Here is a 71,167-nt window from a genome sequence, read left to right as displayed (position 1 = left end):
CTGCTCCACAGCTCCGTCACCTCGCAATACTCTCATTTAGGTAGGTTGGCTATGAACAAAGCAAATTGGCTTCACATGCAACGGCCCTAAACCTACACTCTCAGGACAAAAGTTTTTCTTCGCAATGTTTTCTACATGGGTCTGGTTAAGGGCCATTCACTTACCTCCAACCTCTTTCTCTTGGGAGACAAAGGCACCTTTGGGCTGCAGTGACACGGGAGAGTTAGAATCAGATTTGTTATCAACATTGCAGCCTTCAATTTCAGTAAGAGGCTAAATCTGTCTATTTCAACTACAGGAAGGCAGTCTTTATAACCCCTGGAGCACTTGGCTAATTATGCACCTGCAAATATACCATACAGGACATTTCAGGTTCCTAAGCACTTTGAAAACCGATACTCAAACAGTCTCAAGGGATCCTATCACCCATCTCGAATAATAGCGGCTTTGGAATCTGTTGTTGGCACCAGAAAGAGTCCTCTGAAGTCATTCTAAAGCCATTTTTATTGTGCATTTTCAAACAAAGGACCTCACCAAAAGAACTTCTGTTACAAAATCAGGGTAGAAAGTCAAACTCATCTCATCTAAGAGTCAATTACCCTGGCAATTTTGTGAAGGGATGGGAAATGAGTGCTAGAGGAGAGGGTTGTGGGGAGGGGGTGGGATTGGCTTTTAAAATCCCCTGGGTGAGAAGGGTGTTTCCACTGACTCTAAACTCTAACAATTACAACAGAAGGGCCTCTGTGACTTTCTGGCTATAAAGTTTTTATGATTATTAACTGGGGAAATCTAGAATATGTGGAATTTTAACAATCGACTTTCAACCTCCATTTGCTTCTTTCTGAGAAATTTGTTTGTGCACGGACTATAATAACCTAAAGCTCAGGATTTATGTCGCTACCTTTATATTCCTTGCTTAAAATCCACTTCCTTACATATCTGACTTTCAATAATGAGGCAGATGCCTTGTATGCTGTTTATTTCAGGAAAGAAATATATGTGGGAAAAGAAGCAATTTTTCCTCATTGCAATTAAATTGTCATGACCACCTGTTGTGGGATTATCCTGCCATCTGCTGTTCAAAAGAGAAACAACAGCAGAGAAATGGGATGGCCGAGGTAAGAGTTTGGTACTGGTAAAATATTCCTTCTTATTAATAAAATATATATATATATAAATCTTCCTTCTTTTGAGGGTATCACTTTCTATTTTTATTATTATGAGGGAGAGAAAATGTGATTAATAGCAAGAGCCCTGATGGAGGGTCCAAAAAATGTGGGTACAATTCTTTTGGAACACAATTGACAATCTTGTATCAAGAGTGGTAGAGTGGCTCAGTGGTTGAGTGTCCACCTATAAACCAGGAGGTCACAGGTTTGATTCCCGGTCAGGGCACCCAGTGAGGGGTGTGCAGGAGGCAGCCCATCAATGATTCTCTCTCAACATTGATGTTGATGTTTCTGTCTCTCCCTTTCTCTCTGAAATCAATAAAAAAATATTAAAAAAAAAAAAAAAAAGAGTGGTAGAGCCCTAGCTGGTTTGGCTCAGTGGATAGAGCGTTGACCTGCTGACTAAAGGGTCCTAGGTTCGATTCCGGTCAAGGGCACATGCCCAGGTTGCAGGCTCAATCCCCACTGGGGAGCGTGCAGGAGGCAGCCAATCAATGATTCTCTTTCATCACTGATGTTTCTATCTCTCTTTCCCTCTTCCTTCCTTTCTGAAATTAATAAAAAATATATATATTTTTAAAAAGAGTGGTAGAATATTCTTTACCTTGAAAAAAACAAAGAAAACAGATTAAATGAGAGGATTAAAACCTAGTCATTCTACTCTGGAAACCTGTTCAAAAGGATGAATCCAAAATTAAGAGAAAGCCATGTGTGTGAAAGATGTTCATCACAATTATTGTATATTGAAAACAAATTTTTTTCTTTCTTTTTTTTTTTTGTTAATCCTCACTTGAGAATATTTTTCCATTGATTTTTAGAGAGAGTGGAAGAGAGAGGGAAAGATGGAGAGAAACATCGATTGCTTGCCTACTGTACCAGCCCAGGTCAGGGAAAAGCCTGCAGCCAAGATAAGTGCCTTCGACCAGAATCAAACCCAGGACCCTTTGGTCCGCAGGCCGACGCTCTATCCACTGAGCCAAACCGGCTAGGGTGAGAAAAAAAAATTGTTTTTAAGAAGCAACCCAAATGTCTACCAATTAGCAAATGTTTAAAACTTGGTGAAATATTCTGAAGCTATTAAACAAATTATCTTAAAAATGTGAGACTACATCACAAAGTGTTTATTTTGTAATGCAACATGAAAATAAGACAGATTCACCCTAGCTGGTTTCGCTCAGTGGATAGAGCATCGGCCTGCTGACTGAAGGGTCCAGGGTTCGATTCTGGTCAAGGGCCACATACCTTAGTTGCAGATTCAATCCCTAGCCCCAGTTGGGGCGCATGTGGGAGGCAGCCAATGGATGTGTCTTTCTCACACTGATGTTTCTCTCTCTCTGCCTCTCCTCTCCCCCTCCCTTCCACTCTCTCTAAAAATCAATGGGGGAAAATACTCTTGGTTGAGGATTAACCAAAAAATAAAAATTGAGACAGACTAATAGATAGAGAGCAGGCAGACAGCTCTGGTGTGTGGGTGTGTGTCTGTGCGGGGTGGGGGAGGTGCTGGGATGGGATTGAGCAAAAAGTGGGGGGAAAGAAAATAGATTAAAAGAACAAATTAAAATCTAAGCATAGAAAATAACATTTTTTTTTTGGAAAAAAAGCCACATCAAAATACTATTTTAGTGGGGAGGGGAAGCCACACCAAAATGCTACCAGTAGTTCTTTGTGAGGCCATGAGGGACTAAACATTTTTTCCTGCTTTTTAGTGTTTTCCAAATTATCTTTAATGAGCACATATTAATTTGGGTAATGAAGGAAAAACTTATTTTCCCTAAAAGATGCCTGGGTTCTAATTCCATATTTTACTAAACTACATCAAATAAGCAAATCCTGCATGACTATGGACAACAAACTTTGCCTCTCTGGGGCTCAAGCCTTTCATCTGTCGATTGTTTCCCTCCTCTCCCCGGGTTGTTCCAGGATCAACCCCCTAACAGCTGTGAAAGTACTATACTTTGAAGAGTCTGATATCCATATGATTTAGGATCAATAATTTATTTTGTCTACAGGTTCTCTCCAATCTTATCCATATCCCTGATTTCCTGCCTGGGATCAATCCCTCACCCTTGGCAAAATAACAATTTCTAATCTTGGTTCAACGGCACTGCTCTCCACTCAGTAATCCAAGTGGTATGGGTGCCTTCCTTGAGCTCTTGATTTGGCCTAATCGTCGCCCATCTGATCTCCCTGTTGGGTTTCTCTTCCTCCACTCCTTTGCTTATACTACTGCCTGCCAGAGTGATCATTCTAAAATGCAATGTTGGTCAAGCCCTTCCCCAGCTCAGAATCCTGCAATGGCTCCCACTGCCTAATGGGATTAAGTTCAAACTCCTAGATAGATAAATTTCATCTTTCTAAAATGTTGCTTTTTAAACAATCAAAATACTCACCTGTTCCTACTCAGGCTTTCTAACTTCTAGTATCCCTGCAAAGTTCCTGGGGATTTGTTAAGGCTTTCCTTTGAGATCCTGAAGGCAGAAAGGTGGCTGTAAAAGGCTATGGTCAAGGGTACAGCCAGCTATTTCTGAATTTTCCCACCTCTTCAATTCTTAGGACACATACTTGGGGCAGGACTGGGATGTGGAAACACACACACACACACACACACACACACACACACACACACACATGTTTTTAAAAAATGTATGAGCTCAGTGGATAGAGTGTCGGCCTGCGGACTGGAGGGTCCCAGGTTCGATTCTGGCCAAGGGCACATGCCTGGGTTGCGGGCTCAGTCCCCAGTGGGGGGTGTGCAGGAGGCAGCCGATCAATGATTCTCTCTCATCATTGATGTTTCTATCTCTCTCTCCCTCTTCCTTCCTCTCTGAAATCAATAAAGAAATATATTTTTAAAATAAATAAATAAAAAATATATGAGTTTGTGGGGTTTTTTTCTAAATTCATAGCTTCACTTTAGAAAGTTTGTCATATATTGAAAAAGCACAAAGAAAAGATGCATTGTCCATATTTTGTTTCTATCATTTTAGGTGTTTTTTTATACATATAACATTTAAAAATAAATTGATCTTATATTCTACTTAAACACTTGTTTTTTAAAAGACATTATATTATGAATACTTCCCCATGTTCTTAATAATTTTCCCAAATGAAATTGTATTCATGTCTGTATATCATCACATATTATAGTATAATATATACCATTGTATATTGTACTATACGCATTTGCTACCTCATTGGTGTAATTTAAGTTGGACCAATTTCCCACCAATAAAAAGGCACTGTGGGATGACCTGGCCAGTGGTGGCTCAGTTCATTGGAGCGTCATCCTGTACACTAAGGGGTGACAGGTTTGACTCCTGGTCAGGGCACATATCCAAGTTGCAGGTTTGATCCCCAGCTGGGGTGCATATGGGAGGCACATTGCTCACATCTCTCTCTCACTCTCCTTCCCCTCTCTCTTCCTCTCTCTAAAATCAATAAAAAACTATATTTTAAAAACTAAAACTTCTGTTCTTCAAATAAAATGACAAGTCACAGTTGGAAGAAAATACAATACATATATCTGACAAAGATCTTGTATCCAGAATATACAAATAATTCTTTACAATCTATAAGATGAATAACCCAATTTTTAAGTGGGGCAAAAGGTTTGAACAGACAGAAGAATATACAGGAATAGCCAATGAGCACATGAAAAGATATTCAGTATTATTAGTTATTAAAGAAATGCAAATTAAAACCACGAAGGGAAACCACTTTACACCCACTAGAATGACTAGTTAAAAAGAATAATACCAGAGATTGGCAAGGATACAAAGCAACTGGAACTCCCATGTACTGTACTGTGGGAAACAGTTTAGTAATTTTTATATAGTTAAACATACACCCATCCTGTGATGCAGAAATGCCACTTCCATGTATTTACCCAAGAGAAATAAAAACATATGTCTACACAAAGACCCTACATGAATATTTATATTAGCCAAAACTGGAAAAAATGTCCATGGACGGATAAATAGATTAAACAAATTGTGGCATATTTACCCAATAAATACTACTCAGCAACAAAAAGGGATGAACATGCAATAGCATGGATGAAGCTTTACAGACATTATGTTGAACAAAAGAAGTCAGACAGGAAAGAGAAAGCACTGTATGATTACATTTATACCAGTTCTAAAACAGGCAACACTCATTTATGGTGACAAAAATCAGGATAGTGAATAGTGGTTGCCTCTGACATCGGGGGAGATTGAGAAAGGGACATGAAGGAATTCCCTAGGTAATGAAAATATATATCTTGAGAGTGGTATGGGTTTCACAGGTGTATGAGTTTGTCAAAACTCATCCAATTGTACTTAAAAGTCTATGCATTTTACTGTATGTAAATGAAACCTCAATATAGTTGATATAAATATACATGTGGAATTCCCTCATGGTCTGTGGCCTGTGTGAGAGTTTAGGAAGGGGAACCCCCTCCCTGAGTAAACTCAGAATAGAACCAGCCATAGACTATGACCTGCCACCTGCAGGCAAGGCATCAGCACACCCAGTTGGTGTGCTGACAGTTCCAATCTGGCTCCTTCGGTGTGACCTCAGGGCCTTGCTTATGGAATGCTCATCCTGTTAGTCTTCATTGACCAGAGGGACCTTGGATCTTAGAGTGCCACTCTGAGATATAAAGTGGCCAGCTTTGCAGTCAGAGATCTGGGGTTCCAATCCCAACAGCCAGCTTCCTTCAGAAGTAGGTGACTTTGGTGAAATCACTTTGTCTCTCTGAAGCTCAGTGCTACGGAGGGGCAAGGAGCATTCGTCTTTGTATCTCCAGTGCCTGGAACATACATGTCTACTGAATGAGCAGCACAGTGCTGAGACAGGAAGGCTAGTCTACATACTTGTAAAGTAAAAGTTTTAGCCCTAGCCGGTTTGGCTCAGTGGATAGAGCATCAGCCTGCAGACTGAAGGGTCCCAGGTTCCATTCTGGTCAAGGGCATATGCCCGGGATTGTGGGGTCGATCCCCAGTAGGAGACATGCAGGAGGCAGATGATCAATGATTCTCTCTCATCATTGATGTTTCTATCTCTCTCTTCCTCTTTGAAATCAATAAAAATGTATTTTTTTTTTAAAAAAAAAAGAATATGATGAAAACTTTATAACCTCTATTTCCAGAAAAATACACATATACCAGTATACACCATTTTACATGCCTAAGGCTGGAGGGATCCCATGTAAAGATCCCCTGGTTCTGGAGGCCTTACTCAGCTCTGAAGGTTCTGTCAAGCATTCTTGCAACTCAGCTACTATTTGTTCTGCACCTAATCTCTGCTAGAGCCTTTGCTCTCATAACCCTCTGAGGATGGTTTGCAGATGAGGAAAATGAAGCTCAGAGAGGCCAAGTGACTTGCCCAAGATCACACAGCTAGTCATGGCTAGTATTGAGATTTGACTTCAATCTCATGCCTCTGATTCCAACCCTCTAACTTATTCCTTCAAGTGAGAATTTAATACCCTTCAGGTAGTTTTGGAATCCTATGCAAAGGGGCTGGTAACTATAAAGCTCTATAGTGACAGCAGGAATGACTGCCCAAATCCAGCCTGGTAAGAACATTCTGCAATGGGTGAGTGACTACAGGCTCATCCAGGAACAGGCCTCATGCCCAGCTCAAACATGTGTCATCTACCCCTCGATTTCTCAATTCAGCCCACAGCTTGAGGGGTGGGGGTGGAACAGAAGAGGGAAGAGAAACAGAGGAAATTACTTATAAAAAGAAGTTTCAGACTGAGTCATTAACATGACTTATAACTCAGACAAAGACTCTGGAGTAGGAGGGGGAAAAAGAAGGTCCTTATGAGAGGGCTCCCTCCTTTCTCCACGGAGTGAAGATGCTCAGGTGAATTAAGCCTCTCTTCAGGCTCTGGAGGGGGCTCCCCCTATTAAACAGGAGAGAGAGAGAGAGAGAGACAGAGAGAGAGACAGAGAGACAGAGAGAGACACAGAAAGAGAGACAGAGAGACAGAGAGAGACACAGAGAGAGAGACTGTGCTCTGATGCATTACCTTGTTTCACCTTCACCAAAGAGTAGATAATACTATTAAGCCCATTTTAAAGATGGGGAAATTGAGGCAGAGAGTTAAATGGTTTGCCCAAGGTCACACGGGCAAATGGTCAAAATTGGATTCTAACCCAGGACTGCTTATACTTCAAGAAAAAAGTTAAACAAAAAAACCAGGACAGCCTAACCCCAGAGTCTTCAGTTAACCACAACTCTAAATAGCTTCCTACATCCTGGTTGCTGTTTGCTTATAACTGAGCAGCTCTATAGAAGCTTCACCCACCCTCTCCTTTAATGCTCACAGTAGTCCTGTTTTACAGTTGAGAAAACCTCAAAGCAGTGAAATGACTTGCCCAAAGTCACCCAGAAGGTCAGCGTTGGGGTTGGGATGCCTGACTCCACATCCAGCGCTGTTGCCACTACCCACTCACTGCTGCCTTCCCAGGCAAGCTGGGCAGGAGTTGAGGCCGGAAGAAATAGTGGGGGCCACCAGAAGGTTTCTGGGGAAAAGGGATGGCCCAAGCGGCCCTCCTACTCCCTTGTCAGCATAGCCTTAGCACCTTTGCCTGCCTGCCAGTACCTTCATGGGGGTGGTGGGGGGGATTGGAGTGCTGGTGGGAGTGCTCATTTAGGTTTCCCTCCTGTTACTGTTGAGTCATTTCTCTGTTGAGTTCTTTGGAGTTAGTGGGAACCCCCCAAGAAATGGAAGCTACTCAGAAGACCTCAGTTCAAAGCAGAGGAACTTTCCAACCGTGCGGGGGATTGGTTTGTGATGTGGTGGAGTCTCCGTTGCAGGCAGTACTTGAGCAGAAACCGGATAACCATCTATGGGAGATTCCTGTACTGGGCGGAGGTCAGCCTTTAGGGCTGATCTTCTGACTGTGAGGTTTTATGAGTCACTGTGGGATAACGGTGATATAGTATGAGCTTTGGGGCCAGATAGATTCGGCCTCAAAACTTAGCTCAGCCACGTCCTTGCTGGGAGACTGTAGGCAAGACTCTTCTCTTAGCCTCAATTTCCTTGTATAAGATGGAAATTATAGGATCTACCTATAGATTGCTTTGAGCATTGGGAATGATATATATATTGTGCCCAATGTAAAGCAGGCACTCAATAAAGCATGCCTACTATTATAGGCATTAAATGATTGGTGGCCTTATATTACAGGTCTGGGTGAGAGAATTAAATCCATGTGCTAACCAAAAAACAAATGTTTACATACTTAACATATGTAGGAAACCCGCTTTTCTCTGAGAGTGCCTGTCTCAGAAATCATCTTGGAAAACACAATACAGAAATGGGTAAAATACAAGGAACGCTGAGGGGCTTTAATGCCTGTGCTGACAACTGAGAGTATGAGTCTTTGACAAGGTCATCTAAACGATCCCAGACGGGGAATAGGAATCTCCAAGACTTGACAAATCTCATTAGTTCTCTGCGTGTGCAGCCCAGGTGATGGGGAACTCACTACCTTCTGAGACTGTCCATAGGAAACTCCCCAGTTTCCCCAGCTTATTCTCCACTGTTTGCCATCTGGGAAATGCAACTTTCTAACAATGTAACCCCTAAATGAGACCAGACCCCAGTGTTATAGGAACATTTATGACCACAGGGCTGACTGAGGGGAAGAGTGATAACCAGCCAGGTGTGTGGAACACTGAAGTAGACCTTGGGCGTTCTCAGAAGCAGAGAGGTGGGGCAGCACCCTGGTTAAGAGTGAGTTTCAGAATCACATAGGTATCGTTCTGAGTTCTGCTCTGCCTTTTAGCAGTGTCCTTGGGCAAAACACTTAATCTCCAAGCCTCACATAAGGACCAAATGAAATAAGCACAGAAAACACTCGGTGTCTAGCATCTCCACATAGTATTTGTGTAATAGACGCGCCAATATTCCTTGGGAAGGGGCATCCTTGGGGGCCGGGGGGAGCTCAGGGATGATTATTTGAGCATTAAAGGGAACAGTGACCCTGGAACTTGGGGCTATCTGGATTGGCAATTTGTTTCCCTAAGCTGGCTTACTTTTATTGGTGGGTTTTGCCCAGGGAGTTGGTCCACAGAGAGGAAAGTTCCTGCCTGACATGCTGGCAGCTGGGGACTGTGTTTCTGGAGTCTATTGAGTTCTTGAGGGACTGCCCTGACCTTGTGAAAATTAGAACAAGCTTAACTGTACAAGTAGCACTTAGTTTCCGAAACTTGTTCATTTGATTTTCACTGGGAGGTGACACTAGGAGATGGGTGTGGATTATGATCCCAGTTAGCAAATGGGGAAACTGAGGCTCAGAGAAGGTAGGTATTTGGGTTTTGAGGTTGAGTTGCTACGAAAGCACGTGTGGACTCCCACTCCACCCATCACTGTTTCCTGGTTCTTGAGTCCTCCCTCTGGTGCCTGGGCCAAGACACTAACTGCTCTGGGCCTCAGAGCGCCAGCTTCCCTTCCTACTCTGAGGTGTAGTGTCTATGCTTCCCACAGCACCATCAAGTCCACGGGTCCTGCATTCTCTCTTCCTCATTCAACAAGCACTAGCTGAGGATCAAAATATTGTGTGCCAGGCCTGGTGCTAGGTGCTGGGGTTCCAGAAATGAACGAAACACAGCCTCCAGTTCACAGACTGGTGGAGAGAAAACACATCATCAGCTGTTTCTAAAACAGTGTGATGTACAAAGAGATGGAGAATGAGAGAGCCTGGGGACTCCAAAGGAGGGATGCCAAACCCTGTGGGGGGTGTCCTGGTTGGCTTCCTAAGATGTCATTTGAAATTTTCTAAAGGATGAGTAGAAGTTAGCCAGGACATGCAGCAGCAGAATCCAGTGCAGGGAGGAGCATGGCAAGTTCAGGTCTGTGAGCAGTTTGGAGACAAGCTATGAGAACTGATACTGGGGCTCAGCAGGGGCCAGATCACACGGGACACTGATTGTCAGGCTAGGATGGCTGGGCTCTGTCTTATAGACAATGAGGAGCCACTGCAGGCAGATGTTAGGTCAGACTTGATTCTGAATGGAGGGTGTTGGGGACCCAAAAGATGAGGAAGTCAGAAGAAGGCTGTGGCAAAAAACACAACTATGACAAGGAGGAAGGAGAGGAGGGGACGAGTGCCAAAAATATTTAGAAGACAAAAATTGATGGGGCCAGGATGCAGAATGAATGTGGGAAGTACCAGAAAGAATTCGGATGACGCTAAGGATTCCAGCTGAGGTCCGGAGTAGACAACCTTGGGTGGTGGGTGGGACAGGAAATGTTGGTTTCACTGCACAGAGGGTAAACTGAGCCTCAAAGAAGTATAATACACCCAAGTCAGGGGCTCAGTACTGTGTATATCAGTGGGTGTTCAGCCCCTGGGGATACAATACAGCTTTCCCTGACCCCATGGGGGTCATGGCTCAGAATCTTCACACTTACGTAGCTCTGAAGTTGAGCTGCTAGGATCTCCTTCCCTTATAACAGGACAGATTCACCTCTCAGGCCCTGGCTTTCTAAGCTGCACAGTAGATTCTGAGAAATAACAGGAGCAAAGAACCTGGGCCTTTAGATTTTGAATCTTCCCAGATTGGTTCCCCATTCTCACAGCACAGTCTCCTGCTAGCTCTCCCTCCTGGAGTGCTGTCTTTATTTTTGTATTTTTAATATTGATTTTGGAAGAATGGAGAGACAGAGACAGAGAGGGAGAGATAAGCCTGGATTTGTTGTTTCATTTATTTATGCATTCATTAGTTGAGTCTTATATGTGCCCTGACTGGGGATCGAACCTGCAACATTGGAGTATAGGGATGATGCGCCAATCAACCGAACTACCTGGCCAGGGCCCCTGGGGTGCTGTCTTTTTTGTTGTTAATCCTCACTGGAGGATATTTTTTCCCATTGGTTCTTAGAGAATGGGAGGGAGGGGGAGAGGGAGAGGAGCATTGATATTAGAGAGACACATTGATTGGTTGCCTCCCATATGTGCCATGACCAGGGCCAGGGATCAAATCTGCAACCGAGGTACATGCCCTTGACCAAGAATCGAACCCAAGACCCTTTAGTGCATGGGGCAATGCTCTAACCACTGAGCAACCAGCCAGGGCTGGGGTACTGCCTTTAAAAGCTAGTATGCTCCAGGACTCAACCACTGTTCCCCTTTCTTCTCTGTTCTCAGTCCCTACAATAGCACTTCTCAAACTTTCATGTACACACAAATGCAGATTTTGTTACAATATAGATTCTACCTATAGTCAGATCTGAGAATGGGCCTGAGATTCTGCATTCTAATAAGCTCCCAGATAATAGCAATGCTGCTGGCCCACTGACCACACTTTGAAAAGCCCAGCCTCTTGTTTCTCCAAACTAATGATTCCTAAATTTACCCTTCCAATCCAACTTTCTCTCCAGAACTCCAACTTCTCATTACTCTTAGTTGGAAGCTCTATTTAGATTTTTAAAAGCATCTCCCGTCCTGGCCAGTGTTGTTCAATGGTTAGAGCGCCAGCCCTTGCACTGAAGGGTCACAGATTCGATTCCCGGTGAAGGGCATGTACTTGGGTTGCAGGTTCTGTCCCCACCCTGGTCAGGGTGCGTGCAGGATGCAACCAATTGATGTGTCTCCCTCACATTGATGTTTCTCTCCTCTGTCTCTCCCCCGCTCCCTCCCTCCTTTCTACTATCTCTGAAAAGGAATGGAAAAAGTATCCTTGGGTGAGGATTAACAAAAAATAAAAAGACATCTCCTACAGAGTTCTCAAACCTGCTTTCCCCAACTTTTCCCTCAGTACTTACCTGCTCAAGCCAAAAATCTAGAAGTTAAAAAAAAAAAAATCTAGAAGATATCCATTAACTTCCTTTTTCTCTTAGCCTCTAAACCAGTGGTTCTCAACCTTCTGGCCCTTTAAATACAGTTCCTCATGTTGTGACCCAACCATAAAATTATTTTTGTTGCTACTTCATAACTGTAATGTTGCTACTGTTATGAATCGTAATGTAAATATCTGATATGCAGGATGGTCTTAAGCGACCCCTGTGAAAGGGTCATTCAACCGCCAAAGGGGTCGCGACCACAGGTTGAGAACCGCTGCTCTAAACCCAAACTGCCAGCAAGTGCTCTCTGCTGGACTTCCAAACACCGTCTGAGCTACTGCAGTAGCCACGGACCTGGTCTTCCTGCCCACCGCCTTCATCCCCATCAATTCTCTACACATTAGTTAGAGCGATCTTTTAAAAATGTAAATCAAATCATGTCACTCTCCTGCTTACTTACGTTCTTTTAGGCCTTGCATCTCAATTAGAATTAAACCCTAACTCCTTACCCTGGTCTGAAAAGCCAAGAATGACTGCCCTCCTTCCTAACTTCGTCTTGTGCAATCTCCTGAACCTGACATCACAGCCACATCAGCTCCTCTGTTTCCTGAGCAAGCCCAGCCTGTTTCCCCTGGGAGCCTTTGTCCTGACTCGGCCCTCTGCCTTGTGGTCTTGGCTGGCCTCTTCTCATCATTCAGATCTTAGCTTCTGGGTCATGTCCTCCGAGAGGCCTTCCCTGATCACCCCAATTTAACTCTACGTATGTCTTAACAGTAGTTGACCTTGGTTTATTAATTGTCCATTTTTCACTAGGAGGTTTCCTCACCAGAGGCAAGACCCATAAAAACAATGACCTTGCCAGACCGGTTTGGCTCAGTGGATAGAGCATCGGCCTGTGGACTGAAGGGTCCCAGGTTCGATTCCGGTCAAGGGCATGTACCTTGGTTGCGGGCACGTCCCCAGTGGGGGGCGTGCAGGAGGCAGCTGATCAATCTCTCTCATCGATGTTTCTGGCTCTCTATCACTCTCCCTTCTTCTCTGTAAAAAATCAATAAAATATTTTAAAAAAAACAATGACCTTGTTTTCTACTTGGTTCACCAGCACCTGAAGCAGGGCAGAGAGATCCTCAGAAAAAGTTTATCATGTAAGGCAATGTCATTCCCTCTCTGAGCCTCAGATTTTCCATCTATAAACAGGGATAAAAATAGCATCTACCTCACAGGGTTAAGATTAAATGAGATATAGCACTAGCTGGTTTGGCTCAGCAGACAGCGTGTCAGCCTGTGGACTGAAGTGTCCCAAGTTCAATTCCAGTCAAGGGCACATGCCCGGGTTGTGGGCTCAGTCCTCGGTGTGGGGCGTGCAGAAGGCAGCTGATCAATGATTCTCATCATTGATGTTTCTATCGCTTTCTCCCTCTCTCTTCCTCTCTGAAATGAATAAAAACATATTTAATTTTAAAAAAAGATTAAATGAGATATACATGTAAGACCCAGGCACAGTGCCTGGCACTTGGCCACCAACCCATGGCTAATAATTCCATTACTGTTATCAATAGCATAATGGAATCCCCTGGCAGGAATGTGAGGGCAGGTCCGGCAGGACTCCCACATGTTCTCCAAATGACCTGAGCTCCAAGTAGCTGGGCTAATCAGCCCTAGTACATTACTCATCCGTCACTGCCAAAGTCCTCACCTCCTGATAGCAGAGAGGGGGCAAATTCGGGGATGAAAAGTGGAGGCAAGTGTGCTTCAACTCAACTGTAAGTTTATTAGAAAGGCCATGGACAGATGAACCCTGAGTTACCAGCTGAGGAAGAAATGAAAAAAAGCCCCTGCCCGCCTGGCCCACCCCACAGGCCTCCTGTGTGCTCTGTCCTGTGGCAGACTCCAACAGAAGTCAGTCAAAAGTGCATTCCGGATCCTCCTCGGAGAGCGGCCACCCTAACTGCAGGGGACCCACTGGTGGGGCTGATGTGGATGCTGGTGCCTGGAACTGGGCGCCACGGGGCCTTGGTCCTCTCCTCTAGCAGGAAGTGGTTCCAGACTCCCCGGCAGAACATATGGAAAAGGAGCTGACTGGGGATAGAGCAAGTTCTGCTAAACAGCCAAGGGCTCTGGAAGTTGCTGCCTGGGAGGTGGGTGCAGATGGCTGCAGAAGGCCAATCGTGGGGTCCCCAGGGTAGGACTGCAAAACTGCTCTAAGGCGTCTCAGCCACAGAGAGCCCTAGTGTGACTCAGTGCCCCTCCTGGGGTTGCACGGGGCTATTTCTGCTCCCAGAAAGGCAAATGAATCTTGTAAAAATCCATGGTGGCTGATGTCATTTTTCCTTAAAAAAAAGATAAGAGTTTGTACAGTGAATCGATTTCAACCAGCAGAGCCTGAGCCGAGAAGAGTCCGTCCTCAGGAAGGAGAAGGCACTTCTCACACCCTCACTGGGGTGATCTGGGCTGGCTGCTTCCGGGGCCCCTCGGGGCTCTGCTGCCTCTGGCCCTGTGGCTCAGGCCCGCTCTCTCCGGGAAAGAGGTGCCTCCATCGAGCTAGCACTGCCCTGCAGCCTGGATGCCCTGGCCCCTCACAGGGTGGTGGACGGCAGCTTCCTCACCCGCCGCTGCGCCAGGATAGATGACTCGATGGGCTTCAACTGAGGGGTGGGCTTGGAGCTGTTGAGTGCAGAGTAAGTAGCTGCCATGGCTCCCTGGGAGAGAAGGTAGTAGGTTAGTTCATGATGATGGGGAGGTATAGGGGGGAGGAGGGACATGTGCTCCAGGGTCAGGCCAGCTCCTCCCAGTGTTCCGCAGCCTGCCCAGCCCCGTTAATCCAGTCTTGGTCAGTAGTCCTGCTTCCTGCCTCAGATGTAAGGGGCTGTGACCCCCGGAGGCCTGGAGGCCTGGGATGTACTGTTGACACCTCTGCATGCTAGATCTGGGCTCCAGGACAGACAGACATGGCATCTCCTGACCTAGCCACCCCAAGTCCTTGCCCAGGAAAACTTGCCTTGGGTCCCTGGATGCCCAGTAGCTGGGATGGCCATACCTTTACAAGTTGTAAGTCCTGATGGGATAGCTGGCTCTGAGGAAGCTTGTCCTTCTGGGTGATCCATGGGTGCTGCAGGACCTGCTTAGCTGTGAGGCGCTGGTGGGGGTCCACGTGTAGCATTTTAGACACCAAGTCCTGGGGACACAGTGGGCAAGGGGGTTGGTGGGAGGGGCCGGCAGGGGCACATACAGCTGTGTCCCACTGATGGGGAATGGGCAAGGCAACCATTTCCCACCCTCTCCTGCCTAAACCCTGCAGTAGCCCCTCCCTGCAATCCATTCCTCACACTACTCCAGGGCCCCACTGAGCACAGGCCCTTCTTTGGGACTTCTTCCCTTTCCTTTCTCTTTCATCTTCTAGAAGCCACGCAGGAAGGTGGGAAGAACCTAAGGTTGGGGTTGAGCAGACTCAGGTTCAAAATGTGACTCTTCTGCTCAACTGAGTATCCTGGGCGATTTACTTCAACTCTCTGAGCCTCAGTGTCCCCTCTGAGAAACAGGAATTACAACAATACCTGCCTCATAGGCTGATGTGAGGTGTACAGCTCATTAAGGGCTCAACCCAGTGTCCAGCACACAGGTGCCATAACTGCATACTTGCTCACATTGAAAGCCCAAACGTTCCCTCCTCTGAGAAGGCCTCTCTGCTTGGCATGGTCAGTAGCTCTGCTCTGTGCCTCCACGGCCTGTACCCCTGGCCAGGAAGACCCACTTCTCTCCACTGCCTGGCATCTCTGTTCCTTATATGCAAGCCTGTATCTCCCCCCACAGCAAGTTCCCATAAGGCATCATCACAGCTCTCTGTCCCCTGTGGGTCCAGAACACGGGAAGAGCCACTGAATGATTACCCAGTTGACCAAACAAGGTGTGTGTGTGTGTGTGTGTGTGTGTGCGCGCGCGCGCGTAGGCAGGCTATGTGGGAATCTTCCACTTGGAAAACCGAGGCTTCAGGTCACCTGCTCATGACCTACTGAAAAACCCTGGGACGGTCCCTGCCTCCCCACCCCAAATAGGCTGGGTCCAGCCTCAGACTCACCTTGGCTGTCTCTGATACTGTGTCCCAGTTTCCCCCACTGAGGGTGAACTTCCCACTGCCGATCCGGGTCAGGATTTCCTCGGGAGTGTCACTGGGTCCATTGGCGAATGGAGTGTATCTGGAGAAAAGCCCACCCAGTCTGGGTATTGCCTCTGGACTCCATCCTGGGGTTCAGAGTGGAGGGCTGGGTCTCCCCCTTCTGACTGGGTATTCCCAAGAGCAGCATCTTTCTCCTCAAGGTGAAGCGTCCAAAGCTAGGGCCACGTCCCTATCTTCAGACCTTCCTGAGGCAGGGCTGAGTTTCGCCCATCAGACAAGCACCACCCCAGCCTGTACTCTAGGGCTGGGTAGTGGGAGGGGGCCAGGCCAACAGGGCACTCACCCCGCCAGCATGGTGTACAGCAGAATGCCCAGGCTCCAGATGTCACAGCCTTCATCGTAGCCCTGGCGCTTCAGCACCTGGCAGGAAGGAGGGCAGGGGAGTGTGGTCAGTCTGAGGGGCAGTGACAAGTGCTCGCCTGCTACTCCCCAAAGGGGAGGTTCCCATGGCTGGATCCTCCCTTGGTCCTAGGCCAGTGATGGCGAACCTTTTGAGCTCGGCGTGTCAGCATTTTGAAAAACCCTAACTTAACTCTGGTGCCGTGTCACATATAGAAATTTTTTGATATTTGCAACCATAGTAAAACAAAGACTTATATATTTGATATTTATTTTATATATTTAAATGCCATTTAACAAAGAAAAATCAACCAAAAAAATGAGTTCACGTGTCACCTCTGACATACGTGTCATAGGTTCGCCATCACTGTCCTAGGCCAAGGCCACAGAGACTGCGCGTCCTCACTCACAGCTGAGGTCAGGCCACTCACCTCAGGGGCCACGAAGTTGGCAGTGTAGCAAGGTGTCATGAGGAGCCCATTCTCAGCCCGCAGCTGCTTGGCGAAGCCAAAGTCACAGATGCGCAGGCACTCGGGGTTCCCAGACTCATCTACGTAGAGGATGTTGCTGGGCTTGAGGTCCCTATGCACAACCTGGGGGCAGAGGGCGGTCAGTTCTCAGTGTGGGCAGGTGGCTATGGCTCAGATCCACTGCCGGGGAGGGAGAGTTCGGAAGATGGGCCCCGAGAGAGGGACTGACTGAGGGAAGCAGAATCTGAAAGGAGGGGAAGGGGCTGAAATGAGGCCTTTCATGCTGCTGGTACTGCCCACCTGGAATCTCTATGTCCATGATTACAGGGCAGCTCTGACATCACCTATCCACACTCACCTCCCTTTTTCTCCCCTCAATTCTGCCCTTCACATAATCTTACCTAATGGCAACTCCATCTTTCCAATTGCTTGGGTCAAAATCTTAAGAGGCATTCTCGTTTTCTCATATGCCTCAATCAATCCATCGCAAGCTCCATTGGCTCTACCATTAAAACATACTCAGAGCCCAACCACTTCTCAGCCCCTCTACCAGGAGCACTGATTCCAGCCGCCGTCATGCCACCGCCGGATTACAGCAACCACCGTGTAACTGGCCTTCCTGCGTCACCCTCACCTCCTACAGTCTGTTCTAAACACAGCAGCCAGGGGAATGCTGTTAAATGTACGTCAGATCATGTCATCCCAGCCAGAAACCTTTGAAGGCTTCCCCTCTCAAGAGGAAAGTCCTGACAATGGCCTAAGTGGCCCCACCTGATCTCTCCCCTACCCATCACCCACATCCCTTGCACTCTCTGGTCTTCTAGCCACACCAGCTTCTTTGCTCTTCCTTCCACATGCCAAGCACACTCCTGCCTCCGGGCATCTGCCTGGCTCATTCTCTGTTTCTTTTAGGTCTCAGCTCAGATGTCACTGTATCAGTGAGGCCTGGACGACTCCATATAAAACAGCCGTCACCGAGAAGTGCTCCTGGTTTCCTTCTTCTGCGTTACTGTCATCCAGAGCATTTACTACCATTTGACATATTTACTTAGTTGTTTTCGGAATCCACCTACAGGAATGTAAGCTCCAATAGTATTTTGCTCACTGCTATAGCCCAGACTTTAAAGAAGTTCTAACACATAGTAGGTATTCAATAAATATCTATTGAATGAATGGATGAATAACACTTACTACTGAGACCTTATGCCAATGACTTTCCTCTGGTCCCCATTTGCTCATTTGTAACCTGAGAGGGCTGAGCCACTCCACTTTTCATCTTCTCCAACCCCTCTACATGGTTCTCTATTCAGTCACTCCTTTATCACCTAATTATTGACAATTCAGATCTCTGATCCTTGCCCGGAACTTTCCTGAGTGCAAGTCTTACAGCTGTTTACCAGGTGGCAACCACTGAATACTCCACAGACCCTCACACCCAACACAACCCAGATTAAGCTCATTCTCACCCACCTACTCCTCCTCCCATGAGCTAATGGTACCTCCCTAGGCATTGTCAAACAACTTCAATGGCTCTTTGCTACCTGCAAGATAAAGCTAAAGTCCTCATCCTGTTCCAGGCTCATCATCCACTGCATCCCTCAAGCACCCTGAGCTCGGGCCAGTGGGGCTCCTTTGGTCACAAACAGCTCTGTCTGTCAGTACAACGCCTGCTCACCTCGAGCACCCAGCACAGGGCCTAGCACAGAGCAAATGCTAAATGAACTCTGTTCAATGAATGAACAAATCATACCTCTGAAACATGTAAGACCTTTCGGGTTAGATCCACTGCGTCTCATTGATTAGCTGCCTTTATGAGATGGTCCTTTTATAGTCCCAGTTGAGCCCTGAACCCTCTAGCAGGTGCCACGAGGTGGGCAGGTTGGAGGGTAGACATGACCCAGGCTAGTCCAGCTCCACAGGGGAAAGTGTCAGATAGATGAGGAGGAAAGGGCTACACTGGCAGAGTGGTCCCGGCTGCACTATGAATTGCATCCAGGCCATGGGGAAGCCCCTTCCTGGGCAGTCCCTGCCCAGCCCCTGGGGCCCTCTCCTTCCTAACACTAGCATAGGGATAAGCCCAGGCCCTCAGAATGTAGGCTCTTCTCTTCTCCCTGCAGAGGGCCCAGCCGAGCTTCCCAGATGTCAGGGATGCGCAGCTTGGTTGCGGACATCGACTCTGTCGGACAAGTGATCTTCCTGGTTTACAAAGTACTTTCCCAGCCATGCTCTCCGTGGGGCCCACTGTACTTGGTAAGTGTGCAGGGCAGGGACTGTAGGCTCATTTTACAGAGAAGGAAACCAAGGCAATGAGAGGAGAATCGACTTGCTCGTCTAAGTAAGAAGCAGAGATAAGACTTGATCCCAGTTCTGACCTTAATTCCAGTCTTTCTAGTTTAGTGTAGCACCGATGACACTTTTGGGAAACAGGGATATGGAAGTTTTTAATCTATATTCCCTAATACAACATGGAGAAACAACAAACTCCTACAGGGAACTGGCTCACCATAGCAGGTAGCCCCATAAGTAATTACGATACCTGTCCCCAGGTCCTATGTGGGGAGAGGGGGGAGCATATTCTCACATCTCACTATATTGAAAAGCACAATAGGCTGGACAAGCAATGAGTGAAGCCAGGCTGAGTGGGAGCCATGTCAACCAGTCTAAAGGGGCATCTGCTACTTACTCCAGCCAACAGTCACCGTGTAACAACACAGGCCCTGGCTCCAAAAGCAGCCAAATGACCAAACCAAAGCAAACCCCAAACAAAAAAAATCCCACATCTTGTAGGCCAAACCAAATGTCTGTAAGCCAAATGTAGCCACTGAGTCAATAGGCAGAGTTGTGGTTTCGTCAAGAGTCAGGCAGGCCATGGTGAGAATCCTGGCTTTACTAGAGGTGATCTTGGGATGTCACTTAACCTCTCTAGCCCTTGGTTTTCTCACTTGTAAAATGGAATGGTAATAACGCCGAGCCCCCAGGGCTGCAAGAAGGAGCACTTGAGTTGTTTACCAGGAATACTCAGCACAGAGCTTGAGATATGGCTGCTGCTGTCATAGTCACCCCAGCACTTGCTTGGGCTGAGCCCCACCATCATACAGTGACTGCTTGCCAGGTGCACTTAAAAATTAGAGGACAGCCTGGCCAGCGTGGCTCAGTGGTTGAGCGTCGACCTATGAGCCAGGAGGTCACGGTTCGATTCCCGGTCAGGGCACATGCCCGGGTTGTGGGCTCGGTCCCCAGTGTGGGGCGTGCAGGAGGCGGTCGATCGATGATTCTCTCTCATCATTGATGTTTCTATCCCTCTCTCCCTCTCCCTTCCTCTCTGAAAGCAATAAAATTAAAAAATTAGAGGACAATCCTGGCCAGAGTGGTTCAGTTAGTTGATTGAGTGTTGTCCTGGGCACTGGAAGGTTGCTGGTTTGATTCCCGCTTGGGGCACATACCTGGGTTGTGGGTTCGATCCCTGGTTGGGACGTGTATGGAAGGCAGCTGATGGATGTTTCTCACATCAATGTTTCTCTCTCTCTCCCTCTGTCTTCCTCTATCTCTCTCTCTCCAATCAATACAAATATATTTATTTTGAAAATTACAGGACAAGAAGGACAGGGCAAGTAAAAGACAGGTGCCATTCACAGCAGCATTTGATCCACACAGACAGGAACAGAGACTCTGGAACCAGATTAGCTATGTGACTTTTATTTAAGCTCCCAGAGCCTCAGGACCCTCGCTTATCAAATGGATGTAATGATAATACCTGCTTCATAGGTCCATGGGAACACTTAAATGAGTTTGTCTGTAAATGCTTAGAACTTTGTCTGGCCTGTGGCAAGTGCTATGTAGTGGCAGCTGTCATTAGCAGCAATAGCATCTCTGTTATCATCAGCATCCCTGCAGGATGTTCATTTAGGTGCCCGTGACTAGCCAGAAAATAAAAACTGGCATTCTTTTATGTAAATTATCTGCTACACAGCATCCCTGCAGGATGTTCATTTAGGTGCCCGTGACTAGCCAGAAAATAAAAACTGGCATTCTTTTATGTAAATTATCTGCTACACAGAGAAGCCAAAGTGTGACTTTCTACTAAGTTCTCAAACAGGCTGTCCCTGGCACGCTGGGGCCCTTACAGAAACAATATAAGGGAAGCTAGAGACTTAAAAGGGATTCGTGTATTAAACAAAGAACTCTTGCAAAAGATGATAAAAAAGGCAGACAACCCAATTTTTAAAGATGAACAAAAGATTGAGCAGGCATCTCATAAAACGCAATAAACACATGAAGAAGTGCTCAACTTCACTAGTTATCAGGGAAATGCAAATTAAAACCACTATGAGATACCACCCCACACCTACCAGAATGGCTATGATTAAAAAGATGGTCACCAAAAGACAAGTACTAGAATGTCACAGCAACATTATTTGTCACAGTCAAAAACTGGAAAGATAACAACCCCGTGGCCACTAACAGATTGCACAATTTAATCGTGGTCTGTTCACACAGTAGAAACTACACAACATGAGTAAACTGCAGCCACACAACAATGTGGATGAATCTCAGAGAGACTGCTGAGTGGCAGAAGCCAGAAAGATATAAAAGAGCATGTTTGTCTAAAATTCAAAGACGGGCAAAACTAATCTAAGCTCCTAGAAGTTAGCTTAGAATGCTTATCTTTGGAGAGGGGGCAGCGACTGGAAGGAGAACTGGTTACAAGGATGTACTCACTTTTTGAAGAAAATGTACTGACTTGTACATAATGTGTGTTTATGTGATATTTCAATAAAGATGTAAGAGATCCCAGTGGACCCTGCTCTCTGTTACTCCCTTCCCATCCTTTGGTTCGTATGGGATTCCCAGCTTCTAGACCACAGATGCTGCCAATATTTACTCAGCCAAGAGAATCTCCCTCCATATTTAGACTCAACAAGAACTTCCCATTTCCTTAGCATCTGCCCTGGTTTTCGGAAAGGGCCAGAAACTTTGGAGACACACCCAGCCAAGTGGTGGTCTGTACTTGGAGCCCGTGGAGAGGCTCACTACTTTGGAAACAGCTCTCCCTCTGAAAGACCTTCCTTATTCTGGCCCCACTGGAAACTCACTGCTTCGGCCCTGTCTTCTAAATCTTCTTGAGGGTAGTAACTTTAACACAGTAGGAAAAGGAAACACATTTACTGTCTGACCTATTTAAATATTAGTCTGTGGAAACTGGCCATTTCAAAAACCAAAACCTGCCCTAACTGGTTTGGCTCAGTGGATAGAGCATCGGCCTGCAGACTGAAGGGTCCCAGGTTCGATTCCAGTCAAGGGCATGTACCTTGGTTGTGGGCACATCCCCAATGGGGAGTGTGCAGGAGGCGGCTGATCGATGTTTCTCTCTCATTGATGTTTCTAACTCTCTATCCCTCTCCCTTCCTCTCTCTAAAAAAATCAATAAAATATATATTTTTAAAAACACTTCAAACATGACCATAACACAGTGGTCCTGAACCTTGGCTGCACATTAGAATCACCTGGGAATCTTTTTAAAATCCTGATTTCTGGGGCTCATCCTCCAGAAATTCTGTTTCTTTGGTAAGGGGTGAGGCCACAATATTAGTAACCACTGCCATAACAGTACATGTGGTAACTAAACTGAAGCTCTGGTTACGAGGTAAAGTTCTTTTTTTACAAAATAATCCGCCCTAATACATTAGACAGAACCAGACATTGCCATTTTTGCAAACCCTAATCACTGATTCAGGCAGAGGTCCTGAAAGGACGGAACCATTCTGGGAGAGGTTGTTGAGGATCTTTATCGTCAGCCCCACCCACTGCCGCCACCTGTCCACCATTCCTAGGCTGTTACCACCTGACATGATTAATGACTAAGGGGGGCAACATGACATGCTGCTCAGGAAGTGATGCCACACTACACCTCCCATGAAGTATTTTTTAGCTCCTTGCTCGCAAAAAGAAGCTGGAGCTGAATCTAAGTAAGATATTTGAGCACTTGAAATTTATAGAAAATGCAGACAACAGAGAAACAGTTAAAATGATGCCATGAGGAAGCAAACAGGCACATTCCACGTAAGAATGACCTCTTCAACAAGACAGTGGCATAAGAAAGGGGGCTTTTATTGTGGAGGTTATATGGATGCCCACATTTAACGAAACTCATCAAATTGTAGACTTAAGATCTACTGTGTGCAGGCCCTGGCCGGATAGCTCAGTTGGCTGAGTGACACCCCAATTCACCAAGTTGTGGACTCAATCCCCAGTCAGGGCACATACAAGAATAAACCAATGATTGCATAAATAAGTGGAACAACAAGTTGGTATTTCTCTCTCTCTCTCAAATCAATAAATAAAAAAAGATCTACTGTGTGCAAATTTTATTGTAGTTTTAGAAAAGAGACTTAAGGGATATAAGTGAATAAAAAGTGTGGATCTTGCAGAGACTGATACCAATAAACCAATCACAAACAGATATATTTAGAAGGACAATCAATAGGGAACACATATCTATTGATAGGGTACTATGTGAGAACAAGTAACCATCCATTTTGATAGCTGTTGTGAAAGAAAATATTTGCCTTTTTTAGAGTTATAGCTATATAACAAAGATGATGTGATATGCTTTATTTTTATCTTCTTTTTTAAAATCCTCAACCAAGGATATGTGTGTGTTTTCTCATTGATTCTACAGAGAGACCAGGGAGAGGGAGAGAGAGAGAGGGAGAAACATCAATCGGTTGCCTCCCGTACACACCCTGATGGGATCAAATTTGCGACCCTTTCGTGCATGGGACAACACTCATGCACAGAATACTTTAATTACAGGTATTTATGGGTTAAGTGTCATAAAGTTGGCAACTTCCTTTCAAATACACTCTTTAAAAAAATGTATTTATACAGAGAGATAGAGACAGAGAGAGAGAAAGAAAATGTAGCAAACTGTTAAGATCTGGTGAAACTAGAAGGGAAATGGTTTTCATTATATTATTTTTTAAATTTTTCTATAGGTTTGAGCTTTTTCCTCAATAAAAAGTTGGGGGAAAATACATCAGTAACAACAAAAAAGAAAGGAAGAACAAAAGAAAGAAAAGGGAGAGAAGGAGGGGAGGAAAGGAGATAGGAAGGAAGGGAAGAAGGCGAGAAAAATCTTGATAATTCTTGAATCTGGGTGATGGGTACCTGGGGTTCATTATCTATTCTTCTAGTTTTGTATAGCCTTGGGATAGCCTTGAAAACTTCTATAATAAAAAGTTAATTTTAAAAAAGGCATAGCAACGATCTGGTCCTATTTCCCCCTAATGTTTATGTGGCCTCTCCCACTAGCCTGCACTGGACCATGGTACTTTGAGTGCAGTGCACTTCATGTCACCTGCACCCTGTGGGGTGGATGTCTTGTTATTGGAAGTTTGCAGCTGAGAGGTGAGAGAGGATCAGAGAGGTGAGACTTTCCCAACCTCACACACAGGACTTGAACACAGCCAGTTGGATTACAGAGCCTGCATTATTTTTTGTTGTTGTTAATCCTTATCCGAGGATATTTTTCCACTGATTTTTAGAGAGAGTGGAAGAAAGAGGTTAAGACACAGAGAGAGAAACATCAATGTGAGATATCACATCAGTTGGTTGTCTCCTGCAGGAGCCCTGACCTGTTTAGGGCCCGGGCTGGGGAGGAGCCTGCAACCAAGGTACATGCCCTTGACCAGAATCGAACCCAGGACTCTTCGGTCCGCAGGCCAATGCTCTATCCACTGAGCCAAACTGGCTAGAGCCAGAGCCTGCATTCCTAACCCCCATACTGTCTGACTGGAAGCACCTAAAACATCATCTTCTCCAGAAACTCATGCTAACTCTATTTTGACTTAAATATACTACAGGAACTTTTCTATCTTCGCCTTGTGCAGTGATAGAGGCCAAGTTCTACTACAGTGGGGCCTTGACTTACAAGTGTCCCGACTAACGAGTTTTTCGAGATACAAGCCATCTCTCGGCCGATTTTTTGCTTTGAGTTGTGAGCTAAAATTCGGGTTACGACCCAGCTTCAGATACCCCACCGCTAGTTGGCGCAGCGAACATCACAGTGACCGCCACAACATCAGCCCAGCATCACGTGTCTCACTCGTTCACTTTTTGATTTGACATACAAGTAATTTGAGTTACGAGCTCCGTCACGGAATGAATTAAACTTGTAAGTCAAGGCCCCACTGTATTTGGACATCCACCTCTTCGGTAGCTCCTGCTGTGTTTCCAGTAGCATTTCCTCCTGCATCCACTTTCTCTGTCCTAGCAGCCGAAACCACAGCCAGATACACCTCCCTGAAGCCTTGAGTGCCCCCATAGTGACCCTGCTTCTTCCTAACTCAAAAAACCATTCCCTGTCTGCAACTCCCCATCCAAACTCTTCAGCCAGACATACTAGCTCCACTCTTCCCTGGCTGTATGACCTTGGGCAAGTAAGTTCACATCTCTGAGCCTCAGTCTTCTTACCTGTAAAGTGGGCCAATAACAGCACCATAGGGTTTTGTGAAAATCAAAAGGAAAGAGCGTAGTAGGTACTGAATAAATGTTCCTTTTCACAATTTGGCCTTGTCTCTCCCTCCCTCCCTCCCTCCCTCCCTTCCTTCCTTTCATCCATCCACTCACCCACTACATCTGTCTGGCTGTTGAAGACTGCCACTGCCTGGGCCAAGTCCAAGGTCATGTACTCTGCTGATGGTATGCCCCCCACTCAGTGCTCCCTACCAGAGACTTACCCCCTGAGAGTGCAGATACTCCACGGTTTTGCTAATGGTGTGCAGGACGAAGCTGGCCTCCCGCTCGGAGAAGAATTTCTGCCGTAGGATCTTGTCCAGCAGCTCCCCACCCCGCATCAGCTCTGTCACCAGGTACACATGTTTGCCATCATCGTACACCTGCCAAAAACTGTGCCATCAGGCCCCTCCCCTCAATGCCAGGACTGGACCCCTTGGTCACCGTTCACCAGGCCAGGAAAGAATGACATGAGCGGGGGCATGTGTTCTGCTCAGGGCCTTCAGATATTTGGGCCTCTGTTCTCCCTGGACAAGAAGATGCTGGTACTTGTCTCCTGATGGGCAGGAAACAACCAAACAATGCCCAAGTCTGAAGTGAAGGGTTCCTGGGGTGCAGGCAGACCAGAGGCACCAAGAGTACCCCCTCTCCCATGAACAGAGGAGGATCAGAAGTCAAAGGAATGGCAGACCTGAGACAAATCCTAGAGTCGAGTGCCTCAGTCCTCACCCATTTCAAGGACCCCCACTCACATCTTTTAGAGTGATGATATTGGGGTGCTGCCCATACCGCAGAAGAATCTCAATCTCTTCCGAGGGATCCCGCTTGCTCTTGTCGATGACCTGAGGAAAAAGGGTGCATGTAGCAGCATTTCCTCCTGCATCCACTGCAGGGCCTAGCATCCAGCCGCACACCTTTCCCCCATCCAGAGCCCCAGGCACCAACCCTCCTTGCCAAAGGGCAAATGCTATATTGGCCTCCTCGCCACTCCCCGCCCCCATCCCGCCCTGTCCAGATACATGGTTGGAGGCCCACCTTGACAGCATACTCCATGTTGGTGGCCTTGTGGACACAGCGCTTGCACACGGAGTAGGAGCCCACACCAATCGTCTCTTTTACCATGTAGCCGTCGCTGAAAACCAGGTTCTTCCCATGCAGCTGCTGTAGGAGACCAAGAGATGGGCTGGCCTTCTGCTTTAGAATGCAGAGGTTTCCCAGCACCTGAGGTCCAGGCTCTGTGGAGATGGCACCAGGCAGCAGCCAGGACTGGGGTAGAATGCTGGATGTGTGACCCTGGGCAAGAATTTGGCCCTCCCTGGACCTACATGATGGGCACACTCGCTGGTTCCCATGCTGCTGTCAGAGAGCAGTGAAATGGGTAGGCTTGAGAGGCATGCAGGAGCCCTGAGCTGGGTCCCAGCTCTGCCACTTCCTGTAGCCTTGGGCGAGTTGCCTTCCCTTTCTGGGGTGTCAGAGCCCACTTCATAAGGTATCCCAAGGTTCCAAGACATTAATTGCCGGGAGCTGGTCCATGCTTGCTGTTTCAAGGGACCTGGCATATATGCTATACTGTTCTTAATATGTTTGCTCACCTTCTTGGCACTATGTGTTTTAACCAAGGTCTGTGAGAAAGGGTGTTTCCCCAGGTAGGGATTTTCCCCTGAAGTTAGGGAGGGAATAAAACCTCTTAACTAAGTGCCAGGCGGGTAATTAATCACTTTAACTATGAACAATCATGCTTAAGCTACATAATCTTTACTCCCTGGAATGGAGATAAGAAACGCCCTAACCTTTGTAATAGAGATTGATAGGATTGAATCAACTGGTATAAATACAGATGTAATAAGACAGCAAGACACAGAACTTAGAACACAGAACTTAGAACACAGAACTTAGATTGAGAGAACATGGCAAAAGATCCTGGACTGAACCTGACTACAGAAATTGGCAAGAGAACCTGACTAGAACCTGGTGACTGAACCTGGCTGGAGAACCTGGACAGAACCTGGCTGGAGAACCTAGCGAGGGAACATGGCTACAGAACCTGGCTGGAGAACCTGGAGAACCTAGCAAGAGAACATGGACACAGACCCTGGCAGGAGATCCTAAGCAGAACCTCTCTGGAGATCCAGACCAGAACTTGGCTGGAGATCCTGGCTGGAGATCCTGGCTAGGCTGCTGATCAACTGAACACTGTCTCTGTGTCCTTCCTTCTTCGCCGACTCCGTCCACACCTTTGGGGACCCCTGGACCTGCTGGGGTTGGACCCCGGCAATTAATAATAGCAAATGCTTCGATAATGCTTAGCGTGTGGCAGATACCATTCTAGGCACTTTCTATCAGGTGACCACACGGCCCATGGACAGCCCTGGTTTATGCCTGCTGTTCTCACATCCAGTCTGGTTTAACATTCGTCTTGGACAAAGATGTCCAGTTGGATAATAAATTACATAGTCATGTTAACTTTACACATATCAACTTATATAATCCTCACAACCCTATGGAAAGTTTTTATCATCATCCTCATTTACAGATGAGGAAACTGAGGCATCAGGAGGGTAAGTGTCTCAATCAAGTCCCTCACCTTGGAAGTTCTGAACCCAGGCAATGAGTTCCAGGGTCTACATTCTTGCCTCTCAATTCTAAATTTTCCACGGAGTCGGGAAAATGTGCAAATGGGGAACAAGTGAGAGGAGACAGGAGCCCCCTGCTACCCGTCCCTGTTGGGGACTTCACATCCACCTCCCAGCACCACCAGCCTGGGCACCCCCTTGCACTTATTCAGGATCTACAATGTCCCTGGCTGTGCCAGAAAAATTATATCCATGTTGTCATCCTTGTTTTTACAAATGGGGAAACTGAGGCCCAAGGAGTTTTGGAAGCTCAATGACTACACAGTGGCAATCGGGGTTTGAACCCAGGCCTGTCCAACTCCAGAGCCTGTGTTCTCGGTCATTTTGCCTGTGGCTTTGAGGTGGAAAAGAACAACTGGGCAACAGCCTCCTGGCCCCTCACCTGTACCACGGAGTGCAGTGGTGCCTGTGTGGCCCAAGTCTTGCCGTCATCCTCCATCAGGCCGGTGGCCACGAAGCTGAAGCCACGGAACAGCTGATGGGCGCCAGCGCTGGGGGGGATGCCAGGGGAGTCTACAGGGGTAGGAAGGGAATGTGAGCCTGAGGAGGTGCCCTTGATCCCGAGGCAGCCCAGCAAAAGGTAACTAGGGGCTCCCAGGCTTGCCTCAGCAGCTGGCCATGGATGGTGGGAGCTTGGGCAGGACAGAACTCCTTATCCCAGCCCCTAGCCAGCCATCTGTTCATGTGTGTTTAGACCAGACCAGCCCTGATACACAAGGATGAAAGACCCCCCACATCCGGTGTCCAGTGCAGGCCAAGACCCTTCACCCCTTCCTGGATGCCTCCTCCTGGCCTCCCTGCCTCAGTCTGCTCCTTTAGGTCCATCTTCTGTGCAGCAGCCAGAAAGATGGTTCCGACCACAAATCTATCCCTGTACCCTTCCCTTCAAACGTTCCTCTCTGCCCGCAAGAAAAAATCCAACTTCTCAGGTTCTTGTGATCTTAGCCTTCTCTCCCTCACTCCACAGCTCAGCAGGTCAGACTTCTCAGATCCTTAAAGGAGACTCTGAGCCACTGCACATGCTCTTCCCTCTCACTACATAATTCACTCTTTGTCTATCCTTCGAGGCTCAGCTCATCCACTCTCTCCTCGGAAAAGCCTTGCTTGAGGTTGATCCTCTAGCCCTTTACCCCTATTAAGCTGCACTTGTCACACTGCCCAGTAGCTGTTTTCACGTCTCTCCCCGCACTAGAGCCTGGGCCATATAAAGGCAGGGCCTGAATCTGTCTTGTTCACCATCAATCCCCCCATGGCTGGCACACAGTAGAGACTAGGCACATATTTGTCAGATAAATGAGGAAAGAGGGACGAAATGCTCAGAGAAATGCTAAGCTCCCTATCATCAGAGATGTACAAGCACAGTGAAAAAAGCACCCCTTCTGCTAAAACCACCTTCCAGAACTAACATTCCCCCCCTCCCCCGGCCCCAATAACTGGACAAAATGTTAGGGTTTACCAAACTTCCTCCCAGAAGCCCTTGGCTTCTTACAAGGAAAGACAGGACTGAATGGACCTATGGCTAAACCCATGTTCCAGATGAATACACTGAGGCCTGGCGGTCAGAGTAGCCAAAGCAGATTCCCACATTTGCCCCTGACCTGTGGGTGCTGTCACCTCTGCTCTGCCAGACCATCTCCACCTTGTTTTTATTGGGTCAGATTTTTTACCCCTGACGTGAGTGTGAGCCTGATGTGTTTGGTCTTCCCAGTGGGCTGGCAGATGCCCGGGGCAGGGGTCCTGACTTATCTATTGTGGCCTGAACCACCCACTCTCCCCCACCCCCTCGCCCAGACACAAAGAGCCCACAGAGCCCTGGAGTGGGAGAGTCAAGCAGAACAAGACGGGGACAGAGAGTCAGAGACCCACCCGCCTGTCCGCCCACACACCTGCGCCTGCCAGAGTCCTACCACCCCCGCCTCCCTCCTGTACCAGTCCAAGACAAATCAAGCAAGGGACGCACCCTTGGGTGTGCGGGATGTGAACTCGGTGTCAAAGTAAAAGGTGTCATCAGGTTGGGCCACGGCCGGCTTGAAGGGTGGCTTGATCTCACGACGGTACAGCTTCTGAAAAGTGGGGTGGGCATTCCGGTCACCATAACACCCCCACAGCCTGCTGGGAGCCCCATGCAGGAGGTGATAGGCCCAGAGCACAGGTTATGCAGTCAGGGACACAATTGCTTGCCCTTGGAAGGCTAGCCCTTGCCCCCCAGTCCATGCTGTCACCCCTGTTCCACATTTAAGGCCTTTGTCAGTAGAAGCCCCTCCCTCAACAGTTGAAGCCCTGATGGGGTGACAGACACACTCACATTCCAGTCAATGGTGGAGTAGAAGACATGTCGCTTGATTTCCTCTGCCCCATCAGGGCCGGAGCCTGAAAGAGCCCAGATGAGGGGTCTGCAGATGGTTCAACCTCCAGACACCTCCAAGCAGCCTCACTGGTCTGGAACCAGCAGCTGGAGCAGTCCACTGGCAGCACTAAGGAGGATGGGCTCACCCTGTCCCCAATCTACCCAGCCATCACAAGGCCTATTGCCTGCTCAGCATTTTCCACTTTCTGGGGCCCCTTATGATCAAGCTCTAATGTGACTGCTAAAAGAAGGAAGGCCCAGAGAGGTTAAGCAACTTGCCCAAGGCCACACAGGACAGAGGCTGGACTTGTTCCAAGATCTGCAGAGGGCCTCTACCTCCCTCCCATGCCAGGCATCATCTCTGTTGTTCTAATCCCATTGCCCTTGTCAGTCACCAGACAGGCTCTCATTCCACTCAATCCCAAGGACCTGGTTCATGGTTCAGGTGAACCCAGGAGCCAAGATATATTGAGCAACTAGCACACACCAGACACGTTCATGTGACTTCATTTAATCAACAGAGCTTGAGATCATCCTCAATCGGAAGATGAGGACCTGGGGCACTGGGAGGTGAAGTCAACTACCTTGGTCACATAGCTCATAAATGGCACTCATTTGTTCGCAACAAGTATTTATGGAGGGACCACTGCACACCAGGCAGTGGGGACCTGGCATGGGGCTGGGATTGGGACCTGAGCCTTCTGATGCCTGAGCTCATGTTCTTCCTCTTGTGCCAGCAGCCTTGGCGAGGAGCTGTGTGGGGGCCTCTGTCCTTGTCCCAGGGGGAGTGGGGATGACTCAGTTCCTGCCTTCCCCTACACACAGGTCACCCCGCTGCCCCGAATACCACACATGGAGCCAAAAAGGAGGGTGGCCAGCAGCATTGTCTGCCTACACAAAGGACAACGGTCCCTTTCAGCACCAGATATGGCCCCGTGGCCTAGGCCGCAGCTGTACCCGCTCCCCTCCCCGGAGCTGGGGCTGCTTACCGAGCCGGTTGGCAGGATTCCGCTTGAACAGCGCCCGCAGGAGGCTCTGGGCTTCCGTGCTCAGAAACTGGGGCATGCCTAGCTTCGCCCTGAAACAGCCCCCGGGTCTCATCAGGGCTGAGCCCCAGCCCAGAGGCCCCATCTCACCTCCCACTTTTGTCCAGGTCTAGTTTCCAGCTCATGCCAGACAAGCCATCCACTAGCTCACCTCCCAGAGGATTCTGGGATTCGCCTCCCACAGGCCCTGGTGGATGAACAAGAGGCCCTGGAAAGCACAATGCTTCACCCAGGGGAGTGTCTTTTTAATGGGGAAATCGGAGGCAGGTTTAGGGTATTATTCTGGCCCCCAAACTGGGGCCAGGCGTGAAGAGACCCTGAGGGGTCAGGAAGGAGCTGGTGCTTACTTCAGAATCAGTGTCATGGTCTCCTTCCGGTCCTTCCCCTGGAAGGGCAGGGAGCCCGTCAGCATCTCAAACTGCAGAAGACAAGGGTCCATTCAGGCTCTGGTCCCCATCTCCCATGCCCCCCACCTCTTTCCACACAAGCCACTCAGCTCCGTTCCCAGGATTCTTGCTGGCTTGCTGGAGGTTCACCTGTGTCTGTCCCTCTCCCCTCTGTCAGTCAAAACACCAGGAGCAGTATTCGGGACCCGAAGTTGGGGAGAGGCCCAGCCCAGCCCGGGCTGGGGCACCCAGGCTGAGGACAAAACAGAAATCCTTCCAAGGAAGGGAACTGCAGCTGGGTGAAGGGCAAGGCCAGTTTGGCTATGAGAGGACAGAAGAGCCTTAAAGACCATCAATCCCCTGACTGTACAGATGAGGAAACTGAGGCCTGAGGCCTGGGTTGGATACTTTACCACGGCCTGGTACTCACCATCAACACCCCATAGGACCACCAATCTGCACTGTGGGTGTGACCCTGGCGGTTGACGACCTCGGGGGCCATGTACTCCACTGTCCCACAGAAGGAATAGGCCTTCTTCTCATGGTCAATGGCTTCCTTGCTCAGGCCAAAGTCTGTGGCAAGGAGGGCAAGAGGACACATCTTCAGGACACCCCTGCCTTCTTCGCCATCACCCCCTGCACCCCCAACTTCCCTGCCCAGAGGTCTTAGGACATCACTCTCAGGACATTCAAGAATAAGCTGAGGGCCCTGGTCGGAGTAGGTACGGGAGGCAAGTAATTGATGTTTCTCTCTCTCTCTCTCCTCCTCTCCCTTCTTCTCTCTCTAAAATCAATAAAAATTTATTTTTTAAAAAAGAGTAAGCTAAGTCCCAGAGAGGATGGGAGACTTGCACAATGTTGCACAGTAGGGAGCTACGGTTCAAACCCAGGCCATTCCAAGTCTTGGACCTGGGCTTCTAACCACGTCTTAGTGCCTTTGGTCACATAGAAGAACAGATCCTTAGCACTCAGCCCAAGCCCAGTAAGAGCCCATCCTGCCCTCCCCTGGGACCTGAGGAGGCAGGTGCCCTCCACTCACCGGTGAGTTTGATGTGGCCCTCCTCATCCAGAAGGATGCTGTAATGAAGAGAGAAGAGTCAGGGCCCCTCAGCTGTGGCTCCTTATGGTTCTGATGACACCACGGGGGCTGTCGGGGTTGGCCCAGAGATGATCCACCCAGATGCATCTGAGGAATGGGTGGGTGGGGCGGGTGCTGGCAGTGCTATGCAGGTGTATTGCCTACCTTCTTTGCTAACCCTTGAAACACTGTGTGAGGTAGGTACTATTATTGCCCCATTTTAACAAAGGGGAGACTAAGGCCTAAGGAGGCTAAGGAACTCCCCATGGTCATAGAACGTGGTGGAGACAAGGTTTGAATGTGGGTCTGATTAACTCTAAAGCCAGAGCTCAGTCCACCTTAGCACCTGCCCCTGGCTCCTAAGTTACCGGTCGAGGATATTTAGATGTTAAGGGAAATTCTAGAGAAGCCATATCGAGGAATGACCTTTAATGGTAGCATCTTAGATGTCACACTGGATTAGGAAAAAGACAGGCAACGTACTTTCATAGAAGTGCCTGGCCCTTGGTAACGGCAACACTAGTGATTAGACAGCCCCCCAAGGTAAGCCTGCCGCCACCACCACTCCACTCTACCCACCCATTCACGGAACAGCTCGTGGGACAGGAACTTTCTTGGGGAGAGTCACACCCATGCCCATTGGGGTGGCCCTGTCCTAGGAGAGGCCCCAGGGCCTGCCTCTGCACCCCCAGGGAGGCCAAGGTGAGGCTGGAGCTGCACTCACTTCTCAGGCTTGAGGTCTCTGTAAATGATGCCCAGGCTATGCAGGTGGTCCAGGCCCAAAGCCAGCTCAGCCAGATAAAACTTCACGTCCTCCTCCGTGAACATAACCTGCAACAGGAGGGAGGGGATTTCAGCTGGGATCGCCTTTTCTTCAGGAGCTGGGGCAAAGGGCAGTCAGCAACTTCCTGGTCCTGAGGGTCCACCTTGAGGAGGACCCTTAAGAGACCCCAGTACCATCCACCCTGCTCTTCCTAAAGGGGTTCGAGGTGTGAAATGACTAATATACGTGTCACTCATTGTGGCATTGCTTGGAAATAGCAAAAGGTTGGAAACAGCCCAAGGGTCAAGCAGTAGACGGGAGTGATGCCTCTCCCTGCAGATCAGTGCTGTGCAGCCATAAACTACAAAAAGAAGCTTCCCCATGTTCTGATACAGATCGGTCTCTCAGATATACTGTCTTGAATAAAAGCAAGGTATAGAACAGTATCACAGAATAGTTCCTTTTTTTTAAAATCCTCGTTGAGGATATGTTTATTGATTTTAGAGAGAAGAAGGGAAAGGGAGAGAGAGAAACATCGATTGGTTGCCTCTTGTATGCATCCTAACCAGGGACCAAACCCACAACCTAGGTATGTACCCTGACTGGGAATCGAACCTGCGACTTTCGGTGTACTGGATGACACTCCAACCAACTGAACCACACCAGCCAGGGCCAGAATAGTACTTTTTATGTAAAAATGTGGGAGTTGGGATTCAGAACATGTATCAGAATGGTGTGTATTTCCAAAGAGACATGGAAAGCTTAAATAAGAAACCAATAAAAATGTTTACTTATTGCCCTAGCTGGTTTTGCTCAGTGGATAGAACATCAGCCTGCGGACTAAAGGGTCCCAGGTTCGATTCCAGCAAAGGACACATGCCTGGGTTGCAGGCTCAATCCCCACTAGGGGGCGTGCAGGAGGCAGCCATCAATGATTCTCTCTCATCATTGATGTTTCTATCTCTCCATCCCTCTCCCTTCCTCTCTAAAATCAATAAAAATATATTTTAAAAAAACAAAACAAGTTTATCTATGTGGGGTGAAGGGGGGTGGGATGGGCTGAAGATTTCTCAATATTTTTCTTTTCAATCATATAAATGTATCATCTATTCAAACATTAAAATAACATTTAAAAAATTAAGTCTGGTTCTCTTCTACAGTTTGAATTGTACTAATGGCCATTTTTATACCTGGCTACAATTGTTTTAGGTCAGTTAAAAATCCTTTTGATTGACACATGGTATGTAACATTACAGTATCTAGCTTCCTGGGTGAATTTGGGCTTCTCCCGTTCTCAATGCCCAGCCAAAGGCGGCCCTGGAAGAATGGATGGGGACAGGTGATAGCCACACTGAGCTCCCCAGCATCGCGGTGGCATCAGATCCAAGGCCTGATCCTCCTCAACCCACCAAAATTCTCAGAGGCTTTGAGAGTGTGAACTCTGTCCCAGGGTCAGAGGCTGCTACACAGGCCTGGGTAGTCCCAGGTCCAGGCCACACAGAGGCTTTGCTGTCCCTCCAGCTCCATCCTGGGCCCCTCTAGTAGTGGGGTGCAAGCTCACCTCTTTGGAGAGCCGTGTGAAGAGGTCCCCACCACGCAGAAAGTCCAGAATAAGATAGAGCTTGCCCTCGGTCTGGAAGGCTGGGGAGAGAGGAAAAGGCCATGGTGGAGCCAGCTGGGCCCGTCTGCTCTGCCCCCGTGCCCTTGGCCTGCCAGGTGGCAGGTTGGCAATGTACAGGGAAGACAGCAGCCCACAGGCAAGGGCAAAGGCGGCAGGTAGGGTGGGACTCAGGAAGGTCTGCAGTCTCACCATAGTGCAGCTTCACCACAAATGGGTGGTTCACATCGGCCAGGATGTCTCTCTCCATCTTGGTCCGAACGCGGTCACGCACTGGCCAGAGAAGAAAGGAGGTCATCAAGTCTAGCCACTCCTAGCCCCTGGCAAAGAAGGGCTCTCTTTTCCTCCTGTTCCTCACATTTCATGGCAGTGCCCAGGGCTGGGCCCTTGGTGCCCTGCCCAACACTCTGGCCCCATCTCCAACCATGCTCCATCAGGGCGAGTCAACCCAGCCAGTCTGAGCAACCGTTCCTCTGTGTGCCCTCTGCCTTTGCCCCTAGGGCTCCTCCAGGGTATCTTGACTAGCCCCCTCTCTGCATAAAAATCCCCAATTTCAGTCAGGGGGTTGGTGAGAATAGTCACTTAGGGAGCTACTTATAAAGGCAGATTCCTGGGGCCTCAAATTCAGACTCATGGGTCTGAGCAGACAGCCCCACATACTTTTTATTTTTAAAGACTAAATGTCCCGCCCAGCTGGTGCGGTTCAGTGGTTGAGCATTGACCTATGAACCCGGTCACGGTTCAATTCCTGGTCAGGGCATATGCCCAGGTTGCGGGCTCGATCCTCGGTGTGAGATGTGCAGAAGGCAGCCAATCAATGATTCTCTCTCATCATTGATGTTTCTATCTCTCTCTCCCTCTCTCTTCCTCTCTGAAAGAAATAAAAATATATTTTTTAAAAAGTCCCTAGGCAATTCTGATCAACAGTTTCTTCTTTGACTCATTTTAGGCCTCACCTCCTCCAGGAAGTCTTCCTGAACTTGCCTGAGTTAGCAGAGCTCTGCTTCCCCCTCAGAGCACCTCGCACCCTCTGTTTTAATGTTTTTTGTTTCCCTCACCAGACATGACAGGCACCATGCTGGAGTAAACTATTCCAGTCACCATTTCCCAAATACGCCTTACATTTTCAAATTGCCCCTACAATTTAGCTCTGGCTAACAGTTCCTCCTTCCTGGGGTCCCATTCCTTTCCTATTTTCAGTCTGGAGAACTCCCAACTCATCCTGCAAGGCACAGTTCAAATGGCTACTCTTTATGTGAGCCTACCCCCGCCCCCAGGAGGCTGCACGCCCCCTTCCCTGAGATCCCCGGTCACAGCAACGAGTGCACCCCACTGCAGGGACTGCTCAGCCTCTCCAGCCCCTTCAAAGCAGGAACCCAGTCTTGTCATCTTTCTCTTCCCATGTGGCCCCCACCATCCCTCCTGGGGAATGACTCCCACCCTAGCAGGCTGGCCTTGGGGCACCAAAGCTACATCATCCCACAGACAGCCCTTCATGAGCCGCAAGACCCGTAATGTCCCCAAGGCTAACACTTCCAAACCCTTTCTCCCCCCATATCCCAGGCCCACTCCATCTGGTCGGTGGCTACACTGGCTCCCAGGCTGGTCAAAGAGTCACTGCCCAGCCCAAAGCCCATACCAACTGTCCTCATGCCCTTCCTAAGTCCTGGAATTCTAGCCCTGCCTCAGGCTCCCTCCTGAACCTCTCTACCATCCATCTCTATGCCACTTCTTTGACTCAGCCTATCCTATCCACTCAGCAGCTTCACACCCTTCTCCACCCGAGAGGTCTACCTCAGACTCTCCTAACACCATGAAGTAACTCTGCTGGCAGAAGGGCTCTGCCCAAGCAACCTGACACTGATATCTGAAGGCCCCCACCACAGATGCACTGCACACCCCACCTGCCTCCTTCCAGACATTCGCCTTCAGTTACGGTCATTGGCACTTGGTGTGGGACATGGGGGTGGGGATGCAGTTAACACCAGAAGTCTTTTCTTTTGAATGGACCCTGTCTTTTCCATAAGGTGTGGTGTGGGGTAAGGAGTGGCTGACCTCCTCCATCGGACGCAAGGCCCTGGAGAGCTGGTCTGTCTCCCTTGATCCTGTGCCCAGCCTGGATAAATAATTTTTATTTATTAATTTGAGAGAGAGGAAGGGAGGGGGGAGAAACATTGATCAGCTGCTCCACCATTCACGCACCCACTGACTCCTACATGCGCCCTGACCAGGGATGGAACCCGCAACCCTGGCACATCTGGATGATGCTCCGAGCTCCCCGGCCAGGGCCCTCCACTCACCTTTCAGTGTTGCCTTCTTTAGTACCTTCATGGCATACAGGTGTCCACTGTCAGGCCGGGTGATCTTCCGCACCAGGAAGACCTGAGAAGGCAGTTGTGGGAAAAGCAGAGGAGCAGCTGGGGGTGGCCCAGCCCCCAATCTCCAGGTCCCAGGCTGAGTTCTCATTTCCCTGAGCCCCATGTTCACCTTTTGCCCTCCCTGGGTCCTAAGGTGACCTCTCGTCCTCCCTCAGACCCATCCACCCTTGCCCTCTGGTCCTCAGAGCCCCAAGGTGAGCTCTCATCCCCACCCCTGACATGACCAGTGCTGCCCTCCCAGGTGTGGGCTCAGGACTCACTTTGCCAAAGGATCCCTGGCCCAGAACCTTGAGCAGCTCGAAATGGGACGGGTCAGCCTTCTCAGAGCCAGCCTTGACGTGGTGCGTGATGGAGATCTCCTTGAGGACGCCCTCATCCTGACGGAGGGATAGAGTTGGTGGGCACGGTGGGCCCCCTCTGGGCAAGCACAGGGCATGGCCCCCTTCCAAGTCCACTCCCAGCAGACAGGGCCCTGCAGGCCCAGAGAGACAACCACCCCGACGAGACCAGCCTCCAGACTCATTGATACCAAAAGGCTTCAAAGGCCAGGGAGGGTCAAACTCTCAAGGTGCAGGTCAGATGAGGCACTGCTCCTACTGCTCCTGATGCTCCGGCCCAAACGGATGCCCAGGCATGGCCACGCTGAGCCAATCCCCGGCTCTGGCTGAGGCCCAGTGACCTGCCTCAGGTCCTCCCCTCCCCCTGCCGTAAAGGTTTTGGTTTTGCCACAATAGGAAGTAGGGTTTGTTCTCATTTTGGGTTGGCAGAACTGGGTTTTTGTTCCTAGACAGGATGGATGACAGGATTCCACTGGCCGGAGGGACAAGGCTGAGATACATAGGGACCCACAAGTCATCAGAAACCAACTCAGTAAATGCCCATTTGGGTGGGCAGGAGCTAAGACCAGAGACCCCATGCCCCACCCTCCCCAAGCTCCTTCATACAAATCTACCAGAAACCCCTCACCAGGCGGCAGTTGTTCTAGGACCCTCTGCCGTCCCTCCAATCTTCCGGTGTCACCCAGGAGCCCTGAAGTGCCCCCTCACTTCCCCAGGAAGCAAGTCTAGGCAGAGTCCAGTCACCCAGCAGGGCCAGGCCTGGGCTAGGAGAGCCCAGCTGAGGCCAAACTGGCTGCCTGGGCACCTGCTCCAAGGGCCTCAGCCAGGACAACTCATCCGGCCACACTCACCGAGTCCCGCCTGGGGCCAGAGCCAGGGCCAGGGGCAGGCAGAGAGGTCTGGCTGATCCTGGGCCGCTGCTTCCTGGGCATCCAGGGGAGCAGGGCCCAGAGCCGCAGACGGGGCGGCTTGGGATCCTGCTCCATCCGCCCAGCAGGGCCAAGGCACCATGGCAGGAGCAGGCAGCCTCCGGGGCTGCCTTGGAGGTGGCCGGGCCCAAGGCGGATGTGCTGGGTGAGGGCGGGGGCTGGGGCTGGGCCTGCGCCGCCAATCACTCAAGGCCTGTGGTTTCCTAGTTCCAGGCCTACACCCTCCACCGCGTTCCCTTCCTCTCTCTCTCCCCCACTGCCTGAGGGCTGCCCTCTGGCCCTCCACCCTATTCTCCCTGTGGGCCTACATGCCAACCCAATTGCTGAGGAGCAGATAGGTACCCAACAGGCAGAGACAGGCATAGAACCAGATAAAGAAGGACACCCAACCAGCAGAGGCAGGCACCCAACATGCAGAGGCAGATAAAGAGGGACACCCAGCAGGCAGAGACCGGCACCCAACAGGTGAAGATGAATGAATGTGGGCATCCAACAGGCAGAGACCAGAGGGCACACATGCCCAGCAGGCAGGGATGGACAGGCAGAAGTAGGAAGAACACATATCCAACAGGCAGAGGCAGGAGGGGACTCACACCTAACAGACAGAGGTGGACAGACTTATACCTAACAGGCGGAGGTGGTCAGAGATTCACACTAACAGGTGGAAGCAGGTGGGGACTCATCCAAGAGGCAAAGATGGACGGGGACATGAACCCAACAGGCAGAGACAGATGGGGACCCAATAGGCAGAGACAGATGGGGACGTACAGCCAACAGGTGGAGACAGATGGGGACACGTACTCAACAGGCAGAAACAGAAGAGGACCTGATCCAACAGACATCTAACACGTGACATGTGCCCAACAGGTAAAGCCAGGCCCTCACCAAGCAGTGACAGAGACAGGAGCCCAACAACAGAGGCAAGTGGGCAGCAGACAGACAGCCAGTCAGGGAGGCCCAAGTAGACAGACAGGTACCCAGGGCAGACACACAGGCAGCAAAGACAGCCAGGTACTCAGAACATCAGACCCTGGACTCAAAAGGCAGAGCTCTGGTTCTTGCTGGTCTGCCTGTGGGAGAGGATGTCACCTGCAAACCCCTAGCACTTGGGAGGACAGTCCGGTATTTGTGGCAGACCCATCTCTGAGGTCCTCCACGTCTGAGGGGGGACCAGGACTAAGACGGTGGGCTGAGAGGAGCATCTGAGTGCAATCTGATGACTTTGATTCTGATCCAAATATCCCAAAAGCTGTTATGCCCATTTAGGAACAGGAAACTGAGGCCTAGAGGACAGTGACTCACCCAGGCTCAAAGTGAAGTGGTGGCAGAACCCAAGTCCTTCCCCTGGTTATTGCTGTGCCTGCGGTTGGCAGGCCCCAAGTGCCAGGAAAGGGTGGGTAGGTAAGTCACCCAGAGCCATGTCCTCTCATCCAAGCCCGCCCCTCCCTCAGTACTAGGGTCAGTCCGGGAACTTCCCATTCCAGGTCTTGACCCCCAGAGGCCAGCCCCATGGTCATGGTGCACTGAACAGTCACAAAAAGCCGCAAGCTAATCAGGTCCGCCAATAGCCCTGGGTGGGACAGGCAGAGCCACACAGCAAACCCTGCCCACCCCACCCTGAGCCTCCACGTCTGTCTGTGACTGAGAACACTCCCTGAAGGCAGAGGCAGTCACCCGGAAACCCCAGGGGACAGAGCTACCCCCAAGCCCATTCCTTGCCCAGAGCTATGGTGACAGACACTGCTGGAGGCAGGCCAACCCTCTGCTCACCTTTCTGGGACAGGAGAGTGAGTCTCTCTCAACTCTGGAGAAATCTGCCGGGGTCTGCATGGTGGGGCTCACGCTGGTAGCCAGAGGGCCCCATTACTCCCCTTACTTCTGCTTTTTCAGCCTTCCTAGCTCAGAAGGCAGGGTCCCTGACCCCCTCCTTCTCACTTCCCCCTCTGCAGGGAGGAGGGACAGAAGATGGGTCAGTCTCCCTTGCTGAGGAGGGAACGCTGTAGACCCCAAGCCCATGACTATGGGGAGAGGGGGCAGGGACACACCCCTACTTGTCTCCTCTAATCCTAAGGAGGGGAGACTGGAACACAGACAGAGTCACAGGTGATAAGGCACCGACACAGTGGGCATCTAGGACACAAACAATTCCTTGAGAGAATGAGGGGCAGAAGTCAGCAAGCCACGGGCTCTAACTGCCCCAGCCTACAGCACAGACACCTTCCCCCATAGTGACCATTCCATGGCTAGGCCCACCCAAAACGACAGCCCACAGAGCAGGCACCACCATACTCAGCCCGGCCCTGAAGAGCCTGACAGTCCAGGACCCTGGGATGATGGGCAAGGGGGCCGAAGGCCCTGGCAAGGACCCACAGAGGTCTGAGACGAGGAGCAGGTAGCCTGGGGCAGGGGTTGACCAGCCCAGCCCCCTTCCACGTGACCCTGCCACATCACTCACCCCAGTACACCCACAGGAACTGACACACACACACAGGCCAATGATCGGAAACCATTTCCACAGACATCCCCTATGTGGAAACACCCCCACGTACACACTGACTTCCCCTTCCAGTCCTCACAGGGCCTCCAATAAAGCAATCTGATGATGCCTGCTGGGCTTGTGAAAGATACCTCCTAGAGCAGTGGTTCTCAACCTTCTGGCCCTTTAAATACAGTTCCTCATGTTGTGACCCAGCCATAAAATGATTTTCGTGGCTACTTCATAACTGTAATGCTGCTACTGTTATGAATCGTAATGTAAATATCTGATATGCAGGATGGTCTTAGGCGACCCCTGTGAAAGGGTCATTCGACCGCCAAAGGGGTCGCAACCCGCAGGTTGAGAACCGCTGTCCTAGAGGCTTCTCACTGCACCCAGCTTCTTCAGGCAGTTTAGAGGTTCGGACAGCCCTCAGCCACCCGACCCTTGAGTCCCTGAGAAGCAAAGGAAGATGATCTGTGGCGAGCAGGGTACAAGAAGGGGCAGCAGGAAGGAAACGGTCTCAGAGTGCCTTTGCTGAATGCTATGTGCGGGGCCCGTGAGGCCTCTGGGTGGCAGAAGGGGTAGGACAGGCACCAGACCACATCCCTTGGTTCCTGCCCCATTCCCCCCATAGATACTTCCTCTTATTTACTTCCTCCCACAAGGCAGCTGGGAGAGAAGACCAGAGACCCCGCCTGATCCCTGGTCCCTAGGGTTGTCACCCTGGGCCTCCCTCCACCAGCTACAGCCCAAGCCTACCTGCCAACCCCTGGCCCTAATGCATATCAACAGCCCCTTCCCCAGTGGGCAGCATCAGCAGGGCTTCCCAGGCACTGCCCCCTCCTGTAGGACAGAGGTCCCCCGACTTGTCTCCCCAGCATGCCTCTGGGCAGGTGAGGAGGGTTCCACAGTTTCCAGGCACCCTTGACGGGGAGCTGGCCTCAGGTACTAGGCCAGGACTGGCATGGAGTGACAATAATTTACTGGAGTAAGACTGTTCTTTCCTTCGGTCATTGCTGGTGTGGATTCTGCCACACCCTGCATCTCAGTCTCATTTCAGAGATGAGGAAACTAAACTCAGAAAGTGACTTGGCCAAGGCCACACGGTTAGAAAGGGGGAGAGCTAACAGCAAAATCCAAAGCCGACACTCCTCAGCATTTCATCACTGCCCTCCCTGCAAGGCCAGCCGGCGGCCTCCCATGTGGACATCACCCACAGCTCCTGGCGCCCTGCTCCATCCCCATGTCAGGAGCCACACACTAGGAAGCACACAGATTGAGGCAGATGCCGGCCTTGATCTCAGGTGGCTCCAAAAAATAAATACGTGATAACAAAACACAACTGCCGGCGACAGAGCTACAGTTAGTGCTGTGGATGCCCAGAGGCGGTGACTATCTGCCTAGGGCAGTGACGGCGAACCTATGACACGCCTGTCAGAGGTGACAAGCGAACTCATTTTTTTGGTTGATTTTTCTTTGTTAAATGGCATTTAAATATATAAAATAAATATCAAAAATATAAGTCTTTGTTTTACTATGGTTGCAAATATCAAAAAATTTCTATATGTGACACGGCACCAGCGTTAAGTTAGGGTTTTTCAAAATGCTGACAAGCCGAGCTCAAAAGGTTCGCCATCACTGGCCTAGGGTGAGGTCTGAAAACCTTCCAGAGAGAGGGCAGTCCAGCAGGACCCTGAGGAGGAACAGGAGTTGGCCAGACAGAAAGGAGGGAAAAAAGGCACATCATGTAGAGCAGTGGCTCTCAACCTTCTGGCCCTTTAAATACAGTTCCTCATGTGGTGACCCAACCATATAATTACTTTCGTTGCTACTTCATAACTGTAATGTTGCTACTGTTATGAATTGTAATGTAAATATCTGATATGCAGGATGGTCTTAGGCAATCCCTGTGAAAGGGTCGTTCGACCGCCAAAGGGGTCGCGACCCACAGGTTGAGAACCGCTAATGTAGAGAGCCGGGTGAAAGAGGCTTGAGGCCAGGAGTGCAGGGAGGGAAGTTAAGAACTGCTCACTCACTAGCTGAGCGCTCCCAGGCAAACTCTCTCTCTAGCTGAGCCTCAGTTTCCTCCTCTGTAAAACAGAAGTTAAAACGAGATGTTGTTTCTAGAAGCAAAATGGGCCACAGGGGCAGAGGAACACAGTCAACAGAACTTCTCCCTGGCATCGTGGACAGTCTTCCTGCTGCAGTGTCTCCTCTGGGCAGGTAGAAGGGACAGAGCCCCGCCACAGGGTCCCAGGTGCTGGGAGGGTGGGCTACCTGCCCTGGCCAATCTAAGGGAAGTTTTCCCCAACACCTGAGGCTCCCCAGGCTCCCCGAAGTCCACAGTCACATCCTGCCTGAGCTCCAGCCAGGGGCGCCAGAGGATCCGGAGGGATCAGAGTTTCATAAACAGGAAGAGAGGAGGGGAGGGGGGAGATGCTCAGCTCTCAAAATAGACCACAGGCACTTCAAAGGGGTCCAGCTCCGGAGATAGCCAGGGGAGGGGGCCTGGGGTGCCCAGTCTACCCCCAGGAAGGAAGGGAGGGTGAATGGAACCCCAATGTGCCTGAGGACACCAGGTGCACCCTGGGTACTGAAAAGATCCAGGGAGCTCTCACCCTAGATTTTTGTCTACACTATGGCTGCTAAACCCCAAATCTCCCTTTCTGCTCAAAACTAATAAAATAAAACAAGTATTGAACACCAACATTGTGCCTCACACTTTGTTAGATTTTTTTAACATATACACATCCCATGCCCTCCTCTGGATAGCCTTGTACAGGAAAAGCATCTGGGCCTCAGAGGAGCAAACCCCTCACCCAAGGTTATGAGGCAAACAGGAAAGAGGGACAGGATTCTGAACTCAGAATGCCTGACTCCCAAGTCCCCCTCCCACCTCTTCTCCAGCTGGAAGACCCAGTTTTCTCTCCAAGTGCCCAAATCCTGCCTTTTGAGGCCCAGCCAAATGCCAGCTCTATAGGGAAGATGGCCTGGTCCTCTACAGCCCACCCAGTGTTTCTTCCTCTGCCCTCCCTGGCAGTGATTGTCCATCTGGTCCACGCTCAGTCCTAAGCTCAGATGCCACTGACATGCTCACATCACCCTGCCGCTGAGAGAAATGTGGGCACTGGGAGGTGGTGCACTGCTCTGACCATTATGGGGCCTGGCACAGAATGGAAGTTCTGCATGCCTACAATTGTGTTTTTCCCCATCACAGTGCCCATCACATAGCTTTCCTGTCTCCACCTGCCCCCCTGAGAGCTCCCTGAGGGTGAGGATGTTGATTTCATTTTGGGTTTCCCCAGGGGCACAGCAGGGTGCCCTGAAAGTCTGATGAAGCAAATGATACACCAGCTCTTTGCCAGCTCATTCCACTACACAAAATGATGAGGTCATGAACACAGACTGAGCGCCCCCTGGTGTTTGAGCCCAGAAGTGGGCACTAGGGATACTGTGACGTTCTGGGGCAACAGAGAAGATGGATGAGGAGGTTGCTAGGAATAATGGAAGTTGGGGGTCATGGGGGACCCAATGTTCTTCCTCTACAGCACTGAGTGTTCCCTGCGCTGGGAGGAGTGTGGTCAAGCAGGATCTGACTACATTGCCCACCACCTATATGACCTTGGGCCTCAATTTTCTCATCTGTAAAATGGGAATAATAACAATATCTACCTCCAGGGCTGTTGTGAAAACTAAAGAGAACGTTCCCAGTGTGGTGCCAGGTGTGTATTAAGCTCTTTCTCTTCCTTTAAGTGGCATTCGAGGCTCTCCCCACCCTCTCCATCTCCAGCCTCATCATCCCACCCCAGAATTTTCTTCTCTAGAGTAGGAGTCATAGGCTTGGGATTAAAATGTAGGTTACCTGACTGGGTAAGCTTCTGTCCTCTCCCTACCAGCCACTCTAGCTCTTGGGATAAGAAGCTGTACTTACCACCAACATCCCCAAAGCTGCAACCCCAGAATATTAGCTCTAAGATATGTACATCCAGGTTCTTCCCTGGGCAGCTACTTCGTGGGAGGAGATTGTGCAGACATGGGGCTGAGCAAACCAAGGGGCCCAGTCCACACCACCTGCCTGGCTTCTGGTGGCCCAAGGTTGCCATAGTAACCACCAGAAGAGGAGGCAAGAGCCTATTTCTCTCACCCAGCCCTACCTCAAGCAGCTCAGCAACCTTATCTTAGGAGGCTGAGTCAAGACAAACATGGGGACCAGCCCTGGGTGTATCTCAAAGGTCGAGCCTATGGCAGGTCTGGTGCCCAGGCAGACCCAGGCTGGAGGGTGTGGCCACTAGTAAGAAGTGGATCTGAGCAAGGCCTTGGGGCATTCATGCTGCTGGTGCTGCAGTCACTGTGTACCAGGTAGTTACTATCTCATGTTCTTCACATCACACCTATGGGTAGGCACTGTTATCCGCAGTTTACAATGAGGAAATTAAGACTCAGAAGGGAGAAGAAGAGCCCTGGCCAGGGTGGCTCAGTTGACTGAGCGCTATCCCATGCACCAAAGGGTCACCAGTTCGATTCCTGGTCAGAGCGCATGCCTAGGTTGTGGGATCGATCCTCAGGGGGGGGCGTGCAGGAAGCAGCCGATCAATATTTCTCCCTCTCCCTTTCCCTCCCTCTCTCTCTAAAATAAGTAAAAACATTAAGGAAAAGGGGCGCTCGGCTGCATTGGCTTAGTGGTTGAGCGTTGTCCTATGAACCAGGAGGTTACGGTTTGATTCCCAGTCAGGATATATGCCTGGGTTTTGGACTCAATCCCCAGTGTGGGGCGTACAGGAGGCAGCCAATCAGTGATTCTCTCTGATCACTGATGTTTCTATATATATATCTCTCTCTCCCTTCCTCTTTAAAATCAATAAAATATATATAAAAAGGGGGAGAACAGCTCTGTGACCCCTCACAGTTGGGTATGGGAGGACCCAGGGGAAGCAGAGACAGCAAGGGTGAGGGGACAGCCTCATGCTGGGAGTTGGGAGCCCTGAGAAATGGTCTGTGTGCCCATTTCTCTAGCATCACATACCCAGATGATTCCAGGCCCTTGTCAGGCCCACCTGACGTGAGCCTCTCCCCACACCCCTTCAGCCCTCTCCTCACAGTCAGCCCAGATGCCAAGAGTAAATAAACTAAGGAAGTGCCCTAGCCTGGGTGATGGGTAACCAGAGTTCTAGCATGGATTCTGCTCTGGCCCTGTCTGGGCCACTGTTCTCTCACCTAAGAAACAGGAAGGTTGGAGCAACTGATCTCCATGCACAGGGTTGCCTCGGGGATTAACTGGGATCAGAGAAGAAAGGCTGAGCTGGGAAAGAGGGGAGAGGCCAGGACTCTCACACCCAGGTGGGATGCGGGCAGGCCTCCCTCCCTCCTCCTCCATGGCCAGGCACACAGTGCCCCCTTCACAGAACTTGGCCCAGGATGCTAGCCCTGGCCCTCACCTTGGATGACTGAAGGCCAGCTTCTTCCCCAGGTGCCTGTCCATTCTGGAAAAGAGAAGAGAGATTATGGAACATTGTCAGGGTTTATCAGCGTGGGACAGAGCAAAGATAGACCCGTGTGTCCCCCCATCCTTGGCTGTTTCAAATAGCTAGGGAGGACTTGGAGGTGGGGCAGGAGTTCTGAATGGGTCTCCCAACTCCACTTGCACAGCGAGAGCACAGGTGCCAAGCCCTCCTGCAACAGCCTCTCACCATCCAGGTAGTACATTTCTCGAAACTCCCTCCCTCAACTCTCTGCCCAGCCAACATCTATCTTTGAAAGCCCAGATTAGATGTCATCTCCTCCCAATGCCAGTTCTGCCAGAGACAAACTATAACTTTGTACCAATTGCAAACAGCCTTGGTTTCCTGATCTGTAATATGGGGGTAGTTATAGCCACTTCCCAGAGGTGCTGCAAGGGTAGGAATAGATGAAGTCTGGGAAATATCCAGCCCAGAGACAGTGGCTACCCTGGCCTTGCCCCCTCTGAGACCCCTATCCTGCCAGGCAGAACCACTACTGGCTCACTCTGCCCCCGCATTCCTTCATTGTACCACTTGTCACATTGCAAAAACTATTTTTAAAAAAATATTGTTATTGATTTCAAAGAGGAAGGGAGAGGGAGAAAGAGATAGACACATCAGTGATGACAGAGAATCATCGATCGGCTGCCTCCTGTGTGCCCCCCACTGGGGATGGGGCCCACAACCCAGGCATGTGCCCTGACGGGGAATTGAAGCATGGCCTCATGGTTCAGAGGTTGATGCTCAACTACTGAGCCACACCAGCTGGGCTGCAAAGACTATTTACACACAGGCCTGCCCTTCCGAATAAATGGGAGTGCCAGGAGGGCAGCAATTAGGGCTCCGTGCTAACAGCTGCTCTCTTCCAAGCCCCTCCCACATGTCAGGCACTGGGCTCAGTGCCTCACACCTGTGGCATAATTAAATCCTCATGACCTGGGAGGGAAGCCCTAGCCCCATTTGGCAGAGGAAAAAATTGAGGCCAAGGGGCCTAGTAACGACACCTAAGGTCACACAACTGGTAAGTGGGGATTCAAATTCTGGTCTCTGACACCCAGGAGATGCTCAAAAGAGGTCTATTAAAGAGCAGCCCACATCCCAGGCAGGGAACTTCCTGCAGAGGGGTGGACACTGGAGTCAATCTCTGAGCAGTCCTGCCTGCTTTTTCCAGTCCCCAGACTTCACACTCAGGTGGACATTATTCACCCTAGGGCAAGCATGTCAAACTCGTGGCCGACGGGCTGCATGCCTCGTTTATTTAAATAAATGAGTTTGACATGTTTGCCCGGCCTAGAGTATACCAAACCCAGCCCAGTCTTGTGATACAAGGTGATTACTTTTATCTGGAACTTGGGGAGCTGAATGGAGCTGTCCCCACTCTTCCTTGCACAGCAAGAGTGTGGTGAGGCAGACAGAGGCTCCTAATAGCTAGGAAGACCCAGCCGAGGGCAGGTCAGGACTTTGGAGCCAGTGGCTGGGTCCACAGGGCAGCTGTGGCTTTGCTTGGCAGCAGCAGGCACAGCTGTGTTCTGCCCATTACATAATCTCCCTGCCCCTGGAACAGCTTCCCTCCGCCGCTTCCAGGACATCCTGCCCCCTGAGCCCCTTTAATGCCCCTAATCCTCCCCAGGGCCAGTGTTCTGCAGGCCCCTCCACACGCACATACACATACATGCTGTCATCTCTCAGCCCCCTGGGGAGAAGGGCCAGGTTGATCAGGGCCCAGGGGGAGGAGGCAGGATGCATCTGTAGCTTGAGCTCCACTTCACCCAACAGTCTAGACCAGGGGTGGGCAAACTTTTTGACTCGAGGGCCACAATGGGTTCTTAAACAGGACCGGAGGGCCAGAACAAAAGCATGGATGGAGTGTTTGTGTGAACTAATATAAATTCAAAGTAAACATCATTACATAAAAGGGTACGGTCTTTTTTTTTTTTTTTTAGTTTTATTCATTTCAAACGGGCCGGATCCGGCCCGCGGGCCGTAGTTTGCCCACGGCTGGTCTAGACTCTTGATAGAATTCCCACAGATGTCTCAACAGCCTACACACAGCTCCTTGCCCAACCTTCCCCCATTCAAACCTTCAACCTTCGTAAAACTCAGCTGTGATCATTGCACTTGAGCCATTAATTTCCTCGGTCACTCACTCACTACTTATTGAGAACCTTCTATGTATCAGGCCCCAAACCCTTCCATGTCTTCCCACTGCCTGCAGAATACAGTCCCAGCTCCCTGGCACAGCTTTCGAAGCTATCATTTCCAACTACCCAACACAAGTGATTAAGAACATGGGTTCAGGCCTGGCCAGCGTGGCTCAGTGGTTGAGTGTCGACCTATGAACCAGGAGGTCACGGTTCGATTCCCAGTCAGGGCACATGCCTGGGTTGTGGGCTCGATCCCCAGTGTGGGGCATGCAGGAGGCAGCCAATCAATGATTCTCTCTCATCATTGATGTTTCTCCCTCTTTCTTCCTCTCTGAAATCAACAAAAATATATTTAGAAAAGAATAAAAAAGTACATGGGCGCTGGAACCTAACCTTGTGGGTTCAAATTCTGTATTCTGTACCACCTACATCACCCTGAGGTTACTTCATTTCCTAGGGCTTCAGGCCTCATCTGTGAAATGGGGACAAGAGTAATGTGCCACATCGGGTGGCTGTAAGAAGCAAACAAAATAGTCTATAAATATCTATCCCTGGCAGGCATGGACTGGGTCCATAAACAATAGTCATCATTATTCTGAAGCTAAACTGATCGACCTGAAACCCTGGACCGGCCAGCTTATTTCATGCTGCTGAGCATTTGCATGATGGCTCACTTCTTCTACCAAGAAAACCTTTCCTGCCTTGTCACTCTGGCTAATTCCCAGGACTCACTTCAAATGCCATCTCTTCTGTCCACACAGCCTCGAGTGCTTTCCTCACTCCTCTGCATCCCACAGCACTGAGGAAGTTGCAGGTTCAACTCAGGAAGGAGCCCTGGCTTTGTCTGTCACCATATCCTTGACACCCAGCTCAAGATGCAGCACATAGTACGTCAGATCAAAGCTCAACCCAGCAAAGAGAGCAGGGAGCCCAGAATAGGCTCTATCACTCCCATTTTCCAGACAAGGCTCAGGGAGTGAAGGGACCCACTGAGGTCCCTCGGTTAGCAGGCAACGGACATGGGGCCATAACCCAAAGTCCCCTCCCAAATGAGGGAGGGGAGGAGGCAGTGGGTGTACCCAGAGGTGTGGGCTTACTGAGCAGTGACCTGGGTGCTTCAGGGGATCCACAGGCCCTGTGTGGCTGCCTCCAGTCCCAGGGTCTCTGGCCTGGGTGCATCCTCATAGAACCCCACATCTGTAAGAGCTGACACATAAAGTCTCTAGAAGGAAATGGCAGCCCTGGAGAAAAGACTAGGAGTACAAAAAAGACCACAGGTGAGCTTCCCCCTCAGAGCCAGGGTCCACACAGGGAAGACAGGGTTCATTTGTCCTGACCTGACTGCTGCATGGATGGCAGAAAGAGCACAGCTCGGCAGCCACAGAGATACAGCTGCTAATCCTAGCTCTGCCAGCCACTCACTTCAACCTTGGGTCTGTCACATCATTTCTCTGGGCCTCCGTTCCTTCATCTATACCACGAAAGCAGGTCTGTCTTATACACAGCTGCATCCTGTTGCTTGGAATAGTACTTGTCACATGATAAGTGCTCAATAAATATTTGCTGAATGAATGAATGAATGAATGAATGGAAGGGGACAATGATGCTGACCTTGCAGAATACTGAATGAAGGACCTTGTCTAAAAGGTCTGGTACAGCCGAAACCGGTTTGGCTCAGTGGATAGAGCGTCGGCCTGCGGACTGAAAGGTCCCAGGTTCGATTCCGGTCAAGGGCATGTACCTGGGCATCCCCGGTGGGGGATGTGCAGGAGGCGGCTGGTCGATGTTTCTCTCTCATCGATGTTTCTGACTCTCTATCTCTCTCCCTTCCTCTCTGTAAAAAATCAATAAAAAATATATTAAAAATAAATAAATAAATAAAAGGTCTGGTACAGCTGCCCTGGCCAGGTGGCTAAGTTGGTTTAGGAGCATCGTCCTGTACATGAAAAGGTTGCGGGTTTGATTCCCGGTCAGGGCACATACCTAGGTTGTAGGTTCAGTCCCTGGTCAGGATGCATATGGGGTGGGGAAGGGGCGAGGGCAGCCAATTGATGTTTCTCTCTCACAATGATGTTTCTTTCTCTCTCTCTCAAATCAATAAACATATATTCTTGCCCTAGCCCGTTTGGCTCAGTGGATAGAGTGTCGGCTTGCAGACTGAAGGGTCCTGGGTTCGAACCCAGTGAAGGGCACATGCCTGGGTTGCGGGCTCAATCCCCAGTGTGGGCCGTGCAGGAGGCAGCTGATTAATGATTCTCTCTCATAATTGATGTTTCTATCTCTCTCTCCCTCTCCCTCTCTGAAATTAATAAAAATATATTTTAAAAATAAAAATAAAAACATATTCTGGGGTGAAGATTTTTTTAAAAAGTCTGATACAGGAAGGACCCTTCAGCTTCTTAAGAGGATGGAGATCCACCCTTCTCCCTCTTTCTCAAAGAGCACTGTTCATGGGGACAGTTGCCCAGGGCCCCCAACCATTGTACCCCTTCCCAAGAAGTCAGAGATAGGCTCTAACAGGCAATCTTCCTTCCCACTCAAGCAGCTCTGTTTTGGGAAGAAGGGCCCAGGGCAGCGTCTGGAGAAGCCAGGCAGCAGATGGACAAAGACAGCACGTGCCCCGCAGGCAGGAAGCAGCCCCAGGAGCTGGGTTCAGAGCCCAGCATTGGCAGCTCTGCCCGATGCTGGAGGCTGGGGGCCAGGTGCCAGAGCTGGCTGGCACAATCCATCCTCGGCAAAGGCTGGACAGGGGCTTTTCAGGATGAGGAGAGTCTGCCAACATCCGGAGCCTCTCTCGGAGTACCTTCCACCTGGGCCAGTTTGATCCCAACCCTTCCCCATCCTTGAGCCTCCCCACACTTGAGAGACCTGGGTTCCAGTACTAACTCTGACATTAATTCATAGGCCAGTTCTTTCTGAGTTCAGTTGTCTCAAATGAAAATGGGGGTAATATTCCCGACCTTGAGAAGTTGTTATGAGAGTTATTTAAATATGAGAATTAATTATGAAGCAGGGTGGGCGGCACACAGTAAAGCTCTGTAGATGGCAGGGCTGGGACTGGGGACAAGGTTACTTCTTTCAGCAAAGTCAGGGAAGGCCCAGGCAGAATCCTCCCCACACTTCCAAGGAGTTTGCTCCACCTGGGCCACACCCTGAGCCAGGCCCTGCCTCCCAGCAGCCCATTTTCAGCAGCGTCATTGGGAGGGCAGGGCAGTCCAGATCCCAGGCCTCTACCAAATGCCCCCACCAGGCCCTTGTCTATCTCCTGCCCGGCCTGGAGCCAGAGGCAGTGCCTATACCTGCAGGTCAGACTGCTGTATCGCTTACATGTCACCTGGGCTAAGAACAGGGAGGCCCTGTTCTCCAGTGAGAACAGCCCAACCCATGCTCTGGCTGCCCCATGGCTCCTGTTACCCAAACAATAACATCCATTTGCCTGGCACCTCCATGGAGCGGGGGAGGGGGAGAATGGGCAGCAGTACCCAGGGCTCTGCACCCAGGAAGCAGAAGCAAAAACCCAGCCCTGGCCACTGAAGAAACAGGAGGCCCAGAGAGGCTAAGGACTGACTAAGGGTCACACAGCATTTCCAAGGTAAAGCTCCTGGAGAAATCATTTCCCCGCCCCCCACCCACTTCCTGCCCCAATCCCAGGAACTAAGCCAGTTTTCTCCTTTCACAGAGTTCACATGCAGTAGTACTCAAAACTGAGTTGAGTTTCCTATTAAAAACCTGGCCCCCTGATTAAGCTGGCCCCTGCCCCAGGATTCCCTAAGGAAAGCAGGAAGTTTGTGCCCTGGACTGGGAATCAGGCTCCTAGGTGTCTGCCCTCCCTATCTCCAAGGTAAGTCCTCGGGTTAAGTTCCTCCCTGGCCTCTCCCAATCTACCACCTCTAGAAAGGCCGAGGTTACAGGGGGGTGGAATCCACCTCAGAGCGCCCACCCCAGACCCTAGTGACCCAGACCTGGGGTAGGGGGGAAGGAGTAATAGGGGATGCAGAGGGCAGTGTAAGGTGAGTCAGCGAGAGAGAACTTCCAAGAGCATGCAGGGCCTGTAAAAACCCTGTGGCAGGGATCCCAGAGCAATTTACTCCAAATTGCGCCTTCAGGTTGCTTACCTAATCCTGCCTCACCCACCCTCCAACAGCCAGTGTCAGCCATGACCATCCCTTTAAAGGGGCAGCACACCTTGGATGCTAGGGACCAAGGGTTCTCACTCTGATCTCAACCTGTGACCCTGAGAGACAAGGCCCTTGGTGGCTGCCTCAGGTAAGAGAGGGCTGGGAAGGGCACCTAGGCAGGGGAGTCGCCTTGGCTCCGGGGCTCAGTGAGGTCTTCTCACCCTCCCTTCACATCCCCCCATCTCCTTCCGAAAAGGAGTATCACCAGCCTCCCAACTTGAGGCTGCAGAGAAAATTTTCTTGACCTGTTGGTTCAGGGGCTTGACCTTGACCCTGGGGTCAAAGGACACAGGAAGAGCTGGCCTCCTGCATGCTTAGGGCCTGGCACCACAGAATCCTCAGAGCAGGGCAGGAGCTGCTTCTGGGAGAGGCTAGGCTGGCAGAGGCCAAACTCTCCACGGGCCCAGGGGCCCTGCCCATGGGAGGGGGCACCAGAGGGCAGCAGGCACCAAGGTCCTCCCCTCTCCAGGAATAATCTTCACAAGGTCCAAGAGCTTTTTACACTCTCTTCTCCACAATCTGGGGCAGGGGACGCGGGTGTCCTCTGGCCCTAGCCTCAGGGCAAAGAAAACCAAGAGTTTCAGACCAGCGGTGTCACCTCACATCCCATAACTGCCAAGGGTCAAGGGGGACAATCCTGCTAGGGTCCGCAGCGGAGAAGCGGGGAAGGGGAGGGCGCTGGGAGGCGTCAAGGAGAAGTGGGGGGCGGAGGGGGCCATGATCCTTGTCTCATAGAATCCCAGACATCAGGCACCCGGCCCTGCCCGTCTGCGCTAATGGAGGAAGCCCCGACAGCTCCCGGCATGGGTCCTAGGTGTGCGGTGCGAGGGAGGCCAGTGCTCAGCGCCCCACCGGATCCCCTCTCCGGCGCTTGGCGGAACTGTCCTTCTCTTGCACACACCCGAGGCAGAGGGGGGTGGAGCCGAAGAAGGGGCAAGGGATCGCAGGGCACTCGCGCCCTCGCGGGCACCCGCCACACTGCAGAGGCGCCGCGAGCTGCCCCGCCTCTGCGGGGACCCGGGATCGTCGGCCGCCGGCGCCGGTTCCCCACCCGGCTCACTCACCTCCGGGTCCAGCGGCACCAGCTCCATGAGCGGCCAGGGCTCCTTGAGCTGAGCGAGCGGCATCGCGCCGCCGCCGGGCCGCTCGCGCTCCTCCGGCGGCCCTGGCCACGCCGCCTCCGGGGTCCGGGGTCCCCGACTCTGAGCCCCTGCGCCCCCGCCCGAGACCCTCGCGCTCCGGCAGGGCCGTCCGCGCCGCCGCCGCCGCGGCACTCGCACTTCGGCTCCCTCCGTCACCCGGCGCCGCCGCGTCCATTGGCTACCTGCGCGAGGGGCGGGGCCAAAGAAGCCCCGCCCCCGCGGGCGGCATTCCCGGCGCGGACCCCCGCCCCGGCCGTGCGGGACGCGCTGGCCCCGCCTCCACTGCGAGCCCCTGCCTGGCGCTCCGCTCCGCCTGGAAGAAGCCTTCTGGCTCCTCCCTCCCAAACCTTGTCCCACCCCCCTAACCCCCACAAGCCTCCCTCCCGCACCCGCTCTGGCCCCGCCAGGTCCACGGCTGTCTCCCCGACTCACCTTGTTCAGAATCTCTAGATGTTCCTTCGCCTTACAGGGGGATTCCCTCCTGTTTCCCACCCCCACCGCTCCCCACGCACACGCACACAGAAAGCCCGGGGCCTGACCCTGGCAGAAGCTGGAAAGGAGCCTGGGCCCAAGTCCCATGAGCACCCCCACCCCCCTCAGGAGGCCCTAGGGATACCCCCTCCGGAAGTCAACATTGGATCCCCTGGGGATCTCAGCGATCCAACTCCAGGTAAGTTCCAACACCATCACCACCATCAGAACCCACAGTGCCCCAGAGTGATTTCTCAATACACATTTTTCGCAACCTGTACTGGAGCGGGGAGGGGCTCATTTCAAGCCCAGTCTCCCCAGAATCTCTCCAGCTGTAGGCCCACATCTGGGCTGGTTTGAAGTCGCTCCCCCTCTGAGGACACGGAGCAGGCTTCTAGGATGGACCTGGACCGACACTTGGGCTGCACTTGGAGTAAAGGCCAGGGAGGATTCCCCCTGGCGAGATTCAGCCTCCATCTAAAGAAGTGTGAGGGGTCCAGGTGTGGTGAGAATTACTCACATGCGGGCTAGTGGAGGGATGAGCTTGCAGGTTCATGGGTCGGGGAAGAATGGCCATTTACTTGCAAAACTGTTCTTAGGAGGGGGGGATGGAAAAGATTGTTTATCAAAAGCTTCTGTGGCCCTGGCTGGTGTGGCTCAGTTGGTTGGGCATCCATCATACTGTACACCAAAAGGTTTCAGGTTCAATTCAGATCAGGGCACATGCCTGGGTTGCCAGTAGCCAATTGATGTTTTGCTCTCACACTGATGTTTCTCTCTCTCTTCTTCTCCCCATCACCCTCTCCCTCACTCTCTAAAAATCAACTTAAAAAATCTTTTTTAAAAAGCCTTCTAAAGAAAAAAAGCTCTCTATGAACTAGCCTCCACCAAAGTGTGATTTCCTTGAATCCTCTCCACCACCTAGTCGACAGCCTCAGAAAGATGGAATGACTTGCCCGAAGTTACACAGCAAGCCAAGAACAGAGTAAGATTTTCAAAAATCAAAGTGGATGAGAATTTCTCCTAAATCCAGAGCTCTCCTTATTCCTTGTTCCCAGGGTAGCATCTCAGCTGTTGAAGTGAATTGAGTTTTTAGCAAAAAAGCTTTAGGAACCCAACAAATCTGGATTTGAATCCCAGGTCTGCTACCTCCTTAACATTGGGAAACTTGTTTTATGTCTCTAAATCTGTTTCCTTATCTGTAAAAGGGAAATTATAATCCCAAACGTTCAGGAATATGCTAAGGGCTAAATTCATTTTAATTCAATAAAGATTAATGGCTACATATTACATGCCAGGCCCTCTTCCTGAGCATGTATTGTAAATCAGGCCCACTTCTAGATGCTGACGATATAGCAATAAACAAAACAAAGCCCCTGCCCTCATGGAGTTTACATTCAGTCTGGTGTGATTAAATAATTACAGCTAACACTAACATAGCATTTACTATGGACTAGGCACTGTTCTAAGCACTTAACCTGTATAACCTCACTTAATCCTCACATCATTATGCAGTTGGTCCTGTTATTATGTCCAGTGTACAGAAGAAGAAACAGACAGAGAAGTCAATCATCTCATTCTCTGGGGATCTTCGAGGTTACACAGCTGGAAAATGGCAGAGCTGAAAGACAACCCTGGGCCCAAACTTTATTCTCTAGTTCACTCACTCTACACCTCTCTGATGAGAAAAGCAAAATCTAAACTGGAGGCAGCCAGGACTAGAGTTGGCAGCCATTCTTACCATTAGTGTTGGTACCACCCAGTTCATTGATACCCCCAACTAGTTTGTGATGCCCCAACCCTCACTGGACTAAAAAGTTACTGTTTATCTGAAGTTCAAATTTAACTGGGTGTTCTGTTTCGATTCGCTGAATCTAGTAATCCTACTCAGGGCTCAGAACAGATTGCAGACAGATGCCAAATATCTGGCTGCAAGCCAGATTGAAATTAGATTTAGGAAAAGACACAGAGACACAGAGATTGAGGGCAAATGACTCTCCTAGGGAGATAGGATGGATGAGTGGGAGTGGAGGAAGTGAGGGGAAAGCAGGAGTGATTTTGGCTTTAGTCTGGCCCTTTCCTGGGGCCCCTCGCCCTCTCTTTCCCTTCTCACAGGAAAGGATTTTCTACCATCTCAATTTAAGGACTGAGTAGTGATAGTGCTTTCCTATGCATGTTTTACTTCCTGTATCCCCTTTCCCAAGGGTATTGGAAAGACAGTGGGTCATGCTGGAAAAGGAGGTTCAGAGCACCCCTTTGGAGCTTGGGCAGGTCAGCTTGCCCGTAAGTGTTATAGGGATAGCAGTCACTCAATAGAGAGCTATAGAAACCAAACCACAGTTTGCAATGTGCTGATCCTGAAGTCTGAACTCACAGTTTTCTCTATTTCTTTCTAGGCTACAACCACAGGGCCTTTGCACATGCTGTTCCTTGTACTTGAAACTGTCTTCCCTCTTCCTCAGGCCAGCTTCACAATCACTTCTTCCCTTACCTCCCTGTTATACACATTCATAGCAATGGATACTTCTCTTTAGCATTTCTTAAGATTGCACTTTTATGTGTTTTTATGTGATTTGATTAACATCTGGCTCTTTAATTAGATGGTAAACTCTCAGAGGGCAGCAGTCATGTTTTCTTGACTCTTCATTGTTTTCCAGACACCTGGCACATTGTAGGAACTCAGAAGAGCTAAGTGAAATGTCCAACATCACCTAGCTATGAAATTGCAAATCTAGGACTCAGGTCCAGGCATTTTAACCCCATGCTCTGAAATACTACCCTGAGTAGTTGATAACTTCTAGCTATTATTTTTTTTTAATTTTTAATTTTTATTTTATTGATTTCAGAGTGGAAGGGAGAAGGAAAGAGAGATAGAAACATCAATGATGAGAGAAATCATTGATTGGCTGCCTCCTACACACCCCACACTGGGGATTGAGGCCACAACCCAGGCATGTGCCCTGGCCAGAATCGAACCGGGGACCCTTCAGTCCAAAGGCTGACACTCTACCCACTGAGCAAAACCGGCTAGGGCCGTGGTCGGCAAACTGCGGCTCGCGAGCCACATGCAGCTCTTTGGCCCCTTGAGTGTGGCTCTTCCTAAGCCTTAGGAGCACCCTAATTAAGTTAATAACAATGTACCTAACTATATAGTTTAAGTTTAAAAAATTTGGCTCTCAGAAGAAATTTCAATCGTTGTACTGTTGATATTTGGCTCTGTTGACTAATGAGTTTGCCGACCACTGGGCTAGGGCAACTATTATTATTATTAATAATGGGGTTAGAATGGGCTCTTCTGGGCAGTCACTTGAGGTGTTTGTTAAATGAGTGACTCATGAGTGTAAAAGGGCTTTACTGGACAAAAATGAGATTATTATTCTGTATCCTGTTGAAGACATTCTGGCACAGAGCAGGGGGATGTACTGACAGTGGCTAAGGGCTGGGTTTTGGGTCCCTCTACTGCAGTCTGAGCATGTGCTTATGATAATGTTCAAGTGCACATGTTCCTGGGGAAAAGGTCTGACATCATTATTTTTAAATATTTTTTATTGATTTCAGAGAGGGAGAGAGAGATAGAAACATCAATGATGAGAGAGAATCATTGATCGGCTGCCTCCTGCATGCCCCCTCCTGGCGATCAAGCCCGCAACCCTGGCATGTGCCCTTGACCGGAGTCGAACCTGGGACCCTTCAGTCTGCAGGCTAATGCTCTATCCACTGAGCCAAACTGGCTGTTCTCTCTTGATCTTTCATGTAGAGGAGGGTCTTGGCACATGTGTCTTCTGACAGCAGGTGGAACAAGATGAGGGGAATAATCATAATGGTATTTACCTTTCACAAGTAATTACCAAGTGCCAAAACTTGGCAAAGTACTTAAATAATAATCATCATCACTAACTATGAGGGCTTATTGAGAGAGAACTATGTGACCTGCCTAGGGCTGAGTGTTTTACAAGCAAGAGCTCAGCAAATCATCCCAGCAATATCATAAGACAAATTATTGTTCCCGTTTTCCAGATGGAAAACTGAGGCTCCAAGATGGGTGGGATTACCTATGATCAGACAGCTAGTAAGTATTGCAGCTGGGATGGAAACCCAGTTCTCTCAGACTCAATCACTTCACTACAAGGGGAGCCCAGAAGGGGGTGCAGGGGTACTCAGTTTACAGACAGTGGATAGTGGTAAATAGGCGAGGGGGTGGAGTCTCTTGTTTGCCCCATCCAGGTCTGAGGGATGGAGGTGACAGCATTCCCTTGCTTGAAACCCTCCTGTGGCTCCCCCATCACACTTCAGACAAAAGCCAAAGACTTTGCCAGCCTGCAAAGCCCTGCAGGACCTGGTCCCCTGCTCCTTCTGGCATCTCCTCTCCTACCACTCACGCACTGCCCTGGGCTACCAGGCATTCTTGCTGCTCACGGGCATGCCAGGTACCTCACACCTCAGGCTTTTGCTCCTGCTGTGCCCTCCACCTGGAACATTCTTTTTTCCAACTCTCAGGAGAGCTCACTTTCTCACTTCATTCACTTCCCAAATTCACACCTCTTGAGAAAGGACCGACCCTATCTAAAATAGTGCCCCGTTAATGGTATTACTTACGTTATCATCTTTTCACGGCAAGCCTCTTTACCAGCAATCACACCATATATTTACCTGTTTGTTGTTTGTTCTTCCCACGAGAACTAAGTTCCATGAAGCAGGACTTACATATTTTGTTTACGGCTGTATTCCTGGATACATCTGACATATTTCAAGCCCACAATATATACACTAGTACTTGTGAATGGAGCATAACCAACCTGGGCTCTAATTCTGGCTCTGCCACTCCCTAGCTGTGTGACTCTGAGCATTTTAGTTAGTCTCTCCGAGAATCTGTAAAATAGGGATGGTTATGAGCACAGCCATTTCTTAGTATCTGCAGAGGACTGGTTCTAGGACCCACACAGATACCAAAATCTACAGCTTCTCAAGTCCCTTAGACAAAATAGGGTAGTGCTCGCATATACCTTACATCCTCCTGTGTACTTTAACTAATTTCTAGATTACTTATAATACCTAATACAATATAAATAGTTGTCATACTGTATTGTTTAGGAATTCAGTACAGGTGCAACCATTGGTAGGCCTAACCACATGGTACACTCAGCAACAATGTAACATTTCCCCCCAAAATATTTCTTTTTTGTTTGTTTGTTTGTTTTTGTTAATCCTCACCCAAGGATATTGTTTCCATTGATTTTTAGAGAGAGTGGAAAGAAGGGGGAGAGACAGAGAGAGAGAAACATGACCAGGGCTGTGGATTGAGCCTGCAACCGAGGTATGTGCACTTGACCAGAATCGAACCCACAACCCTTCAGTACTCAGGCTGACACTCTAACCACTGAGCAAAGCTGGCTAGGACCCCCGCCCCCCGAAATGTTTTCAATCCACAGTTGGTTGAGTCCACTGATACAGAGGACCGACTGCATTAAGTGAGATTGGGCAATAAAGTATCTGTGTGGTGCCCTATCCGGTTTGGCTCAGTGGATAGAGAGTTAGCCTGTGGATGAAATGGTCCCAGGTTCGATTCTGGCCAAGGGCACATGCCCGGGTTGCGGGCGTGATCCCCCCCAGTAGGGGGCATGCAGGAGGCAGCCAATCAATGATTCTCTCATCATTGATCCCTCTCTCTCTCTCTCTCTCTCTCTCTCTCTCTCCTCTCTCTCTCTCTCCCCCTTCCTCTCTGAAATCAATAAAAAAAAACAAAAACAAATATCTGTGTGGTATCTGGTACATGGTTGGTGCTCAATAGAAATGGTAGGTAGTAATCATAGGCTCTCTCCCTTCCCTCCAAATTCTTCCCTCTGCAAAGGATGGGGAGGGCTACAGACTGGGGCTTGGAGAGTTCACTGGGAAGGGTCTCCATTGTTGAGAGATGACGATGTGAGAAGGAACTCCCATGACTGTGGTCACAAGGCTGGTAAAGAATGAGCCAAATCCTGCGGACTGAAAGGTCCCGGGTTCGATTCCGGTCAAGGGCATGTACCTGGGTTGTGGGCATATCCCCAGTGGGAGATGTGCAGGAGGCAGCTGATCGATGTTTCTCTCTCATCGATGTTTCTGGCTCTCTATCTCTCTCCCTTCCTCTCTGTAAAAAATCAATAAAATATATTTTAAAAAAAAAAAAAAAAAAAAAAGAATGAGCCAAAGACAGTGGATAGAGCGTCGGCCTGCGGACTGAAGGGTCCCGGGTTCGATTCCGGTCAAGGGCATGTACCTGGGTTGCGGGCACATCCCCAGTGGGAGATGTGCAGAAGGCAGCTAATCGATGTTTCTCTCTCATCGATGTTTCTAACTCTCTATCCATCTCCCTTCCTCTCTGTAAAAAATCAATAAAATATATTTTTTTAAAAAAATGAGCCAAAGATGAAGCAGTGAGGAGGAACGGGAGCACACAGGTGGGACAGTCCCAGGCCTGCTGGAGAACTGACCAGTGGGCTCCTCCACCGACCTGGAGCCTGGAGGTGAGGCAGAAGCTTGTTGCTACTGGTTAGAGAGGATGGGAGGTGGCCATAGAGGTGGGTACAGTAGCAGTAAGAGAAGGGAATGGAATTGCAGGTAGAGGGACAGAAGAAGAAGCAGTTGGTCATCAATAGACACTGGCTATGTTCCAGGCACTATTCTGGGCACTGGGGATACAGCAGAGGAATAGACAGAGAGGGTTCCTGTTCTCTAGGATGGCGGGACAGGCGGGGGGGGGGGGGGGGGGCAGGGCGGGGGCAGGGGGTGTGTGAACTGTGGCCTGTGGGCCAAATCTAGGCTATTATTTTTGTACGCCTGTGAGTTAAGAATGGTTTTTACATCTTTAAATGACTGGGGGGGAATCAAAAGAAGACTATTTCATGATGTGCAAATTATATGAAATTCAAATTTCAGTATCCATAAATAAAGTTTTATTGGAACACAGCCATGCTCCGTTTACGTATGGTCTAGGGCTGCTTTCACACTCCAACAGCCGAGTTGAGTAGTAGCAACAGAGACCATATGGTCTGGAAAGCCTAAAATGTTTACTAGCTGGCTCTTTAGAAAAAAAACTTGTCAACCCCTGCTCTAGGAACTTACATTCTCTTTGGGGAGACAGTAAACAAGCAGATCAGTGAATTTCAGGGTGCTTCTGAGGACAAGTGCCAGCTGGCACCAGCATTTCCTCACACCCTGCTTCTGCCTGAGCCACCTTCCCTTGGAAAGGAAGTGCTCCATCCAGGTGGGTAACGTACAGCAGCAGAGGAGCTGGGGGCATTGTGATCAGCCCCCTGCCTCCGAATCAAGAGGACCTAGCCTTTTTCGTAGAAGGAAAAAGTCACACTTAGTGACTTGCAAATTCCAGCACCCACTGGATTCCCCTTCCCCTCTCCCAGATCCTTGATCCAGGAATGACTTCTGTACGCTGTTCAAAGGAATATTATCACCTTTGTCATCAAGGCCTGTCACCTGTTTAGCTGCCACCTGTGCGGCTCCTTTATAAAAAGTTTTCTTCCATGCTACCTCCTGGAGCTCTTAAAGGGGTAAGGAATGGGTTGGGTTTGTTGTTCCCATTTCATAGATGAGGAAACTGAGACTTAGAGAAATGACCTGGTTTATCCAGAATCACACTCCTTGAAATATCTTGCATAGCCAAGACTAGAAAGTAAGGGAATGTCAGCTTTGGAAAGGCCTTTGGGACTTTCTTAGCCAGAGATGGAAGAAAACTGGTGGCTTGAGGCAGAGTTGAATCAGATAAGAGTGGCAAATCCTCCATGTGCAAGAAATAAGGTGTGCATTGTCAGTAGAGAATTTAAAAACATTAATGAAACTGAGTGGGTCTGCTTTTTATTTTCACCATGCTCTGGTAATTCTAAACAAGGTGGGTGATAAAATGCTCTTAAAGAGATCTTTTGTTGGTCTAACTTCTAAATAGTTGCTGGGATTATTGTGAGTTTTATGAATATAATATACTAGAGGCCCAGTGCACGAAAATTTGTGCACTCAGGGGTTCCTCAGCCCAACCTGCGCCCTCTCACAGTCTGGGACCCCTCGGGGGATGTCCACCTGCCAATGTAGGCCCACTCCCTAGGGGATCAGGCCTAAGCTGGCAGTCAGACTTTGCTCTGACAGCCTGGGAGCCATCGGGGGATGTCTGGCTGTGGCTTGGACCCACTCCCCTGTGGCCGCCTCTGTGGAAGGCGCAGTGCCTAGACTGGGACCACGCAGCCCCCTCTCCCGCCACTTCTGCAGATGGGGGGTGCTCCGGGACCACCTGGCTGGCCTGGCAGCGCAGGCCCACTGGTTGTTCTGGCAAATCATTCTGGAAGGTCAGAAGGTCGTTCTGCCATCCAGTCTAATTAGCATGTTAGCTCTTTATTATATAGGACTAGAGGCCGATGCATGAAATTCATGCAAGAGTTGGCCTTCCTCCCCCCAGATGCCGGCACCGGCTTCCCTCGCAGCCCCGACTTCATCTGGAAGGACATCTGGTCTAATTAGCATATTACACTTTTATTATTATAGATTATATAGGATATGTAAGATTCAAATGAGGACATTTTTATCACCTAACCTTTAATAAACATATTCTAAATGGAAGCTAATTTGGAGAACCTGCAGTCACACAATTGGCCCTAATATATGCCTTCAGTTGGAGAGTTCACAGCAGGTCAGAATCATTAAGCTCACTTGGGGAGTGTTCATGTCCCCATATTCCTGCAGTTACATAGCAGATCTGAAATCAACAGTGATAGCCCAGTGATTGTAAAAACAAAGGAACAAAACTTGAGTTACTGCAATTCTGTTGTTCTCTGTGCAAATCATTCTCTGGACTTGTCAAGTTGCTTCTTTTGGAAATGTTTCTTAGTGTGAGTGAGTGAGTGAGTGTGTGAGTGTGTGTGTGCGTGTGTGTGTGAGTGTGTTCCTTTTTGTAAAAAAATAGTTATAAAAAGTATTAGTCTATTTTTTCCCCTTTGTACTCTAATTTTTATTTTACTTAAAATATTTTATTGGCGCCCTGGTCGGGTAGCTCAGTTGGTTAGAGCGTCATCCCAACGTTGTGGGCTCAATTCCCAGTCAGGGCGCATACGCCAGCAAGCAGTGAGTGCATAAACAAGTGGAGCAACACATTGACCTTCCTCCCTGAAAATCAATAAATAGCCCTGGCCGCCGGCTCGGCTCTGGATAGAGTGTCAGCCTGCGGACTGAGGGTCCTTTCTGATTTGTTCCTGGTTCCTTTCTGAGCAAGGGCACATGCCTGGGTTGTGGGCTTGATCCCCAGTAGGAGGCAGCCAATCAATGATTCTCTCTCATCATTGATGTTTCTCTCTCTCCTTCTCCCTTCCTCTCTGAAATAAATAAAAATATATTTTAAAAAATTTATTTTAGAGAGGGAGGGAGGGAGAGAGAAACATTGATGTGAGAAAGAAACATTGATCGGTTGCCTCTTATATGTACCAAAAGCTGGGATCAAACCTGTAATCTTTAGGTATACAGGACAATACTCCAATCAACTAAGCCACCTGGCCAGGGCCATGATTTTTATTTTGTTTTATTTCATGATTATTACTGAAGATAAGTCTGTCATGTTGGGATTAAAAAATGATCTGTGTGTCGCCATAACCGGTTTGGCTCAGTGGATAGAGCGTCGGCCTGCGGACTGAAAGGTCCCAGGTTCGATTCCGGTCAAGGGCATGTACCTGGGTTGCGGGCACTTCCCCAGTGGGGGATGTGCGGGAGGCAGCTGATCGATGTTTCTCTCTCATCGATGTTTCTAACTCTCTATCTCTCTCCCTTCCTCTCTGTAAAAAATCAATAAAATATATTTTTAAAAAAATGATCTGTGTGTCAAATACACTGGGTTTACCATTGGCCTAAATACAGAATAGGACCCAAAGACATCATCTTCTCACTCATAATTATTGTTATTTTATTGAGCACCTACTTGTTGTCAGGCACTGTTCTAAGGTTCAGCATGTTTCATCTCTCTCTCTCTCTCTCTCTCTCTCTCTCTCTTTTTTTCTTCATTCAACAAATATTAAGATCCCACCATGTGTGAGGCACCATTGTAGGTGCTGGGGATATGGCAGTGAACAAAGTCAAATGCTTTCTCTCTCTTACCCTTGAACCTCCAAGCCTGGAGGTGGGATGGGGTTCTCCTTGTGTATCATCTCATTTTAAAATATAGACAGAATTCCACAGGGCCAGGACTAGAATTCCACAGGGCCAGGACTAGCGTGAAGGTGTTAAGGCCAGGTCAGTGTAAGGTCAGATTTTGTCTTTCTTCAGAATGTTGATTTTTTTTGTTCATCGTGTATATTTCTTATGCATAACTTTTTTTTTCAAATTATAAGAGAAAGTTTATTTAGAAAGTTACGGCGGTAGTAGAAGTTAGCAGCTGGGCTGCATAGGCTCAGGAAACAGGTTACAAAAGCAGAAGAAGGGCCCTTGGAGCTTAGAGAGAAAGGCAAAGGTAATGTGTGGGATGGGGAGGTGCGGGGAGGGGAGAAGGGGAAAGTAAGGCTCCCAGGAGAAAGAACCGCCTTTTTTGCATTACTTTTCACTTTTTAAAATTACATGAAAAAATAAAATAAAATATTACATGAAAGTGTTAATCATCTTGAATGTTGAGAATTTTTTGGTGCCCTCTTAAGTTTTGCACCCAGATGCACCCTCATTAACCTCACTCTATTAACCTCTCACCCTAGTCCCGTCCTTGTTCATTTAATCCTCACAACAATCCTGTGAAGTAGGTACAATAATTACTCCCATTTTACAGATAAGAAAAGTGAGGTACAGAGAGGCCAAGTGATTTGTTCCAGGACACACAGTTATTAAGTGGTACAGCTGGCACATGAACTCCTACTTTAGTGCCCATGCTCTTAGCCCGGCTTTACATTTATTTTGTTTGGTCCGTAACAGGTCACTAAATATTTCCTATAACTTGCCTGGGCTCACATTCCTGTTTTGCAATGGAGTGGCAGCCTCTCTTAGATAAGGCATGCTCACCATATCCCCACCACCCCTACTGTCGCAACTCCTCACCCATTTCACTCACTTGTTACCTGCTTGCTCCTGAGGGCATTTGGATTTGGACCCCTAATCTGACCTTTTCCCAGATGGAGGAATCCAAGTCTCAGGGAGGAAGAGGCTTACCCAACTCAATAGCACTTTTAGGACAAAGCTGGGTTCGAAGCCAGGCCTCACATAGCCCGTAAGTGACAGGAGACAATTGTAAGTGACTTTACATCTGATGGGAGCTCAGAAAGTGAATTCTCACTCAGATCAAGCTAACTCCCATTTCCTGAGCACCTCCCATGGGCTGTCACTGAGGTGGGCATTTCTAGATTCACATCTCACGCCGTCCTCCCAACAACTCCATGTGGTCCTCCCAACAACTCTGGCAGCTTAGACTTCTTGTTGTTAATCCTTACCTGAGGATATTTTCCATTGAATTTTAGAGAGTAGAAAGAAGGAGGAGAGAAAGAGAGAGAGAGAAATATTGATGTGAGAGAAATACATTGATTGGTTGCCTCCCGCAGGTGCCCCAACCGGGGCCCATGATCAAGCCTGCAACCAAGGTACGTGCCCTTGACCAGAATTGAACCCGGGACCCCGATGGTCTATCCACTGAGCCACACCAGCTAGGGCTGGCAGGTTAGTCTTGACACCCTCCATCTTGCAGGTGAGAAACTGTAGCTCGGGAGATTAGGTGACTTTCCCAGGATGTCACTGCAGGTTTGTGGCAGGTCTGTCTTCAGCTCATAAGCTCTTGACATGAGACCAGAGGAATCCACCTCCTGTTCCCGCCCTCTCGCTCCCTCTCATTCTTCTTAGGGTTTTCTTGGGCCGAGGCTGGAGTCATCTTGGCGAAATCTGCACTCCTCCAGGAGGATGCTGACATAGGGCAGCCTGCGAGCAAACGGGAATTATCAAAAACACCTACAGTCCTAGTCAGTTTGCTCAGTGGTTGGAGCGCAGCCAAGGACTGAAGGGTCCCGGGTTTGATTCTGGTCAAAGGCACATACCTTAGGTGTAGGCTTGATGCTGGGCGTTGGTCGTTGGTCGGGGTATGTGCAGGAGGCAACCAATAGATACATCTCCTATTGATGTTTTTGTCTCTCCCCCTCCCTTCCACTCTCTCTAAAAATCAATTGAAAAAATATCCTCGGGTGAGGATTAACAACAAAAAAAACCACCTACTATATGCCAGGCATGTGCTAGATGCTTTTTACAAGGTGTAAAGTCCTTTATTGTGTTATTTGCATCCTTTAAATTTCCCACAATGGCCCTAACCAGTTTGGCTCAGTGGATAGAACGTTGGCCTGCGGACTGAAGAGTCCCAGGTTCGATTCCGGTCAAGGGCATGTACCTTGGTTGCGGGCACATCCCCAGTAGTGGGTGTGCAGGAGGCAGCTGATCGATGTTTCTCTCATCGATGTTTCTAACTCTCTATCCCTCTCCTTTCCTCTCTGTAAAAAATCAATGACATATATTTAAAAATAAGTAAATAAATAAATTTCCCACAATGAATACCTTTTACTTCCTGTATAAGGAACTGCTTGATCTAGGCCTGGAAATGATTCTGTTCAACTTCTGGACAAGTTGGGGGTCAGTTTCCCCAATTTGCAATGAAAGAAACTGAGGCCCACAAGTAATAAGTGATGGAGTCAGGATTCTGTCTAAATCCAGGACCTGTGCTCTTTCCATTCTACTGCTCTGCCTGCCCCCCACCCCCCCCCTTAACACCTTGTTACACAAAGGAGCTCAGGCAAATTATAAAAATACGTGAGAGGAATCAAGTATTTATCCTGTCTTTCTTGTATAAACTATTTCAGGAAAATCAAATAATGAATGAGGAAAAGTTCTTTTTTATAGAATTCCATCGAATGCATGCAAAAAGTGACAGACATTAGAAAATTACCATTTTTGTAACACCTACTGAAATAATGGATCATTAGTGGGTGCTAAAAACCAATAAAAAGTTGATGGGGAATTTTATAATGAAGAGAAGCTGGCTAAGAGCCCTGAACTCATGGATCAATCAGTAAAAACATTTCAATGAAATATTATATGCCTCCAGATGTAATGTAATAATAAGTACATAGCACCACCTCCAGTTCTTGCCAAAAATATTACCCCTGAGTCTAACCAAGCCTCTAGGTCTAACTTTCAGTATGCTGGAAATACAAGGGACAGAGAACATGTAAACGACCCCACCAGGAAGCCATCAGCCCAACCTCCTGGTATGTGGGAACCTTTACAGGAAAAGTGCTTTGATTTCTTTTACAAATAAATAGCCTTCATAAAGAAAGAAAGATGGAACTGTCACAGATTAAAAGGCACTTGAAGACATATCAACTGAATGAAATGTGTAAACCTTATTTGAATCCTGGTTGGAACAAACCAAATTATTAAAGAAATTTGAACATAAACTAGGTATTAAATGACTTTTGGGAACTCTATTAATTTTGTTGGGTATGATAGTTATGTTGGAAAAAGCCCTGTTAAAGATATATGATGAAATAATTTGGGTGAAATGATAAAATGTTTGGGATTAGCATTATGATACTCCAGACAGAGGGAAAATTGGGGAGGTAGATGAAACAAGATTGGCAGATGTTGATACTTATTGAAGATGGGTGACAGGTACAGGACAGTGGATTACATTCACTCTACTTTTATGTATGTTTGGAATTTTCCATAATAAAACATTTTCTAAGGGTAAAGGGAACTACTTATGAAAATTGGAAGAGAAAAATAGAGATCAAGAAATGGAAAAGTTCAAAGCTTTTTAGTGTGCAAAGCAAAGAGGGAAACAAGAATCATGCTAGAAGGCAGTTTCATGTCTACAGTCCTTTGACGCCCCCCTCCCGCCCCCCCCCCCCCCACACACACACACTGCTGCATAGGAGTGGGCCCTGGGCCTGTAACACTTCCTAAACAAAAGATAAGAGTCCATACAACCTGTGCTAGACTCTTTGTGTGGGAATATCTTTTCTTGTCCTTTAGGTGCAATGGGTAGTCTTTTGTTTCTGCTTAAAGCATGTGCTTCAGTCATACAGTATCTGGCCAACCCCAATGCTCAATTTATTCTCTGGGAGATGACAAGGTTGGTCCTTCCACTGTGGCAGGAAAAAGGTGAGCATAGGCAAATTTCTCTGTGTTAGCCACTAGGAGAGATCTGCTGGCCATGAGGGACCAATGCCCAAGAAGCTAATCTTATATATATCATTGATTTCAGAGAGGATGGGAGAGGAAGACAGGGCTAGAAACCTCAATGATGAGAGAGAATCATCGATCAGCTGCCTCCTGCTTGCTCCAACTAGAAATAAAACTGTGACCTCCTGGTTCAACCACTGAGCACACCGGCTGGACCTGAAGCTGATCTTGCTCTGTCTCTTCTCTATGTGAGTAAAGCAGCGATTTTCAGCCAGTGTGCTATGTCAGGCAAACTAGTGCGCTCCAAGAATTTTTAAAACATGCAAGACCTGACTATTTAGTCATAGGCACTGACCTCTTTTCCCTTAGATTGTCAAATTAACAAATGACAACAGCCAACACAACAATAGCCATCTGGTATGAATGAATCAAAATTATACCTTTCGTTTTTTGTCAGATCTGCAAAGAATATATTTTTTGGTATGCCGCAGAATTTTAGTAATTAGGTTTTTGTGTGCCATGAGATGAAAAAGGTTGAAAATAGCTGGAGTATTGTTTCATCCAGTGCTTGACTACCTGTGTTTTCCTTGGCGACTCAGGTAACAAGATGTAATGGGTTAGAAGGTTTTAGAGACCTCCCCTGGGATTGGTAACTGGTGCACAATCCTCAGCTTGACACCAAGAGATTCAGAAAACCAACAAACCAGAAGAGTTTCTTGTAATCAAAGAGATTCTGGTGATAACAAAATTGCCTCTTAATATGGCCTACCAGATCACCAGTAGAGAGGCCAATCGCATGTCCTAATTTGGGCTATACTTGCAAAGACCTCGGGCCAATAGGAGGGGTAAGAGGTGGAGCTTAGAGGAAGGAGGAAATAGAGAGAGACTGGGGAAAGGCAGGTCATCTTGGGTGGAAGGTTCCCAGTGAGCAAGGGCAGAGAGGCTGTCATTTTCGTAAAAGTAAAAATATTGTACAAAATGTATGTGAACCCGAATAAAGCTGGTCTTTTTTTTTTTTTTTTTTAATATATTTTATTGATTTTTCACAGAGAGGAAGAGAGAGAGACAGAGAGCTAGAAACATCGATGAGAGAGAAACATCAATCAGCTGCCTCCTGCACATCCCCCACTGGGGAAGTGCCCACAACCCAGGCACATGCCCCCGACCGGAATCGAACCTGGGACCTTTCAGTCGGCAGGCAGACGCTCTATCCACTGAGCCAAACCGGTTTCGGCAAAGCTGGTCTTATTCTTGCTCCCTCTTCCCCCCCCCAAAAAATGGATCTAACTCCAAAAAGCACTGACAGGAAACAAAGGTCTCTGGAAGACACTGCGAAGGGATTTCACACAGCATACCTCACAGCAAGACATCCTTTCAAAATCCTCCTGAATCTTCTTTCTTCCTCAAAGGTCCACGCTATCAGAGTAGCTCCCGAAACTCCTTTTCCCCCAATTCCTGACCACCCAGACTCTGCCAGCTCACTCCCCTCCCTTCTGTAAGCATTAGCTTTTCCTGAGTGGGACTGGGAGGAAATTCCTCCAGCCACTCCACTCTTTTGCTTAGGTTTATCCCTCTCCCTCTGCTCTCCTTACAGGCTCCTTAGCTAAGTCTGGGAAGCAGGAAAAGCCATGGATATTTACATGTGAGTATTTGTGTCCTGTTGCATAGAAAAAAAGATGGGAAGGAAATACACCTCAATGTTAACAGCAAGCGGCCAGCAGAGCTTTGAATCAGATAAAGTTGGTCTCAGGTCCTGGCTCTGCCACTTTCTAGTTGTGTGACCTTGGGCAAGCCTCATTGGAGATATTTCTCCAAACCTCAGATTGCTGTTCCGTGAATGACTGAGCCTGGTATTTGACATATACTAAGTGTTCCATAAAGTATAGCTGACAAAATAAAGGAGTTGTCTCAGTTGATAGGAATATGGTGAATTTTAGTTTCTCTTTATCAATATTTTTGCCTTTATCAAGATTTTAACAAATGTTTCCAAATAAGCACATATTCTTAATTTAAAATAAAGCACCATAAAGATTATTATAAACACAGGCACAAACTATCAGTAGAGGACTAAATGAATTCTGGGGTACCGATATTCTGGAATATTATAAACTTGTTAAAAATAAGGTATTT

General features: G+C 49.0%; 1 protein-coding gene across 6 annotated transcripts; it reads right to left on the bottom strand.

Moving 5' to 3' along the window:
• Nucleotides 1-13,698: 13,698 nt before the first annotated feature.
• Nucleotides 13,699-54,566, bottom strand: RPS6KA1 (ribosomal protein S6 kinase A1). 6 transcript variants are annotated; one of them, XM_036348689.1, is made up of 22 exons: nt 54,329-54,566; nt 46,880-46,924; nt 37,959-38,075; nt 37,621-37,702; nt 35,513-35,593; nt 35,264-35,343; nt 33,664-33,770; nt 32,901-32,938; nt 32,292-32,434; nt 31,823-31,893; nt 31,419-31,507; nt 30,388-30,452; nt 30,043-30,145; nt 28,465-28,595; nt 26,485-26,610; nt 26,202-26,291; nt 25,674-25,832; nt 16,897-17,058; nt 16,410-16,486; nt 16,028-16,145; nt 14,990-15,127; nt 13,699-14,651 (listed from the first exon to the last, which is right to left on the bottom strand). In XM_036348689.1, exons 1-22 carry the CDS (start codon nt 54,389-54,391, stop codon nt 14,529-14,531), a joined length of 2,208 nt encoding a protein of 735 aa, XP_036204582.1. In that variant the 5' UTR covers nt 54,392-54,566; the 3' UTR covers nt 13,699-14,528. The 6 variants fall into 6 exon arrangements, with proteins under 6 accessions (XP_036204582.1, XP_036204583.1, XP_036204584.1 ...); XM_036348690.1 differs by lacking the exon at nt 46,880-46,924; XM_036348691.1 differs by lacking the exons at nt 46,880-46,924; nt 54,329-54,566 and adding an exon at nt 40,736-40,867.
• Between the last annotated feature and the right edge of the window lie 16,601 nt (nt 54,567-71,167).

The sequence above is a fragment of the Myotis myotis genome, unplaced genomic scaffold, assembly GCF_014108235.1.
Source record: "Myotis myotis isolate mMyoMyo1 unplaced genomic scaffold, mMyoMyo1.p scaffold_m19_p_2, whole genome shotgun sequence".
NCBI lineage: Eukaryota > Metazoa > Chordata > Mammalia > Chiroptera > Vespertilionidae > Myotis > Myotis myotis.
This window is presented reverse-complemented; position numbering and strand designations above follow the sequence as displayed.

Coding starts and splice junctions, on each gene's coding strand:
- RPS6KA1 (XM_036348688.1), bottom strand. CDS start 39,022: ATGGAGCAGGATCCCAAGCCGCCCCGTCTGCGGCTCTGGGCCCTGCTC. Junction 32,939..33,663: donor AGAGACCTCAAGCCTGAGAA/GTGAGTGCAGCT, acceptor TCTTCATTACAG/CATCCTTCTGGATGAGGAGG. Junction 30,453..31,418: donor GAATCCTGCCAACCGGCTCG/GTAAGCAGCCCC, acceptor GGGCTCTTTCAG/GCTCCGGCCCTGATGGGGCA.